Source organism: Salmo trutta, chromosome 37 (assembly GCF_901001165.1).
Source record: "Salmo trutta chromosome 37, fSalTru1.1, whole genome shotgun sequence".
Lineage (NCBI taxonomy): Eukaryota > Metazoa > Chordata > Actinopteri > Salmoniformes > Salmonidae > Salmo > Salmo trutta.
Window position 1 is genome coordinate 13638168 of NC_042993.1, and position 70624 is coordinate 13708791.

General features: G+C 41.9%; 6 protein-coding genes and 1 pseudogene across 8 annotated transcripts in view; 4 read left to right on the plus strand and 3 right to left on the minus strand.

The window, feature by feature from the left end:
• The window catches only part of LOC115176642 (aldehyde dehydrogenase, mitochondrial), a 17495-nt gene extending 13722 nt beyond the window's left edge, over positions 1 to 3773 (minus strand). The window contains exons 1-3 of the mRNA XM_029736778.1: positions 3571 to 3773; positions 1343 to 1447; positions 576 to 716 (exon numbers count right to left, since the gene is read on the minus strand). Of these exons, the coding sequence (XP_029592638.1) occupies positions 576 to 716; positions 1343 to 1447; positions 3571 to 3687 (363 nt within the window). The 5' untranslated portion in view covers positions 3688 to 3773. The remainder of the gene's footprint in view (positions 1 to 575; positions 717 to 1342; positions 1448 to 3570) is intronic.
• A 9185-nt stretch (positions 3774 to 12958) lies between these two features.
• On the minus strand, positions 12959 to 14261 carry LOC115176481 (telethonin-like; annotated as a pseudogene).
• A 2760-nt stretch (positions 14262 to 17021) lies between these two features.
• LOC115176348 (frizzled-6) lies at positions 17022 to 37718 on the plus strand. The gene is made up of 9 exons (XM_029736275.1): positions 17022 to 17215; positions 19116 to 19267; positions 20936 to 21247; positions 28582 to 28778; positions 29075 to 29483; positions 31668 to 32270; positions 34752 to 34900; positions 35106 to 35543; positions 35663 to 37718. The coding sequence occupies exons 3-9, from the start codon at positions 21062 to 21064 to the stop codon at positions 35817 to 35819; spliced, it is 2139 nt and encodes a 712-aa protein (XP_029592135.1). The 5' UTR covers positions 17022 to 17215; positions 19116 to 19267; positions 20936 to 21061; the 3' UTR covers positions 35820 to 37718.
• A 1810-nt stretch (positions 37719 to 39528) lies between these two features.
• LOC115176633 (collagen triple helix repeat-containing protein 1-like) lies at positions 39529 to 45333 on the plus strand. Its single transcript, XM_029736748.1, has 4 exons — positions 39529 to 39734; positions 43275 to 43493; positions 43801 to 44017; positions 44827 to 45333. The coding sequence occupies exons 1-4, from the start codon at positions 39624 to 39626 to the stop codon at positions 44967 to 44969; spliced, it is 690 nt and encodes a 229-aa protein (XP_029592608.1). The 5' UTR covers positions 39529 to 39623; the 3' UTR covers positions 44970 to 45333.
• A 114-nt stretch (positions 45334 to 45447) lies between these two features.
• Positions 45448 to 54416, minus strand: LOC115176631 (mitochondrial folate transporter/carrier-like). The gene is made up of 7 exons (XM_029736747.1): positions 53782 to 54416; positions 53367 to 53517; positions 50945 to 51030; positions 49159 to 49313; positions 47129 to 47242; positions 46765 to 46910; positions 45448 to 46478 (listed from the first exon to the last, which is right to left on the minus strand). Exons 1-7 carry the CDS (start codon positions 53999 to 54001, stop codon positions 46355 to 46357), a joined length of 996 nt encoding a protein of 331 aa, XP_029592607.1. The 5' UTR covers positions 54002 to 54416; the 3' UTR covers positions 45448 to 46354.
• A 104-nt stretch (positions 54417 to 54520) lies between these two features.
• LOC115176941 (tRNA selenocysteine 1-associated protein 1-like) lies at positions 54521 to 57734 on the plus strand. Of its 2 annotated transcripts, none has more exons than XM_029737354.1 (7): positions 54521 to 54659; positions 55087 to 55184; positions 55365 to 55464; positions 55677 to 55729; positions 55994 to 56150; positions 56241 to 56274; positions 56495 to 57734. In XM_029737354.1, the coding sequence occupies exons 2-7, from the start codon at positions 55099 to 55101 to the stop codon at positions 56638 to 56640; spliced, it is 576 nt and encodes a 191-aa protein (XP_029593214.1). In that variant the 5' UTR covers positions 54521 to 54659; positions 55087 to 55098; the 3' UTR covers positions 56641 to 57734. The 2 variants fall into 2 exon arrangements, with proteins under 2 accessions (XP_029593214.1, XP_029593213.1); XM_029737353.1 differs by having other exon boundaries at positions 54522 to 54664.
• Positions 57735 to 60241: 2507 nt separating this feature from the next.
• LOC115176957 (syntaxin-12) lies at positions 60242 to 66836 on the plus strand. Of its 2 annotated transcripts, none has more exons than XM_029737377.1 (10): positions 60242 to 60338; positions 61313 to 61467; positions 61917 to 61986; positions 63761 to 63854; positions 64215 to 64352; positions 64514 to 64560; positions 64651 to 64756; positions 65171 to 65243; positions 65405 to 65487; positions 66166 to 66836. In XM_029737377.1, the coding sequence occupies exons 2-10, from the start codon at positions 61368 to 61370 to the stop codon at positions 66256 to 66258; spliced, it is 804 nt and encodes a 267-aa protein (XP_029593237.1). In that variant the 5' UTR covers positions 60242 to 60338; positions 61313 to 61367; the 3' UTR covers positions 66259 to 66836. The 2 variants fall into 2 exon arrangements, with proteins under 2 accessions (XP_029593237.1, XP_029593238.1); XM_029737378.1 differs by having other exon boundaries at positions 64517 to 64560.
• Positions 66837 to 70624: the final 3788 nt, after the last annotated feature.

A 70624-nucleotide genomic window follows, 5' to 3' on the forward strand; every position in this document is an offset into this window, starting at 1 on the left:
TCTTATCAAAACAAGCCCAGCGAAACCCTTTCACCACAATAGCCTTTCCCCTATTACTTTCACCAAACAAGCAAAACCTGTAGCATAACATCAACAAATATGCTTTGTGTATGTCTTGGAAGAGCAGCACTAAGGAATTATATTACACCACTTCCACTGCAGTTTCTCAGTGTTGATCATGTGACCTAGCCATGACCCTGCGTCTCTATCTCTACCATGTGGCTTCAGTGCGGGTGCTGCTTAGGTCAGCAATCTGTGGAATACAGGACTAACACAGTGACTCTGCTAAATATGGTGCTGCTGTTTACAAGCCAAATAAATCTAGATGAACATACATTTTTTTAAGATAATATTTCTGGGTAAAATGTTTCCACCACTGGAAGGTAACATTTGTCATCAGACAAAGCACTGTGCCAGTGCCACACAAGTAAACTCTAATACAATCCAAACAACTTTGCTTTCTTTGGCATGAGTGCTAGACCAGGAATGTTGTGCATCTAATTAGCCGCTCATAACACCACTTTAGGTTAATCATTTATTTCCATTGACCGCAGAAATGGGACGGCGTCACTGACCGCTAGGTAGGCTGTGTCCCTCTCGATTGCGTCTGCCAGCCGGCTCAGGAGCAGCCCGCGGTCCGACGCGTCCATGCGTCGCCATGGTGACCCAAACCTGAAGGCCTCCCTGGCAGCCTTCACAGCCTTGTCCACATCTGCCTGGAAAGAGGGAGAAGGAGGCCAGAGGGAAAACAGAGGGAGATGAAAATAAATATTAGATAATATCATTTAGAAAACGGAAAATAGAAATGACGCCGCACACTGCTGGTCATGCTCGTAGGTGATATTAATTTACAACAACATTTCAACCCTTAGATCATCAGGCATCATTTAAAAAAAAGTACTTAGAGTAATTCAATTACGACAGTGTAATAACACAAAAAAGATGGTCACACACCTGGCCTCTACAAGATTGTGCTCTAATTACACCTGTTGTTACAGTTAACTTTTCCCCTGGTTATTTTACCCTCTCGTCCTCCTACTACACCTAATTGTCATGTTTCTGCATCAGGCAACTTCGTTGTCTTAGCATGCCAAGGACGTAGTGTTGTTGAATACAGAAACAGTGAGGGGCCTGTTCACGTGCTTTGAAAATGCCGTCTTCCTTCCTCCCTTCCTTGAGACAGTCATTACGACTGCATAGGTCCAAGCTATGTAGGCTAGTGGAACCCCTGCTTTCACCGATCCAATTATATTGGATCAGTGATTACTCCAAGGAACCGAGGATGTAAGTCTTGTAATTAGACAGAACAGGGCCAGGTTTCAAGGCAGTTCCAGCCACTGACCTTGTCTGCCTCAGCCACCTGACAGATGACCTCTCCTGTGGCTGGGTTGATGGTGGGGAAGGACCTCTTGCTGACGGCATCCTGCCACTCGTTATTGATGAACAGCTGTAATGAGACAGAGGAGATTTGATTAGGCTCTATGTTTAGATTACAGATGTTATCACAACTCTTTGATCCAACAGAATGAAAATAAATTGGGAGCCAGTATAAACACTGTATTGTCCAGTTGCATCCCATTACTTCCCTTCAGTTTTTATTTGTGCGGTATTGTAAGATACTGTCTCTGACATAATATTGCAATGGTATAGAAATCTCTTTATAAATTCCCCCAAAACAATTTAACCTCTCTGGGGTCCCACCTACTCAACAGCCAGTTGAATCCCGTGGCGCGATATTCAAATACCTTAGAAATGCTATTACTTCAATTTCTCAAACATATGACTATTTTACACCATTTTAAAGACAAGACTCTCGTTAATCTAACCACACTGTCCGATTTCAAAAAGGCTTTACAACGAAAGCACAACATTAGATTATGTCAGCAGAGTACCCAGCCAGAAATAATCAGACACCCATTTTTCAAGCTAGCATAGAATGTCACATAAACCCAAACCACAGCTAAATGCAGCACTAACCTTTGATGATCTTCATCAGATGACAATCTTAGGACATTATGTTATACAATACATGCATGTCTGTTCAATCAAGTTCATATTTATATCAAAAACCAGCTTTTTACATTAGCAGGTGACTAGCATGTGACTAGCATTCCCACCGAACACTTCCGGTGAATTTACTAAATTACTCACGATAAACGTTCACAAAAAACATAAATTATTTTAAGAATTATAGATACAGAACTCCTATATGCACTCGCCATGTCCGATTTTAAAATAGCTTTTCGGTGAAAGCACATTTTGCAATATTCTAAGTAGATAGCCCGGCATCACAGGGCTAGCTATTTAGACACCCAGCATGTTTAGCACTCACCAAAGTCAGATTTACTATAAGAAAAACTTTATTACCTTTGGTGTCTTCGTCAGAATGCACTCCCAGGACTTCTACTTCAATAACAAATGTTGGTTTGGTCCCAAATAATCCATTGTTATATCCAAATAGTGGCATTTTGTTTGTGCGTTCAAGACACTATCCGAAAGGGTAAATAAGGGTGACGAGCACGACGCATTTCGTGACAAAAAAATTCTAAATATTCCATTACCGTACTTCGAAGCATGTCAACCGCTGTTTAAAATCAATTTTTATGCCATTTTTCTCATAAAAAAGCGATAATATTCCGACCGGGAATCTGTGTTTAGGTTCAACAACGATAGAAAATAAAAACATGGGGTCGACTCATGCACGCGCCTCGGCCCATTGTCCTCTGATAGAGCACTTGCCAAAAGCGCTAATGTGTTTCAGCCTGGGGCTGGAATTTCATCATTCAGCTTTTTCCCGCCTTCTGAGAGCCTATGGGAGCCGTAGGAAGTGTCACGTTCCATCAAAGATCCTCAGTCTTCAATAAACAGAGTCAAGAAGCTCAAGGAATGGTCAGACAGGCCACTTCCTGTAAGGAATCTTCTCAGGTTTTGCCTGCCATATGAGTTCTGTTATACTCACAGACACCATTCAAACAGTTTTAGAAACTTTAGGGTGTTTTCTATCCAAAGCCAATAATTATATGCATATTCTAGTTACTGGGCAGGAGTAGTAACCAGATTAAATCGGGTACGTTTTTTATCCGGCCGTGCAAATACTGCCCCCTATCCCCAACAGGTTAACAGAAACACATGCATGTACATTATGTGCGTTGTGGCTGTCTATGTACAAGTTGGTCTTTCAACTCTAGCAAACGTTTTATTAATGCAACCCAGGAAGGCTTCTGGCTGTCTGCCACATTACAGTTTTGCATAACACCATCATACCCAACAATTATCTAGTGTATATGTAATTCAGTTGACCTAATGTATCGGATAAGTACGTTCTCACAAGGTTCAATCAGGTCAAGTGTTTTAATGTCAACAAGAGTTATAAACAAGTAGGCTAGACAGTCAAGCAACAATAAAAAATGCATCGAGTCCAAAAGATATTGCAATTCTCACGTATGCCTAGTTGCCTTGCAATGAATTGCACATGACAGAAATACACTAAACCAATCATTTCAGTCGTGTGCAACAATGACAATAGCTACTCAACATGTCATTCACATGTTGTGAATGCTTATCGCTTACCTTGTTGTAATGGACTTCGGGCTGTGCGCTTGGAACCGGAATGGCGGCCGCGGAATACTGACAATTCGAAATGCCAGAGATTCGAGGCAAAGTTCGGGATAACACAATTCGGAGCATCGTGCTTCTTCAACACAAACGTGTTTGTCAACCAGGAGAGCGGGCTTTCACAAAGTATTGTACAGTGGAGTCGACCGTCATCTGTCACACGCCCCCAAGAGCATGCGCAGTAGAGCCTTCCTTAGATTACGTTTCCAAAGTGAAATGTAGGCTATAGCGCCTGCGTCATCTCAAATTCATAAAGAGGAAAACATTGGTGGAAAACATTACATAAATAAAATAAAAAATAGCAAATCAGACCTCAAAAACACATTTTGTTACAATACTTCACATCATCTTTGCAACAGCCTCCCCAACACCCAAAATAATTGAGAATAAACTATTCGACCAAGGTAAGGGAAACATTTACAAAGCAATATTGTAAATGAGGGCACATTTTCAACACAAGAAATCATGACCAAAAACAAGCAGACAGGTTATGCACACCCTCATTTCCAGTGGTGTAAAGTACTTAAGTAAAAATACTTTAAAGTGCTACTTAAGTATAATTATATATTTTTGTTGTCGTTGGGGGGGCTGTACTTTACTGTTTATATTTTTGACAATTTTAGTTTTACTTCAATACATTCCTAAAGAAAATAATTTACTTTTTACTCCACACATTTTAGCTGACACCCAAAAGTACTCGTTACATTTTCAATGCTTAGCAGGACATGAAAATGGTCCATTTCACACACTTATCAAGAGAACATCCCTCGTCATCTCCTGCCTCTGTTCTGGTGGACTCACGAAACACAAATCCATCATTTGTAAATGATGCCTGAGTGTAGGAGTGTGCCCTTGGCTATCCATAAATTTCGAAAACACAAATATTGTGCAAATAATTTTTCTTTTACTTTTGATACTTAAGTATATTTTAGCAATTACATTTACTTTTGTATACTTAAGTACTGTATATTTAAAACAAAATACTTGTATACTTATACTGAAGTCGAATTTTACTGGGTGACTCACTTTTACTTGAGTCATTTTCTATTCATGTATCTTTACTTTTACTAAAGTATGACAATTGGGTACTTTTCCACCACTGCTCATTCCACAGAAAAGTAGTCTATCGCCTACATCGACCGTAGTCCAAAGGCCGGCAAATGGTGATATTGAATTGTTTCGTTTTACCGTCCTCCACCACACTAGAGTGACTATAATTCCTAGGAATGCTAGTCCAAGATGTTGCATATGGCGTTTAGCTAATCAGGTTGCAGCGGTCTGTTGTTTACCCCTGGCTGAAGGCTGGCGCAACATCATGAAGAAGCATTAGCCGCTCTAGCATAGTGGTGGAAAATGGTGTTTCATTAAGAAAGTATGCTTATTTTCCCAGTTTTTTTTCCGCCTTCTCGCCATTAAATCGAGTTAAGGAGGCAATTGACAATTTTGCAGCCTGAATGATGAATGTTTAATGTATGAAGCGGTCCACTGGGATACAAGTGTTTAACCGGCTGCATGCATTCCTTTGGATGGTAAGCTGAAACGTCTCAATATCGCCACCTGCCGGCCTTTGGGCTACAGCTGGGTTAGCTGACAATGTCACGAAAACAATGGGCAGGTTAGGGATGGATCAGAATTTACAGAATGTTTACTTATAGGAAAATGGGGGAAGGTTGTGCTTTTTCAATTTCAGTCAAGGGGAGGGAGGGTTTAGTATTTTTTAAATCTAGTCCAGGGGAGGGTCATGTAATTTGTAATCGATTAGATTTCAATATTTCTCAGTGTTTTAGAATTAGTTGCTTATTAGGTTATATGTAGCCTATCAATGTGTGCCAAGTGCAGCCCCTCACCTCTGATTCTTAGCTGGTCATGCAATATCAAGGACGCATGCGCAACTATAGGGCAAAACAGGGTTGGCTTAGATTGGTGACATGTAAAATATATATAGTCTCCAATGTTTATTGAAAACAAATACATTTGCACAATGAGCACTTGTTGTCTCTCAAATACATCATTACAGTTGTTGGTTAGCTAGCTAGCGAATTATAGCCATATTAGCATTGACAGGAAATCAGTCAAAACAAGACATGGTATCAAGAACAAGATGAAACTAGCTGAAACGAGCCACTTACAATTCCCCACATGGCAGTTTTTTGTCATTGTTGCTAGCTGTCTGGCCATCGAGGAACCACAACAACTCACAAACTTCTGCCCCATTAAGGGAGTGAACATGCACATTGTTTTTGTGAAGTTGTCAGCTAACCAATCTATAGGCAATTTAGTGTGGTCTCAATCAAATGATCCATAGTCTATAGCCTATAGGCTCCAACGTAAAAAAAAACTGTTGTCCTGATTAAAAAAGCAATAAAACTGGCCTTTAGACTAGTTGAGTATCTGGAGCTTCAGCATTTCTGGGTTCGATTACAGGCTAAAAATGTCTAGAAACAAAGATCTTTCTCCTGAAACTCGTCAGTCTATGCTTGTTCTGAGAAATTAAGGCTATTCCATGCGAGAAATTGCCAAGAAATTGAAGATCTCGTACAACGCTGTGTACTACTCCCTTCACAGAACACAGCAAACTGTCTCTAACCAGAATAGAAAGAGTGGGAGGCCCCGGTACACAACTGAGCAAGAGGACAAGTACATTAGAGTGTCTACTGATGCTGATGCTCTAGATACTCAACTAGTCTAAAGAAGACCATTTTTATTGCTTCTTTAAATCAGGACAACTGTCAGTTCTCTCTACGAGTGGTGGGTGTGGAAGTCAGGCACAGGAGAGGAGTAAATACGTAGAAAAGCGTATTTAATAAAGTTCATCCAAAAACATACAGATACCAAACAAAATAAGTCCTTAAATCCACTAAGACAAAATACTAGTGAAAACACCTGAATGAAATAAAATGAACAAACTAACGTCACCCAAAATAACAGACAGGGAAACGCCAACAAACCCGAACGAAACAGAGTGGGTAGGGCGAGAATAAATACCCAAACTAAAACAACCTAAACAAGACACAGGTGAACAATCAAAACAGACATGACCAAACGAAAAGGAAAAAAGGATCGGTGGCAGCTAATAGACCGGCGACGACGAGCGCCGCCCGAACAGGGAGAGGAGCCACCTTCGGTGGAAGTCGTGACAGTACCCCCCCCAACGCGCGGCTCCCGCAGCGTGCCAACGCCGGCCTTGAGGACGACCCGGAGGACGAGGCGCAGGGCGATCCGGACGGCGGTTGTGGAACTCACTCAGCAAGGATGGGTCCAAGATGTTCCCCCTCGGTACCCAGCACCTCTCCTCCGGGCTGTACCCCTCCCAATCCACGAGGTACTGCAGGCCCCCCATCCGACGCCTGGAATCCAGGATAGACTGTACAGTATACGCCGGTGCCCCCTCGATGTCCAGGGGGGGGGGCGGAGGGACCTCCCGCACCTCAGCGTCCTGCAGTGGACCAGCTACCACCGGGCTGAGGAGAGACACATGAAACGAGGGGTTAATACGATAGTAAGGGGGAAGCTGTAACCTATAACACACTTCGTTTATTCTCCTCAGGACTTTAAATGGCCCTACAAACCGTGGGCCCAGCTTCCGGCAGGGCAGGCGGAGGGACAGGATTCGGGTCGAGAGCCAGACCCGGTACCCCGGCGCGAACACTGGAGCCTTACTACGGTGGCGGTCAGCGCTCACCTTCTGCCAGCCCGTTTAAGAGACTCCACCGCAGGAACTTTGGTCTGGCTCTGATGCCATGGTACCAGGACCGGCTGATAACCCAACACGCACTGAAACGGTGACATGTTAGTGGAAGAGTGCGGAGCAAATTCTGGGCCATCTCGGCCCATGGGACAAACCTCGCCCACTCACCTGGCCGGTCCTGGTACCAACTCTTTCCACCTTCCCATTACTCTCGGGGTTAAAACCCGAGGTCAGGCTGATTGAGACCCCCAGACGCTCCATAAACGCCCTCCGTACCCGGGACGTAAACTGGGGACCCCGATCAGAAACTATGTCCTCAGGCACCCCATAGTGCCGGAAGACGTGTGTAAACAGGGCCTCTGCGGTCTGTAGGGCCGTAGGAAGACGGCCCTCTCTCTCATTGCAACTACATGTCACTTTGTCCGTCAGCCTGTGAGTATTGTTTTTGGTTAAAGTGTTGACTGTTTGTTTGTTGGTGGGAAAAGGGGGTACCAAGACAAGTCGCCCATGGGCATACATTACCCGTAGGAATACTTTGTCTAAGTACTCTAGTTAGAAATGGGCGGACCACCCACTGTATTTTTGGTTAGTTAGCTAGCTGTTATTGAAGTAGGCTAGACTAGCTTAGGGGTGTTTTTGGATTATTGTTTCTTTGCTTGGGCCCAGCTCAGCCCCTTTTCTCACACCCCATTACCGTGTGTTTAGCAATAAACCTGTAGAGTTTGACGGTAAACTTAATTTGTCTGTGGTTATTAGTTCTCACTGTTACTTTTGAACTATTATACATTTGCATGATTTATGTTACGGGTCTCGTTGCCATCCCCCCTAGACTGCAGGGCCAAAGCGTATTCGTAACATAAGTCGGGGCTCATCCGGGATTTGTCATTACTGACACCCATGCCGCTCATGCAGATTGTTATAGTGGTTTGTTCAGTGTTGAGCGTCATAGCATTAGTGTTTGCTATTGGTTGGCTCTTGTGTTTTGGTGTAGCAGTTTAAGATGGCTACTTTTGATGTGAAATCCTGTTTGGATAACCCTTCGTGGGAGGTGTTTGACAAATGTCGTAAAATTGATTTAATGACCTTGGCAGACCATTATTCATTGTCTATTTCGCACAGTTTAGTTACGGTGGAGGTTAAAAACCTGGTGTTAAATGTTTTTTTTAGAAGAGCAGGTGCTTGTGTTACCGCTGCCTGAGCCTACTACCCCTGTAAGGGATGTTGTGGCTCCGGTAAAACCGTCGGTGTCTGAGGGCGAGGCTAAAGCTCCAGCCACATTGCCCCGTTTAATCCCCTCTCCCCACTGTCAACCGGTGATGCCAGGAGGGATGGCCGTTCGATACAGTTCCAACTGGAGGTGGAAGAAAGAGCCCAAATTAGGTGAGAGAATCTCCAGTTGGCGATGTGTAAAATTGAGGCAGAAAAAGAACGAGAACAGCGGCAGTTAGAGTTGGAGAAAACCTTCGTGGGAGGTGTTTTCAGCTGTGCTAACATAATTGCAGAAGGGTTTTCTAATGATCAATTAGCCTTTTAAAATGATAAACCTGGATTAGCTAACACAACGTGCCATTGGAACACAGGAGTGATGGTTGCTGATAATGGGCCTCTGTACGCCTATGTAGATATTCCATTAAAAATCTGCCGTTTCCAGCTACAATAGTCATTTACAACATTAACAATGTCTACACTTTATTTCTGATCAATTTGATGTTATTTTAATGGACATTTCTAAGTGACCCCAAACTTTTGAACAGTAGTGTATGTTTTGAGAGACAAATAGTGCTCATTGTGCAAATGTATGCCTATTTGTTTTCAATAAACATTGGAGACCAAAATGTGTTTATATGCTGTGAAAATTCTAAGCCAACCCCATCTTTTTTGTCCCATAGTTGAGCACACGTCGGTGTTGTTGCTAAACAACCAACCCATTGATTAGTGAATATGAACCATGTGAACCATGACTAGAGAGGCAGTGCCTTTTTAATAGTGGGGTATAACATCAGACTGTTCAAAAAAGACAAATGTTTACCCATGAAACAGGATCTGGCCTGCCAGCCCAATAAAGTGAGATAGATAAGGATAGATAAGACAGGTGTGTGTGCCCATGCTTTATCAGCTTCCTGAAAAAAACCTGCAAAGCTCTGTTGAGACTCATTGTGTGGCTGTGTGATCAGCAAGGCCTTAGTAGACAATGATGTGTATAAACCCTGAATTCCTAATGCTATGTAGTGGCCAATGAGAGGCTTTAAAGCTACTGGCTGCCATATTGGTACTCCCCAGAAGGAGCAGTCCTCCATAGGAATTAATGGAATTATACTATATTTCAAAAAATGTTTAAAGGACAAAAGGACATGTATTGAAGTATTTCTTTGTTGTAGTGGGGGCAGTAACATTTGTAAAAAACAATTTTTTTAAATGCTTTCAGGAATATTGTTTTATATTTTGATTTACAATTTTCAGGTTCAGTTCACTTAATATAATTTAAAAGTATGCATTATGGTGTCTGCAATAGAATATACTTGTTGAAAACAAATATAGACATGAATAAATTAATTTTATAGCATTAAAATGGCTGCGCGGTGGCTTCAAAACAGCGCACCCTGCCAATATTTAATAAACCTTAGTACTACATTCGGCTAGGTATGGTAATCCTTGAGGCATGGTAATCCTCTATCTGCTGTATCTACGGCCAGGAACAAGTTGTTTCACTCCACCCCAGACAAGGGTGCTGGTTCTAGGCTGAAGCAGTAGCCCAGGGTGCCCAAGGTTACTATGTGGGAAGGTGGGACAGAGGTGTGGAACTGTAACTGAACTTGAACTAGGAGGACCATGGACGGGACCTCTAGAGATCATTCAGCTTCTGCTAATGTGATGCCTAGTCACTCTACCCCTGCCTTTATGTACATAAATGCAAATACCTCGTATATAGCTTCATTATTTTGTATTTTATTCCTCTTGTGACATTTAAAACTTGATTTGATTGATTTGACTGGATTTTGACAGCAGTGCTCTGCATAGTGGAGCAACTACACTGAGTGTACAAACATTAGGAACACCTTCCTAATATTGAGTTACACCCCCTTTTGCCCTCAGAACAGTCTCAGTTCATCAGGGCATGGACTCTACAAGGTGTTGAAAACGTTCCACAGGGATGCTGGCCCATGTTGACTCCAATGCTTCCCACAGTTGTGTCAAGCTGGCTGGATGTCCTTTGGGTGGTGGACCATTCTTGATACACACAAGAAACTGTTGAGCATGAAAAACCCAGCAGTGTATTACCATACCCAGTTCAAAGGCACTTAAATGTTTTGTCTTGCCCTTTCACCCTCTGAATGACACACATAAACAATCCATGTCTCAATTGTCTTAAGGCTTAAAAATTCTTATTTAACCTGTTTCCTCACTTTCATCTAAACGGATTGAAGTTGATTCATCAACTCACATCAATAAGGGATCATAGCTGTCACCTCGATTCACCTGGTCAGTCTGTCATGGAAAGAGCAGGTGTTCCTAATGCTTTGTACACTCAGTGTATACTGAGTGTACAAATACCAAGCTGTTTTTCCATAGTAACTGTATGTTCGCGATGCCACCTTGTGGCATAGATGTTTAACTGCATTATCAAATACAACATTACCACAGAAATGAATTAGTAGAGTACCACAGTATGAGTCATAATACCCATAAAACCTAGTGGTCAAAAAGGGAAATGGTTCCAATAGTTTTTCCACCATTCATTTTTCCGTAGGGGATTAAGAAACACTTAAAATAAGGGCTGTGTTTTGTGTAGGCATACCCTGACATGACGTTTTGACAACCGTGTAAATGTGACTTTTATCAATATATTTGCCTGTATTTACCCCCCCCCCCCAAAAAAAACTATGAATGCTAATTAGCTGCTAACGTGGCTACCATAAAGAACTACAAAACCCATGATAATTTGGACGAGCCTGACGATCCGAGGCAAAGGTAATAATCTCTGGATTAACTATCTAATGTTAGCTAAATTTAGTAATGAATAAATTGGCTACATTTCTTTAAATTGACAATTCTGTGAACTGTCTTGTGCAAGTTTTAAATTGGCACAGTACCTGTTAGAAAAGGTGTCAGCTAGGTATGACTGCAGGAGCTTGCAGGGATTTGCAGTCTTGCATGATGTCTACTTTGATGATAATTAGTATTTTCGAAACTGAGAGTAAATAATGATGAATATATTGATAAAAGTCAACTTGTCTGAGAGATATTTATATGGTTTTCAAAACGTCTTGCCAGGGTAAGCCTACATGGAACACTGTTTGAATGTTAAATGACGAGACAGAGGCATGGATGCGAGTAACCAGTCTTGTTCAGTATATTGCAACACATCCGGGTATTTCAAGCACGCCGGTAAAACACGAGTTGCAGTAATTAACATTTACCAACAGATGGCATCACTGTGCCATCTTACACCCATAACATCTTTCCTTTTATAAAATAGGACAGGAGCTGTCAATTCACTAACAAAACAAACCTAGTAATACTTTCCAACATGAACAGTTTAGTATTTTTTTTTTTTTTTTCAGGTAACAACTGAACACATTTTGATACTCTCTTCACTTTTATCTCTGTCTGTCAACAATCCCTAATGGGAAACCTACAGATTAAGTCTTTTTGGTGGCTGGGACAGACGCCCACAGCGTGAAAAGACAGGGGGCTTGTCTGCGAGGACTGCGGGTTCCCGCACAGGCGTGTCACCTGACTGTCTAAGGGGAGTATTGATGGGCGAGGGAGCGGCCGACCTGTGATCCCCTGGCTCTTCGCCCAGTGCCTCAGGCCCCATGTGATTTGCTGGGGTTCTGTCTTTTGTCATGCGACCCCTTTGACCATCAGGGTTCTGAGTAGGTGCTGGCTCAGCAATCCGAAGGTCAACCCTGTTACGACGGTACCGTGATCCATTCACCTCGACCAAGTAGGAGCGTGGTGCCACTTTCTGTACACAGGATCCGAGTCTCCAGAGGCCAGTCTGGTCCCCTGGTAGTGGCTTCATCCGCACCGTTTCACCCACCCTGAGCTCAGGTAAGTCTTTTGCTGATTTGTCATAGATGAACTTGGAGACCTGTCTTCTGTGACGTAGCTTCACCAGCACGTCTGTCACCACACATGGCTCCAGGAGAGTGCTGGCTACTGGCAGAGCTGCTTTTAAGCGCCGTGCCATGAGGCGCTGGGCCGGGCTGCTATCAACAGATGGCATCACTGTGCCATCTTACACCCATAACAAACACAGCCCATATTTCCCTATGGGAAAAATGGTGGAAAAACTATTGGAACCATTTCCCTGTTTGACCGCTAGGTTTTATGGGTGTTATAACACCTCCACCGTGGGGCTCTATTACACAGAACCTTTAGAATGTTGTTACTGATGTCAACTATAGGCAAGTCTGTCTGAATGAAATTAAATAAACACACCTGTGAAAATACATACTGAATGGGTGGGGGATGAGATCCCATAAATAAATCCTTTGTTTGGATTCATTTTTATTATTTGATGTATTTATTACGTTGCAGATCACATCACAGTACACCAGTCAAAATGTTACATGTGGGTATAGGAAAGGCATATTCATTTCCATCTTGATGCTTCACCACTAGATGGAGACATTAACTTCTGTTTCCTTGTATCACAGCAGCGGCTAATGTCCATGACAATACCCTAGACGTCCTACATGAGGTTTGCCAATAAAAAACTTTCCTAGGTTGAATATACTGACCATGATGTCTATGATACTGATCCAGAAAATGTTGTCAATTCACTTTATCCTTTCCACATGTTAACAGCTCCCTCAACATAACTTTCACAGACAGAATTATGTTAAAATTAAAAGTCTCTTTTATAAAGACATGAATAATTCCCTTCAGCTTTCCCTTTGTCCATTTACACATTGCTGATATAATTTCCTCTGATTTTACATTTTACCTCCAACGTCCTGCATTCATTCTTCCCGTTCAACCCCTGAAGGAGTGTGATATAAGACTGGATGCCCTGAAGTTAACACGGATAGGTTGGGAGACTTTAGGCAAGTCCTTAGTGATTTCGAAAATCTCCTGTTTATCTGAACATACTTCTTTGGCGATCATCTCAAACTCCATGATAGACTTGTACTCTGATGGAGAGGGAGATCTGTACAGGTCTTTGGGCGAGGCGGCTTTGCTGGGAGTGAAGATGGACACACGGAGGGCATTCTTGTATGGCAGCTGGTACTACTTCAGCATTCCACCCCTTGTGCCCATCTTGATCCTCTGACTGGAGTTTATCTGGACCAAGAAATGAGCCACCTGTTTCTGCTTGTAGGTCTCCTTTCTCGAGGAGCCATTTTCAAACAATGTGGTCCTGGAATCAAGCAATAGCATTTTTTAAAGAGCCGTTTCAAAGTGTCCTGCTGTTCTTGCTGTTCTTAGACACGTGATTAGTAAGACCAATATAATCTTTGTGAAAATGTCTTCATTTAGTGAATGATGATAATGAATTTGTGGCACACATTGAACATGAACAACAGCACTGGTCTGGAACAGTGATTAAAAGATAAATTTGATGAAACTATCTATCATGCTAATATACATACTGTTGTTCTGGTCTCGTTTCCATCACCAAGTCCAACCAAGTGGCCTGGTAGGACTCCTTCTTCTCCTGGTCCTTCTCTTTACATCGCAGTGGACATTTACCAGATACACATCCCTACTGTTTAGACTGTTAATCTTGTGTGTGTAGAGGATAGTGTAGAGAGAGATGAGAGAGTTGACTAACTCCCTGTTAGATGTGCTAATCTATAGGCTTCTCTGGGAATTGCTTTTGGCTGGAGATGAAGGACAATTGGTCTGTGTGTGAGGTTGTGTGTTGTAATGTGGTTCTCCAGAGCCTCTTATAATGTTACGGTTCTATTTTTACCCTACTACATCATACCATTTCCAATGCTGTCACCATGGTTGGCTCAGGTTGGTTGGAGTTTCAGGTTGGTTCACAGCTGTCCTGTGAGGAAGGCGACCAGTGGAAAGAGTGACTAACACCAATTTAATTTCATTGAGTTGTATTAGTGTTGTATTAGCCAGTCCAAACCACACAAAGAGGTTAAAGGTCAGTCATGCTCCTCAGACTTCTCAGATACCTCATAGGCTAAATGCTTCAGGATATTTCTCAAGGTAATATGACCTCTGGTACCACAGTTGAGCACATAGTATACATTGTATTTAATCTTTCACCCAAATGCTAGAGCCAAAGTACAGGGAACATTTTGATCTTCATCTGAATGTATTTAACATTCATTCATCATCTCTTTGTTTCCCCCAAAGAATTGTACAGTTGTATAAATAAACCTAGGTGGAGACTTAGAGTAATGTTCGGAGTCCATTGTTCTTGAAACATGCGTCAAAGTTTTCATCATCAGTGCATGTATCAGTGGACAGATTACCCAGGTATTCCTCAGTAAGGGTTGCCCTGAACTTATATCTGTACAATAATTCCATGTGCTGATGTAGAAGTATAGATCCTGGAAACACTAGCACGCCATCTGGAAGTTTTGCAATAGATGGACCTCTCTTTACATTGTCCTTTAACAATACTGATTTTGTCACTGAACAGATTGACCAGGTTTGAGTAGTAAAGAATATATTTAAGATATTTTCAACATCAAGGCCTTTTTAGCGATGCCATACATGTTATCTAGATAATTTTCTAAAGAAAACAGAGAATTGTACAAGTTGACGTGTGTCTTTACTGATCACCAATCATCACTTTGGACAAACAATATTTTATGCCACATTTGTCATAAACCAGCTGTGGGTCTCACAAGCAAGTTGTTGTGTATCTAGTTCCTTTCTGTTAAATGTGATCTTTGCTTAACACCATTTTAATAACAACATGGTAGATTAATCATCGAAACTAAGAACTGACTATTTAGATGTGATCATTTTCTTCTAATCATAGTTTTAGGGAGGAATAAAAACACCAATAAACTACACTGAACAAAAATATACAGTTACAGCTCATATAGGGATATCAGTCCAATTTAAATAAATGAGGCCCTAATCTATGGATTTCACATGACTGGGCAGGGGTGCAAACCGGATGTGGAGGTCCTGGGTTGGTGTGGTTACATGTGGTCTGTGGTTGTGAGGCCGGTTGGACGTACTGCCAAATTCTCTAAACCGACGTTGGAGGTCTCTTATGGTAGAGAAATTAACATTACATTTTCTGGAAACAGCTTTGATAGATATTCCTGCAGTCAGCATGCCAATTGCACGCTCCCTCAAAACTTGAGACATCTGTGGCATTGTTTGTGTGACAAAACTGCACATTTGTTTGTGGCCTTTTATTGTCCCCAGCATGCTGATCATGCTATTTAATCAGCTTCTTGACATGCCACACCTGTCAGGTGGATGGAATATCTTGGCAAAGGAGAAATGCAGGGATGTAAACAAATTTGTGCATAGACTTTGAGAAAAATAAACTTTTTGTGCATATTTTTTATTTCAGCTCATGAAACATGGGACCAACACTTTACATGTTGCGTATATATTTTTGTTCAGTATATATTGATAAATCATGGCTGATGGGTCTATGAGACAGTAAGAACTTTTTGGCCATCAAGGAAAACGCTATGTTTGGTGCAAACCCAACACCTCTCATCACCCCGAGAACACTACCCCACAGTGAAGCATGGTGGTGGCAGCGTCATGCTGTGGGGATGTTTTTCATCGGCAGGGACTGGGAAACTGGTCAGAATTGAAGGTATGATGGATGGTGCTAAATAAAGGGAAATTCTTGAGGGTAAACAGTTTCAGTTTTCCAGAGATTTGAGACTGGGATGGAGATTCACCTTCCAGCAGGACAATGACCCTAATTATACTGCTTTTGCAACACTTGAGTGGTTTAAGGGGAAACATTTAAATGTCTTGGAATGGCCTAGTCAAAGTCCAGATCTCAATCCAATTGAAAATCTGTGGAATGACTTGCTGTACACCAGCGGAACTCATCCAACTTGAAGGAGCTTGAGCAGTTTTGCCTTGAAGAATGGGCAACAATTCCAGTGGCTAGATGTGCCAAGCGTAGAGAGACATACCCCAAGAGACTTGCAGCTGTAATTGCTGCAAAAGGTGGCTTTACAAAGTATTGACTTTTAGGGGGTGAATAGTTTTGCACGCACAAGTTTTCTGTTTTTTGGTGTTATTTCTTGTTTGTTTCACAATAAAAAATATTTTGCATCTTCAAAGTGCTAGGCATGTTGTGTAAATCAAATGATGCAAACCCCCCAAAATCTATTTTAATTCCAGGTTGTAAGGCAACAAAATAGGAAAAATGCCAAGGGGGGTGAATACTTTCGCAAGCCACTGTACCTCATACAAACTTTCCCTCTTTCCAGCTTTGAAAATGTACTGTCGATGATTCAGGAACAGAACAGTCAAAATTGATTATGTCATAATTCAGTGCCACATGCCATTGTCAGCAATAGGTGCTGACAAGGAAGCTACACTGGTGTCACAAAGCTTAGTACTTCAAATACATCAGCAATTCTTCAGCGCAACTTCACATGGAAAATGAAATGAACAAGCTGTCACAGGCTATGGCGTGGGTTCTTGGCATTACCCTCTAGCCGTGAGGCTGAAACTCAGTAAGCTGGTATTGGGCAATGACAGTTATCTTGGATTCATCCCAATGAGAACAGCCTGTTCTGTTGAATCCATCAGTTCCCAAGGAAAATATTTATGATGCGGAGTTATCATGGCACTGAAAGGAAATGAGCAAAGGTTGATTTCAAACAACAACAACAGAGCATAAGGCTACTTCTGATTGAATCTAAAATATTTGTTATTTGTTTCCTTTCCTCGGATAATGCTTTTTATAACTTTTTAACATATAAAATATGATTCATCACTCTCCAGGTATGGTATCAAGACTAATTCAAGGTTGAGTAGGCTAAGTAAGAATTTTGTCCACAAATGTACTGACATTTCTGTTATATGTAAATAGTTTATGATTAGTGAAAGCAATAATGTAGTTATTTTGTTAGATACTTCATCCTATTAGCAGAAATCGTATTTTTTCAAAGTCCTTTTAGCTGTCGGCTGTGGCGTTAGCTGTTCGGTCTGAACTGATTCAAACTGATTCACAAATCATGGGAATGTATCGTGCTATGCAGACTTTGACTCCATCTGAGGCAGGTGTTGCTAGGCAAACCCCTGCACTTGCCAGGGGGTTGATAAAGCCAATGTGAGAAACGTGCTAATAAACATTTGTGCTATGAAACAAAAATAAATACGTCACTCTGACCCACACATTTTTTTTGCTAGATTCATGATAGTGTTGTTCGACAAAGCAAGGAAAGTAAACTTCAAAACTTGATGTTTTATTGGAATTTGCAGCTGTTGTTGGTAAGTAATGAATCTGCTAGCTTCTGACAAGACTTTCTATATCTTTAAGTGTCTGATATCGCTGATTTAAGACATTTCAATTAGGTCTGAATGGTGAGGAAACATGATAGGGTTGGTGGACATAGGCGGAGAAAACAGGACATTGTCCAAGACAAGATCCAGTGGGATAAACAGAAGAGTGAAATACATGTGATTAAGTTAAAGATGCAGTCCGGGATCTTAAGCACAACACACGTGTGAAATATTGTACGATGTGGATTCATAACATTTCATACAAATTGCAAAAATGTAACATATATTATGAAATGAATGACAAAGTACACCATTGGATTACATAGTAAACAAAAAAATGTGTACCCATTTTGGCTTGTGAGCACTACATTCAAAACTACTGGCTGAAATTATCCAAAAGTTCTGGAGCATCACTTTAATGTTTGCCTGATGACAAACTGAATTATTCAGCTCCATTGTTCCTACAAACCGACGTCAGTGGGCGTGGCGTAGCGTTTCGCCGGAGCAAGGAGTTTGGCTGGCCAGGCATCTTTAATTCTGTAGCATCAGGTTGCAGTGGTCGTCCACTTACGGGTATATGATGGAGGCTACTTGTGTGAAAGAAACAACTGCCGATGGGACAGCGTGAATAGAAGTGTTTTTCAAGTAATAGGTTTTCTAGTAAATCTTTCTTTGCTGAAGGCAAGTCAAATGCTATGCTGCCAGACCCAATCACCCAGTTGAGAAAAAAGTGAATGGACAGCACCTTTGATCAAAATGTGAAGGTATAGAATGCAGCCGAGATTGTAGGCTATTATTGTGTTGATGACATGTGACCCCCTAAACACGACTTCAGTTACTGTAGTGCACTGCCTCTCATTTGTTTTTATAACCTGATAGGCCTACTATCTAGTCGCTAAGTGTCTCAACTCAAGACTTCTGAACTTTATGTGTCAAGATGTCTCCAGACATCAAGATGAAGATGAAGGCTGAGTCCTATGCATGACATCTAGATTTTTGCAACCGATTTCTGTCCCCAAAATTGGCTACAATATGATACACTGTAGGCCAATGCTTCGTAGAACCCTTCCTGCCATCTGCTGGTGAACCCAGTCAATCACATAATACAACCATGATCAGCATTTCACCTGCAGCCTTTTTATGTGAATTTTGTATCTTTAATGTACAGCTTGAATTCTCCCCTTACAGTGAAAAATATAATAATTTAAGAAAAGTCATCATTAAGTTGTACATTATGATTGCGTTATGATGCATGTATTATCTGAGATGGAGGACTATCCATCTACTTTTAATAGTACCATTATAAAATACATAATGTTTGTGGCTTCACTGTCTACGCTTGATAATAGCACCTGCATATGACAACGGCCGGTATTTCCCCCTGATTGTTACTGTATAGGGGTGTTGTATCGAACACGGAGACAGACAGGATGTGGAGCTGAAAGAAAGAAGGCGGAGAATAGTTCAAAGTCGCTGGAAACATTGTCGCAAAATCCGAAAGGATTGCAATGGAACGATGCCCTTTATTTAGGGAAAACTAACAACGAAAGGGTAAGTGTAATTGTGTGACTTTTCTGCCCTTGTCTGAAAAAAATGTTACATTCGAAACTTATCGAGGCCCTTTCCAAGGCACTGAGACAGGGATATTTACTAGTCGCACTTCCCGAAGTTGGCTCCCAGACATGGGGAACAAATGGAGTTTCCGAATGCCAATTTGGGAAAAACACGAAGGAAATGTATTCTAAGTATTCCATGTAACTGCAGTGTAATTTTCTTAGGGTTTATTATAGGGTTTATTCTGAAGTAGTTAGATTTTTCATTTTTAAAGTAAAAAACATGTTTTTTAAAATAATTTGACTGGAGTGTACGTGATTTGTAACCAAGTCAAAACATTTTACTATTCAATAGCCGTTTCTCAGTGCTATTTCGGTTAGTAGCCTAATTTGGGAATAGAATATGTTTTTGTTGGCTAAACTATTCCAAGCTACTGAACGTGATAGAAACAGTCACGTGGTTCGCTATATGCCAATCGATACAGTAGGAAAACATTAGATTGTTTGGTAAAATCATAATAATAATCATTAAATCAGTTTTGATTGATTTGTTTATTGTTAAAGCAATTCTCTCCACAGCTCAAACACACACATACATGTAAACATAAATAAAACAACCATACAAAAGTGCATAGGACTATTGCAGCAGATGAAAAAGTGAAATTATGTTCTGCAGTACAGTAAATGAAACACTTATTGAATGCAAACTGCATGCATACCAGACAGTGCTTTCTGTGAATGATTACCTGTGTGAGATTAAATGGTGTGGCATGCTCCAATTAGACATTGTTACATACCAGACTTCACAAGACACTTAAAGCGTTAAGCCTGTATCAACAAGCTGATGCTGTTATTGAATTAGTTTGCAATTCAGTGTGCAATTCCACCACATAATCTATTCTCCACAGCAGAAGAGACTGGACAGATGTATTTCTCACTAGCAATATTCCACTCAGATCAATATGAATTATCTGTGTGTAACCTTTATTTAACTAGGCAAGTCAGTTAAGAACAAATGATTATTTACAATGACTTAGTAAAGTTTATCAGTAAGGTGTTAAAAATATTGACGATCAAGGCCCAATGCAGTGAAAAAACGTGATTCCCTGTGTTTTATACATATTTTCACACAATGAGGTTGGAATAATACTGTGAAATTGTGAAAATTATGATAATGCCCTTTTAGTATAAGAGCTGTTTGAAAACGCCACCTGAAATTTCAGCCTGTTTTTCTGGGATGGTGTTTTGGCCTGCCTGGTGATATCAATTACTAATAGACCAATAAGAAAGAGAGTTCAAAACCTCTCTGCCAATAACAGCTAGTTTTCAGTTTTCCCCTGCCTACTGAGACCACTCCCAGACAGTCCTAGCAAATATCTTTGCTAAGAAGCTAATAATTTTTTGGGGGACCACTTTAATTGAAAACAATCACAGTAAGGTACTTAATTGTTAACCAGAAATGATTTGATATTGAGAACAAAAACTGCTGCATTGGACCTTTAATGCTTTGGAACCAAACTCCATACTAGCCCTTCAAAACATACCAGATAAATTATACTCAGGTTTTTTTTAAAGCTTGGGATTTCCGAACATACCACCGTGCCGATGCCGTGGTGGCTGATGGGAATGTTTTACCTGTCATTACTCCTTTTGTCTCCATGGATAGGACCCCAGCAAGCCTAGAGGAATGTGGATGAAGAGTGATTTGGCCTCCAACATAAAGTTATCCCTCCACTGAACCAATTAGAGCTGTTTATACACAAAAAGTTTAGCCTAGCAACCAACTGCCACCATGCTGATACCCAGGCTGGTCTGGGTGTGCCTGGCACTGATAGGGGTGAGGAGCTGCCACGCCCACAGTCTGTTCACCTGTGAACCCATCAAGGTGCATCGATGCCTGGGAATGCTCTACAACATGACCTTCTTCCCCAACATGATGGAGCACTATGACCAGGACATAGCAGCCAGCAGGATGGAGGTGAGTGTTTCTCACTGTGATTAAACCCTTAGATTTCCCACCAGACTTGGAGCATAGAGGGGGAAAAAGACCTTGCAGTTTGTTACAGATGTAGGATCTTAATTTGAGCCAGTTTGCTACAGCAGGGAAATTATCCTAAAATATCCTGCAGCAATAGGAAATGGGAATTATTATGTGGATTATAATTAATGTACATTTTTGTAGGGTTTGATACATTTTTCGTAAGGGAAAATCAAGTCTAAAATGTCAAAGAGGAAATTACAAACTACAGAAGACTTTTTAAACCTCAAATACCCAACATGATTTAAATGACCTGCATCACAGGGAATTTATCCTGCTGCAGGATGATCAAATTAAGATCGTACATATGTAATAGCTTTTTATCATATGTTTGCCATGAATCCAACAGGTGCAAAAGGATAATTGTGTATTAAAATAACTATTTTTCAAACCATTCTCTATGAACTTGCTAAGATGTAGAGGAAATGCTATCTTTTTAATGGAAAAATATTTCCTTAACTTCTTGAACTGTACTGTTGGTTAAGGGCTTGTAAGTAAGCATTTCACTGTAAGGTCTACACTTGTTGTATTCGCCGCATGTGACAAATAACATTTGATTTGATAGCAAGTATTGAAGCATGTGTGTCTTAACATTCTCAAAGGTCTTCCATCCGCTCTCGCTGTAGCTGCAGTGTTCAGTTACATGTAATGTAGTTTACGAAAGTTCAATCAGAAGACTGAATGCTCGTTTAACTTCATCCAGTAAGCATAACATAATTCGCTTTTGTTTCCTATTCTACAGGCATACTGGGAGTGAATACAAACGTATCAAAGTCAGCATAGCGTCTTGTTTCTTCTCTTTCCTATTAGCCACGTGTGGAACGTCATTCACCTATTTACCTTATAGCCTATAAGCATGGCACAATAATGCACATTCCTCACGCTTGCCCATGGACTCACTTTTGCAATGATCACCTTCTTCTCTCAACCAATGGGTGTAAATCTAGGGAGGTATTTATATGTCATATTACCCTCATTCTCTCACTTGCTGTTTTTCAGCAACAGTTTTCAACAACCATCCACCTCCCCACCACCACCAGTTATAATGACCTTAAGGCCCGTCAGTGGAACTCCTTTCCCCAGTGGGGGGGTTTCGATGCCAGCAGTCCCACATAGGGCTACCAGCCATCTTTGCCATAAGAGACCGACCCTACCGTTATGCTTTTTTTACACAGAGCAGGACATAGATCGGAACGCAATCATGGTTACATTAAGACACCGTGGAGATATGGGTTGGAAAAGGTACCTCAATGCAGGGATGGGATATACCTGAACTTCAATAGAGGAGGCAGTACCGTGTGAGTGTTCTCTTTTTGCTTTGAAATTGTACTTCAAATGTTACCTTTATCCACACTGAGGAATTGAGAAGATTGAAATACTGCTAGTTTCCCCACCACACTGATACATCTAGAAGATTGAAATACTGCTAGTTTTCCCCCAAAAACGTCCCTTTTCGTCCTCATGCTAGCTAGCAGTAGCCACCGCAGCCATTTTGGAATGGCAGTGTCAGCCAATAAGCTCCCTTGTTGTTCATTCCATAATGGCTGCTGTGGCTACTGGTAGCTAGCATGAGGACGAAAATAGTTTTTTGGGAAAACTAGCATTATTTCAATCTTCTTGATGGAACAGTGTGGATAAAGGTAAAATTCAGACTACAATGGTATATCCCATCCCTGCATTGAGGTACGTTTTCCGACCCGTATCTCACGCCGGCTCCACAGTGTTTTAATGTAATCATGATTGCGTTCCGACCTCAGTCTAAACAAGCTTAACGGTAGGGTCGGTGTTCTTTGGCAACCTGCCATCACATCATCTGGCTTTGATCCCCAAACTATTTAATAAAATGTCATATTGCATTCCGTCTTTATGGTTCATTCAGTTAAGCCTGTACTCGATTGAAATCGGTGTGGGGCAGACAGTGATATGCTGGAGGACTCTTTGTGTGCTGTCTATCTATCAGGCTGAGCTGAGGTGCACCTCTTATTTCAGGACAACCTCAGGGAGCCACAGAGAACTCTGGGTACTTTGTCGTGTGGGGCGGCCTTTGATTTAGGAGAGGAAGGGGAGGGAGACACACCAACCTCACACAGACTAGCCAACATTCCTCCTACATTGTACTCTTTCTCTCTCTCTCTCTCTCTCTCGCTCTATTTCTACCTCCCCCAAATCCTAATTTCTTTGTCTCTCACTCCTTCACTTCCCTTCAAAGTGTCAGTGTTAGGTCTTTAAAAAAAAAATATATATATATATATTTCATTTACAATTTCGCAAATAAACACTGGAGTGATAGATGTGCAGAAGATGAATGTGCAAGTACTAGGGTGCAAAGGAGCAAAAAATAAAGAATAAATAACAATATGGGGATGAGGTAGTTGGATGGGCTATTTACAGATGGGCTATGTACAGGTGCAATGATCTGTAAGCTGCTCTGATAGCTGATGCTTAAAGTTAGTGAGGGAGATATGAGTCTTCAGCTTCAGTGATTTTTGCAATTCGTTCCAGTCATTGGCAGCAGAGAACTGGAAGGAAAGGCGGCCAAAGTAGGAATTGGCTTTGGGGGTGACCAGTGAAATATACCTGCTGGAGCGCGTGCTACGGGTGGGTGCTGCTATGGTGACCAGTGAGCTGAGATAAGGCGGGGCTTTACCTAACAAGGACTTATAGATGACCTGGAGCCAGTGGGTTTGGCGACTAATATGAAGCGAGGGCCAGCCAACGAGAGCATACAGGTCACAGTGGTGGGTAGTATATGGGGCTTTGATGACGAAACGGATGTGATGGACTGCATCCAATTTGCTGAGTAGAGTGTTGGAGGATATTTTGTAAATGACATTGCCAAAGTCAAGGATCGGTAGGATAGTCAGTTTTACGAGGGTATGTTTGGCAGCATGAGTGAAGGATGCTTTGTTGTGAAATAGGAAGCCGATTCTAGATTTAATTGATTGGAGATGCTTAATATGAGTCTGGAAGGAGAGTTTACAGTCTAACCAGACACCTAGGTATTTGTAGTTGTCCACATATTCTAAGTCAGAACCGTCCAGAGTAGTGATGCTAGGCGGGCGGGCAGGTGCGGGCAGCGATCGGTTGAAGAGCATGCATTTAGTTTTACTTGCATTTAAGAGCAGTTGGAGGCCACGGAAGGAGAGTTGTATGGCATTGAAGCTCGTCTGGAGGTTAGTTAACAGTGTCCAAAGAAGAGCCAGAGGTATACAGAATGGTGTCATCTGCATAGAGGTGGATCAGAGAATCACCAGCCGCAAGAGCGACATCATTGATGAATACAGAGAAATGAGTCGACCCGAGAATTGAACCCTTTGGCACCCCCATAGAGACTGCCAGAGGTCCGGACAACATGCCCTCCGATTTGACACCCTGAACTCTATCTGAGAAGTAGTTGGTGAACCAGGCGAGGCAGTCATTTGAGAAACCAAGGCTGTTGAGTCTGCCGATAAGAATGCGGTGATTGACAGAGTCGAAAGCCTTGGCCAGGTCGATGAATACAGCTGCACAGTATTGTCTTTTGTCGATGGCGATTATGATGTCGTTTAGGACCTTGAGCGTGCCTGAGGTGCACCCATGACCAGCTCGGAAACCAGATTGCATAGCGGAGAAGGTACTGTGGGACTCGAAGTGGTCGGTGATCTGTTTGTTAACTTGCATTTTGAAGACCTTAGAAAGGGTAGGATAGATATAGGTCTGTAGCAGTTTGGGTCTAGTGTCTCCCCCATTGAAGAGGGGGATGACCGCGGCAGCTTTCCAATCTTTGGGGATCTCAGACGATACGAAAGAGAGGTTGAACAGGCTAGTAATAGGGGTGGCAACCATTGTGGCGGATCATTTTAGAAAGAGAGGGTCCAGATTGTTTAGCCCAGCTGATTTGTAGGGGTCCAGATTTTGCAGCTCTTTCAGAACATCAGCTATCTGGATTTGGGTGAAGGAGAAATGGGGGAGGCTTGGGCAAGTTGCTGTGGGGGGTGCAGAGCTGTTGACCGAGGTAGGGGTAGCCAGGTGGAAAGCAAGGCCAGCCGTATCTATAGTAATAGATGCATGCAGTACCTACTGCTGACAGACAATCTGACCAAATGGCCTGTTGGAAAGTGTGCCATAATGGGATCTAGGTATTGTTATGAAGTTGACTCTCCTGTTGCTCTTCTGTTCACTGTTATTCAATAGGATTTTCCGGATTGAGGACTTGCCCTTTCCTTTAGGGGCCTTGTTCCTGTTACGATGTCAATGTGCCAATATTCCACTAGTATTTGGCAGCTTAGTATTAACACTTTCAGCACCTGTAAGGAAATAGACCTAAATAGAGTGAAAAACTAGTATATGTTTTCAGTATACATTACAAACTCAACTAATGCATTTTGAAGTTAGGATGCCATATTGCGTAGCCAGCCCTTTCCTGCAGTCAAATTACCTAATCACCTTCTAGTAGCTTCATGGGTGAAATGTTATTCATATTTTCATAATTTAATAATTGATAAACTTTTTTTTTTAAACGGCCAGAAATCCGGTGTTTCTATGTCAAATGGTTTTGTTATATTTCAGTCTTCTGTGATGTATATAAAGTGTAATATTGAGATGCAACATTTTTATTTAATACATTTCAACTCTATTTCTTTACATTTTTACATTTAAGTCATTTAGCAGACGCTCTTATCCAGAGCGACTTACAAATTGGTGCATTCACCTTATGATATCCAGTGGAACAACCACTTTACAATAGTGCATCTAAATCTTTTAGGGGGGGGGGGGGTTAGAAGGATTACTTTATCCTATCCCAGGTATTCCTTAAAGAGGTGGGGTTTCAGGTGTCTCCGGAAGGTGGTGATTGACTCCGCTGTCCTGGCGTCGTGAGGGAGCTTGTTCCACCATTGGGGTGCCAGAGCAGTGAACAGTTTTGACTGGACTGTGCGGGAACTGTGCTTCCTCAGAGGTAGGGAGGCGAGCAGGCCAGAGGTGGATGAGCGCAGTGCCCTCGTTTGGGTGTAGGGACTGATCAGAGCCTGAAGGTACGGAGGTGCCGTTCCCCTCACGGCTCCGTAGGCAAGCACCATGGTCTTGTAGTGGATGCGAGCTTCAACTGGAAGCCAGTGGAGAGAGCGGAGGAGCGGGGTGACGTGAGAGAACTTTGGAAGGTTGAACACCAGACGGGCTGCGGCGTTCTGGATGAGTTGTAGGGGTTTAATGGCACAGGCAGGGAGCCCAGCCAACAGCGAGTTGCAGTAATCCAGACGGGAGATGACAAGTGCCTGGATTAGGACCTGCGCCGCTTCCTGTGTGAGGCAGGGTCGTACTCTGCGAATGTTGTAGAGCATGAACCTACAGGATCGGGTCACCGCCTTGATGTTAGTGGAGAACGACAGGGTGTTGTCCAGGGTCACGCCAAGGTTCTTAGCACTCTGGGAGGAGGACACAATGGAGTTGTCAACCGTGATGGCGAGATCATGGAACGGGCAGTCCTTCCCCGGGAGGAAGAGCAGCTCCGTCTTGCCGAGGTTCAGCTTGAGGTGGTGATCCGTCATCCACACTGATATGTCTGCCAGACATGCAGAGATGCGATTCACCACCTGGTTATCAGAAGGGGGACATGGTATAGGTGTTTTCTTTTTTTAAAGCCCATAACCATGTGTGTGAGGTGTATATTTGTTTAAGACTACCAAGAAACACTCTGTGTGACCCTGATTTAGCCCACTGCAGTAAAAGGTTAATTGAGTCATTGTTATCCATAGTCAAGGGACCTTGTGTGGAAATCCACAGTAGAGGGATCAAGCTTTTTGAATGAGGATATACAGAGGCCCCAATTCCAATACACTCTAAATGTATTCCTATTTACAGTGGCTCCACAGAAAAATACAAGAAACGGCAGATTGTAGACTAAGAAGAGCTCTTTGAGATGGAGTTTGGGACCTCCAAAGAAGTGAAACAAGGACTCATACAGTCGGAGAACCAGTTCCCCAGGCCCCATCTAGATCTGGCCTGCAGCCAGCCTGGAGCTGGGGAAACCGTCAGGGAGAGAACGTTGAATAGTGTGATTGTTAGATTTGCCCTGTGTTGATGGCTGGATTGATGGGGAAATGTTGCTTATACAGTATAAACATCGGCTGGATTTACTGCCTCCAGCAGTCATAGTTCTTTCTGCATAACTGCATTTGTAAACTGAACAGGAATGTTTGATAACCTGGCGTATCTGATCTGAACCAAGTGGCCCTTAGGTTAAGATGGCCACATGATACAGTCTGTAACCTTTGAAGGATACAGTTATAATTGTTTTGGGAATGATTTGTGGCAGTCGTTACAGATGGTATCTTAAGATTTTGTGATATGGTCGTTACTTCGACAAGATCTGTTTATTTGGATTAACTCTGTTAAGCGTGACTCAACAATGCCAAAAATAACCATTCATGCTTTGGAAAGATATGTTTTCATACTTTGGTAGAAATCACTGTGAACTTCTTAACGGTTGTTAGATCAGAGCTGCAGCTTTAGTGTGATGGAATGGATACTGAGCAGAAGCCCAACAGTTCTGTCCATTCCAGTCAACATCCCTCTTGACTCCTGGTTTCCAAATAGTCCCAGAGTCATTTCCTGATGCCCACCCCCACCCCCCTCTACTCAAATCTGTTGAAACTGAGACAGCCTGTGAAAGGAATCCTTTGTGTGGCACCATAATACAGTGCATTACAGCCTCTTATGTACTGTAGCATTTTTAGCTTTTCCAACCAAGTCACGTGTACAGGAAAATAAAACAATTCTATTTATGGATCTGCCCATGGCAAGGGAACTGCATGGACTGTATTGTGGCCGTGAGTGACAGCATTAACTTCACGTTGACTGACTTTTTAATTACAAACTGTTATGATGTCTAGATGAATCTAGTTGAAATCAATATTGGTTGTTGGATTAAAAACATGCATGACAATTTGTTCAGCTCCACCCTTACAGGTACAGCTACAGGAGCACGGTACTAGTATTTACTAGGGTAGCAAAATTCCGGTAACTTTCCCAGGTTTTCCCAAAATCCTGGTTGGAAGATTCCTGGAATTAGGACAGAAATCTAGAAACTACAACCAGGACTTCTAGAAAACCTTTGAATTGACAGAAAGATACTGGAATTTTGCAACCCTAGTAATTACAGTATGTTCTTGAACCATAAAAATCTGAATGGATCTATGTCTATCTTTCGCTCTCTCTCTCTTTCTCCCTCTTTCTCTCGCTCTCTCTCTCTTTCTCTTTCACTCCCCCTCTCCCCTTCCCTCCCTCTGTCTCCATAGCCCTTCATGCCGCTGGTCAACCTGCGCTGCTCTCCAGACGTGCATCACTTCCTGTGTCAGGCCTTTATCCCTGCATGCACTGAGGACACCAAAGTGATCCGGCCATGTCGTGACCTGTGTGAGAAAGTGAGGTCAGACTGCAGGAAGGACATCAGCACCTTCGGCATCACCTGGCCTCCGGAACTGCAGTGCGACAGGTAAATGTGACTGAGTTGAACTCAATTCTCCAGGTCTTAGGCCAGGTTACTCATCACGTGTGCGAGGTTCACCGAACCCACAACATCTGTTACATACATAGGCGTGTTGTACTGTGCCAAGTTTTATAGATGAAAAGGCACATGCCTGACTTTTTTCAGATTACCAAATAGTAAGCGTTTATAAACTGCTTGCTAACAGCCAGTTGACCAGTTATTACATTTATCAGCACTAAGTTTATGAAATGGTATTCATTTAGTTATGGTTTTGATTCTTTACCCTACTTTTTTCCCTCTAGATTGGATGATTGCCTATATTCTCCAGATGGCTCAGTCCTGCCACCAACTAGACTGACCACACCCAAGACCTCTCTGTCTGCCAAGAGGGACATGGGCTTCTGGTGCCCCCTTCAGCTGAAGACCCGACCCGGCCAGGGATCCACGTTCCTGGGTGCCGGGGACTGCGCTCCCCCTTGCTCCAACATGTACTTCAAGCCCCATGAAATCGAATTCGCCAAGACCTTCATCGGGGTGTGCTCCATCGTCTGCCTCTGCGCCACGCTCTTCACCTTTCTCACCTTCCTCATCGACGTCAAACGCTTCCGCTACCCCGAACGGCCAATCATCTTCTACGCCGTGTGCTACAGCTTCGTGTCGCTCATCTACTTCATCGGCTTCCTGCTGGGGAACAATGCATCCTGCAACAAGGTCTGTTTATGTCTGTGTCTGAAATGGCAACCAATCCCCCTGTATTGTGCACTCCTTTAGACCAGCCCCCAGAGCCCTATGGACCCTGCTCTAAAGTATTGTACTACAGTGCATTCGGAAAGTATTCAGACCACTTTTTCTACATTTTGTTACATTAGTTTTATTCAGAAATGTATTTAATTGTTTTTTTCCTCATCAGTCTACACACAATACCCCATAATGACGAAGCAAAAACTGTTTTACATTTTTTTGGGGGCAAATGTATTAAAAAAATATCACATTTACATAAGTATTCAGACCCTTTACTCAGTACTTTGTTGAAGCACCTTTGGCAGCGATTACAGCCCTGAGTCTTCTAGGGTATGACGCTACAAGCTTGGCACACCTGTATTTTGGGGAGTTTCTTCCATTCTTCTCTGCAGATCCTCTCAAGCTCTGTCAAGTTGGATGAGGTGTGTCGTTGCACTGCTATTTTCAGGTTCAAGTCCGGGCTCTTGCTGGGCCACTCACAGACATTCAGAGACTTGTCCCAAAGACACTCCTGCATTGTCTTGGCTGTGTGCTTAGGGTCCTGTTGGAAGGTGAACCTTTGCCCCAGTCTGAGGTCCTGAGTGCTCTGGAGCAGGTTTTCATCAAGGATCTCTCTGTACTTTGTTCTGTTCATCTTTTCCTCGATCTTGACTAGTCTCCCAGTCCCTGCCACTGAAAAACATCTCCACAAAATGATCCTGACACCACCATGCTTCACAGTAGGGATGGTGCCAAGTTTCCTCCAGACATGACGCTTGGCATTCAGGTCAAAGAGGTCAATCTTGGTTTCATCAGACCAGAGAATCTTGTTTCTCATGGTCTGAGAGTCCTTTAGGTGCCTCCTGGCAAATTCCAAGCGGGCTGTCATGTGCCTTTTACTGAGGAGTGGTGTCCGTCTGGCCACTCTACCATAAAGGCCTGATTGGTGGTGTGCTGCAGAGATGGTTGTCCTTCTGGAAGGTTCTCCCATCTCCACAGAGAAACGCTGGAGCTCTGTCAGAGTGACCATCAGGTTCTTGGTCAACTCCTCTTCTCCCCCGATTTCTCAGTTTGGCCGGGCGGCCAGCCCTAGGAAAAGTCTTGGTGGTTCCAAACTTCTTCAATTTAAGAATGATGGAGGCCACTGTGTTATTGGGGACCTTCAATGCTGCAGAAATGTTTTGGTACCCTTCCCCAGATCTGTGCCTCAACACAATCCTGTCTTGGTTTTTGCTCTGACATGCACTGTCAACTGTGGGACCTTATATAGACAGTTCTATGCCTTTCCAAATTATGTCCAATCAATTGAATTTACCACAGGTGGACTCCAATCAAGTTGTAGAAACATTTTAAGGAGGATCAATGGAAACAGGATGCACATGAGCTCAATTTCGAGTCTCATAGTAAAGGGTCTGAATACTTATGTAAATAACGTATTTCTGTTTTTTATTTTTAATAAATGTGCAAAAATGTCAACATGTTTTTGCTTTGTCATTATGGGGTATTGTGTGTAGATTGAGGAAAAAAATGAATTACTCAATTTTAGAATAGGGCTGTAACGTAACAAATTGTAGAAAAAGTGAAGGGGTCTGTCACGACTTCTGCCGAAGTCGATGCCTCTCCTTGTTCGGGTGGTGCTCGGGGGTCCACGTCACCGTTCTTCTAGCCATCATTGATCCATTTTTCATTTTCCATTGGTTTTGTCTTGTCTTCCTACACACCTGGTTCCAATCCCATTCATTACATGTTGTGTATTTAACCCTCTGTTTCCCCTCATGTCCTTGATTGTTTGTTGGTATGCTCGTGATATTCGATTGGTGTGCGACGGGTTCTTGTACCAACGTTTATTTTATGTACTTTGGTTTTGGAGGTTTTGTTTTACGTTATTAAACTACTCCATGTATACCAAGTTTGATTCTCCTGTGCCTGACTTCCCTGCCACCTACATACACTGCATGACAGGGTATGAGTACTTTCCAAATGCACTGTATGTAAGGAATAGGGTGCCATTGGGATACAGCCCATGTCTTGTGATGTATGTCCTGTGATGATTTCTGAAGTCATGTATTGTGATGTTTTATATGTATGCCAGGTATACTTATTTTCCTAGCAAACTTCTCTATGGGACATAAAAGTAGTCATTCATTCGTTAATCTATTTATTCATTCATTCCAGGCGGTGCACCCAGCTGCCATGGACACGGTAGTGTTAGGCTCCCAGAGTAAAGGCTGTACGTTACTCTTCATGCTACTCTACTTCTTCTCCCTGGCCGGCATCGTCTGGTGGGTCATCCTCACCATCACCTGGTTCCTGGCCGCCGGACCCAAGTGGAGCTGCGAGGCCATCGAGAAGAAGGCGGTGTGGTTCCACTCTGTCGCTTGGGGGATCCCTGGAGCACTAACCGTCATGCTACTGGCTCTCAACAAGGTGGAGGGAGATAACATCAGCGGGGTGTGCTTTGTGGGGCTCTATGATCTGGACGCGCTGCGGTACTTTGTGCTGGCGCCGCTGTGTATTGGGGTGGTGGTGGGGCTGTCTCTGCTCCTGGCTGGGATCGTGTCGCTCAACAACGTGCGTCAGGTGATCCAGCACGATGAGAGGAACCAGGAGAAGCTGAAGAAGTTTATGATCCGTATTGGAGTGTTCAGTGGTCTGTACCTGGTGCCCCTGGTCACTCTGCAGGGGTGTTATATCTATGAACAGAGCCAGCGCTCCACCTGGGAAAACACCTGGATCAATGACCGTTGCCAGGAGTACAGCATTCCCTGCTCACACAAGGTAACACACGCTTAGCACTAGAACATTTTCAGAATAATTTGATTTCTCTATGAAGATATGCTGCTGCAAAATTCATCTAACATTAATAGATGTTAAAAATCATTGCTCTTATGCCTTCTTTCAGCCACAGTAAAATGTATGATTATATTTGGCAGATGTTTAAATGGTCTCATTAAGCAATAAGGCACGGGGGGGGGGTAGTACTCTACAACATCCGTAGAGTACGACCCTACCTTACACAGGAAGTGGCGCAAGTCCTAATCCAGGCACTTCTCCTCTCCCGTCTGGACTGCAACTCGCTGTTGGCTGGGTTTCCCATTTGTGCCATTAAACCCCTGCAACTTATTCAGAACGCTGCAGCCCACCTGGTTTTCAAACTTTCCCAAGTTCTCCCATGTCACCCCGCTCCTCAGCACACTCCACTGGCTTCCAGTCGAAGCTCGCATTCACTACAAGACCATGGTGCTTGCCTACGGAGCACTGCCTCTCCCTACCTATGCTCAAGCCCTACACCCTAACCTGAGCACTCTGTTCTGCCACCTCTGGTCTCTTGGCCATCCCACCCCTATGGAAGGGTAGCTCCTGCTCAGCCCAGTGCAAGCTCTTCTTTGTCCTGGCTCCCCAATGGTGGAACCAGCTTCCCCCTGACAGCAGAGTCCCTTCCCATCTTCCGAAAACATCTGAAACCCTACCTCTCCATAGAGTATCTTAAAAAATCCCCCTCCCAAAAAGGATAATAATAAAATATTCCTGAAACAACAAAATTGCACTTGACCCCCCACCCTCTTTCTAGCTTTGCTGATTGAGAAAAAGTGTACTTACTGTGATATGTGGTTGTCCCACCTAGCTATCTTAAGAGGAATGTACATCTCTCTGGATAATCTGCTAAATTACTCAAATGTAAATTCTCTCAACCAGCTTCACCTGGAATGCTTTTCCAACAGTCTTGAAGGAGTTCCCACATATGCTGAGCACTTGTTAGCTGCTTTTCCTTAACTCTGCGGGCCGACTCATCCCAAACCATCTCAATTTGGTTGAGATCGGGAGATTGTGGAGGCCAGGTCATCTGATGCAGCACTCCATCACTCTCCTTCTTGGTAAAATAGCCCTTACACAGCCTAGAGGTGTGTTGAGTCATTGTCCTGTTGAAAAACAAAATGATAGTCCCACTAAGCCAAAACCAGATGGGATGGCGTATAATTGCAGAATGCTGTGGGAGCCATGCTGGTTAAGTGTGAATTGAATTCTAAATAAATCACAGACAGTGTCACCAGCAAAGCACCCCCACATCATAACACCCTCTCCTCCATGCTTTATGGTGGGAAATACACATGTGGAGATCATCCGTTCACCCCTACCACGTCTCACAAAGACACGGCGGTTGGAACCAAAAATCTCTCATTTGGACTCCAGACCAAAGGACATATTTACACCGGTCTAATGTCCATTGCTTGTGTTTCTTGGCCCAAACAAGTGTCTTCTTATTGGTGTCCTTTAGTAGTGGTTTATTTGCAGCAATTTGACCATGAAGGCCTGATTCATACAGTCTCATCTGAACAGTTGATGTTGAGATGTGTCTGTTACTTGAACTCCGAAGCATTTATTTGGGCTGCAATTTCTGAGGCTGGAACTAATGAACTTATCCTCTGCAGCAGAGGTAACTCTGGGTCTTCCATTCCTGTGGCGGTCCTCATGAGAGTCAGTTTCATCATAGCGCTTAATGGTTTTTGCGACTGCACTTGAAGAAACTTTTAAAGTTCTTGACATTTTCTGTATTGACTGACCTTCATGTCTTAAAGGTATGATGGACTGTCGTTTCTCTTTGCTTATTTGAGCTGTTGTTGCCATAATATGGACTTGGTCTTTTACCACATAGGGCTATCTTCTGTATACCACCGCTACCTTGTCACAACACAAGAGATTGGCTCAAACACATTAAGAAGGAAAGACATTCCACAAATTAACTTTAAACAAGGCACACCTGTTAATTGAAATGCATTCCAGGTGACTACCTCATGAAGCTGGTTGAGAAAATGCCAAGAGTGTGCAAAGCTGTCATCCAGGCAAAGGGTGGCTATTTCAAGAATCTCAAATATAAAATATATTTTGATTTGTTTAACACTTTTTTTGGTTACTACATGATTCCATATGTGTTATTTCATAGTTTTGATGTTTTCACTATTATTCTACAATGTAGAAAATAGTCAAAATAAAGACAAACCCTTGAATGAGTAGGTGTTCTAAAAACCTTTGACCGGTAGTGTGTATGTCTAATATTTCACGGCTAATGGCTTGGCCATATACCACAACCCCCCGAGGTGCCTTATTGCTATAATAAACTGGTTACCAACGTAATTAGAACAGTAAAAAGTATTTTTATGTCATACACGTGATGTACCACGGCTTTCAGCCAATCAGCATTCAGGGCTCAAACCACCCGGTTTATAATACAGTTTATAACACTGTAATGTTGTGTTTCAGACTACAGAGTCTGGTCGTCCGGACCTGTCCCTATTCCTGATTAAATACCTTATGACCCTGGTGGTTGGGATCTCAGCTGTGTTCTGGGTCAGCAGCAAGAAGACCTGCTCAGAATGGGCCTTCTTCTTCAACAGGACCAGGAAGAAAGAGTAAGGACACTTCACTAATGCCTGTCTCTCAACTGCTGAAACAAATCATATTTTTCCATGGATTGTATCCCAAATGGCACCCTAGTGCAAAAGTTGTGCATTATATAAGGAATAGGGTGCCATTTGGGAAGCAACTTGGGTTTTTACAGTATGCAACATTTGCAGATAGAATTAGAACACAGTAGAATTATATTTCTCTATCCAGCCCCATTAGTGAGAGCCGCAGAGTTCTCCAGGAATCCTGTGAGTTCTTCCTCAAACACAACAGCCGTGTCCAGCACAAGAAGAACCACTACAACCCCGGCTCCCACAAACTCAAGGTCATCTCCAAGTCCATGGGCACCAGCACCGGTGCCTCAGCCACAGGCAACCACGGCACCTCAGCAGTGGGCAACCATGAGGCCATCCGGGGTCAGGCTTCTTTTTCTGAGGCCAGGGGCTCATCTGAGGCCTCCGCCAGGGAGCAGCTGGAGAGGGGCAGCTCCACCCGTGGCTCCAGGCTGGGGGACAGGGACAGGGAGAAGCAGCCCAGTGGACAGGCCCTGTCTGGGGGGAGAGAGGGGGCAGAGAGACGTAGTAAAAAGGGCAGCTCCAGCAAGGTTAGCAGCCGCTCAGAGAGCTTCCACAGAGTCCCAGAGGGAAGGTAAAGACAAATACTTTCACCCTTTTGCCAAAGTACTTTCTGACCTATACATACGTACTTCAAAAGGTTTTGTCCGCTCCACTGTTAACAGGTTATTTTTTTACAAACTTGTCTTGTAGGATGACTCCCCGGAGTGAACTATCAGAGACGAGACAGGTGCCCAGTGGACAGCACCTGGCTTTAAGCCACTCCCACAGTGGCAGTGCGAAAGGCTCCGTCCCTCACCTGGTTCGCCAGTTACCAGAGGAGAAAAAGGACAAGGACAGCAGCTGCTGAGCCCAACCAGCAGGCTCCTATGATACTTAACACCAACAAAGATGGGTGGACTGAGTGTCTGCTGGTTTTTGTTCTGTTCTTCCTTTCAAATTAGCAACTGATTTTAGCCTGTCATACCATACCAGATGTGTACACTCTCAGAACAATCAGTGATATTAGTGGATCGATTAAGTACCAGAGCGAGAATAGAAAGTTGAGAAAATCCAGAGGACAGGAGTTTTCCTTCGCACCACAGAGACAGGAAGGAAGAGACTAGGTGGGCCACCAGGGTCCTAGAGAGTTCCCTTCAGTGACCGGCCCAACAGGTGTAGCTACTGTACATCAGTCAGCTTGACTGGATCACTGGCCGCATCAAGGTGAATGAGGTTAGAGAATCATGCAGCTCTTCAGACCAATGGTTGCATTTCCCTGCTGTAAAACAGTCACTTAGTTTGACATATTGTTTATTTACTTATGAAAGCTGTACTTTTCTGAGGGTAGATTGATATGTAAAGTGTGTAGAATATACACTGGCAATATTTATGTAAACTATTTTATTTTCTATCACTGGACTAGTCTTTACACTGAGTTTAAGCGCTTGAAAATCTGAAAATCGTGAATGTTTCACCAAACAATCAGAACTTCAACGATATCTAGCTGTGGTGGTTAACTCTTTTTATTTTATTTTTGTATTCAAATGGTTAATGTCATGTGTGTGTAGACAATTCCATCATGAAACAATGAGTAGCAAGCATAGCGGTTCTGTAGTTAAAGTAATTGCAGTAGACAGGAGGTTCTCACTACCAATACACTCAGTATGCTACTTTACTTTCATTCCTTTTCCATTACTGTGTTTTCAGCATATCTATAAATAGTTACATAAGCATTTTTCAATTTTGCTGACTCCTCATGAAATTAATTTCCAGTAAATCTGAGTGGGGCATGTGTTTTTTTTATACTACAGTTTCTAGAAGAATGTGCCTCGTGAACTAAATCATGGTCTTCAGATAACCTACTTTTTGTCTACCTACAGATGCTTTACATGTGTGACAGTCATTCCATGTGCATATTCATCTCCAGTGAAATATGTGGACAAAGTAACCAGGCTTATCTCTTGACCTTATTTATGTAAGTTGTTGTGATTGGACAGCTCACTACACTTAGAGATGAACCCAGTGCAAAGACTGAGTGATACTGTACAATTTGTACAGAGATAGAATGTCTTTTTTTGGAGTTTATATTTCTGTTACGCAATTATCTTTAAACCAAAACTAGTAGTATGTATACCTAACATAACTGATGATCCAATATGAAAACACCAGTAGAAAAATCAGAGACGAAATCCAATCCAAAGCATGTACCTAGTTGAGTTGATCTTTTTTGACAAATGTGTGGGTTTTGTTTTTCAGTATTTCAATTGTCATGATTCTTACCGGTAATCCATGAATTGTGTTAGACTGTACACGTTTTTCTTGCAAGCATTTTCCCGTAAGGCCTGTTGGGAATAAGTCTTGCACACTGTATTAATAAAAACCATTTATCCATCCATACATACTCACAATAATTTGATAAGTATTTGAATCCCTCCATGCTGAATTGTTTTATTGTCTTTAATCTGACCCTGTCCTTGATCTTCATCCATATCTATTGTATAGTATTATGTGGCTATCAGAAGACAAAAGTTACAGCTAAAGGAATTTGTTATCTTGCTTCCACTCCTTCACACATGAATAATATAACCACTACTCATCCTTGATTGCAAATAGACTTGTTTGGGCTATAGATTTTTTGTTGTTGTTGATATTTTAAATTCCCTATACATTTTTGTGAACTTTTGTAGTCTTATGTTGTATGTATTATTTGATATATTTTGTATCAATTATATTTCCTTTTAATAAAAGATTTTTGAATAAAATAAAATGTCATTTGTCTTATGAATGGATGCCTAGTTTTGTATCGCCCATACAGATAGTGAACCATGTTGTCATGTTTGTGTTAAATTCCGCGTTCAAAACAACCGGGAACTCAGAAATCTCAGACTTCTGACTTCAGTGCGTTCAAGACGGGAAGAAAATAGCTCCGACTGGGAAAACTCTTTTTGAACGTTCATCCAACTCGGAATTCCAAGTCGGAAACTCTGGTGTCTTTCTAGAGCTCAGACTTTTCGACCTGAAAATAACTGACATTATTTGACCTCATTCTTTTCTGGGTTCCCAGTTGTCTTGAAAGCACCAATATACATGACCTATAATTGTTTGTAGTCATCAACATAATCATCATCATCAGCTAGTCTACAGGAAAAATACTTAAGGAAGATCTCAATTAATTACGCCTCCTTCTCAAAACCCATTGGAGGAGAAGATCAGAGGGGCGGGACCTCTGACTTTCTCATCCAATGGGTTTTGAGAATGTTTAATTTTTTTATTTTACCATTATTTTACCTGATAAATTGGACTGAGAACACGTTCTCATTTACAGCAATGACCTGGGGAATAGTTTCAGGGGAGAGGAGGGGGATGAATGAGCCAATTGTAAGCTGGGGATGATTAGGTGACCGTGATGGTATGAGGGACAGATTGGGAATTTAACCAGGACACCGGGGTTAACACCTCTACTCTTACGATATGTGCCATGGGATCTTTAGTGACCACAGAGAGTCAGGGCACCCGTTTAACATCCCATCCAAAAGACGGCACCCTACACAGGGCAGTGTCCCCAATGAGGTGAGGCGAGAGGACACAAGGAGTATGCCATTGAGTTCTTCCCAATTTCATGAAATAACAGACTAGGATACCCACATATAACTGATTCTATACCATGATGAGAAATTACATAGTTCCATCTTCCCAATCTGTTATTAGTGGTGGGGCAACGGGCAGCCCACAGTTGGGGCACCGGGCAGCTCACAGTTGGGGCACCGGGCAGCCCACAGTTGGGGCACCGGGCAGCCCACAGTTGGGGCACCGGGCAGCCCACAGTTGGGGCACCGGGCAGCCCACAGTTGGGGCACAGGGCAGCCCACAGTTGGGGCACCGGGCAGCCCACAGTTGGGGCACAGGGCAGTCCACAGTTGGGGCACAGGGCAGCCCACAGTTGGGGCACAGGGCAGCCCACAGTTGGGGCACAGGGCAGCCCACAGTTGGGGCACAGGGCAGCCCACAGTTGGGGCACAGGGCAGCCCACAGTTGGGGCACAGGGCAGTCCACAACAACTGTAAACAAGCTGAAGCATAATCAAGATGTTGGGCTCTATTCAATCTCTAACGCTGAAGACATTTCCTCTTTTGTTCTTTATTGCTCCTCTATTATTCCTCAAGCAAGGTGGGAGGCCGATGACATCACCGATTCCATCACACCAACTCCTTGAAGTTTGCAGTTGTGTCTAAAAAACACTATTTTGCTCAGCAACAACAAAAATAATCTTGCCTTTAGTGTGTGCACTTTACGTTATTTATACTTGAGATATTGCTTTTCAACAGCACAAGTTCAAAATTCGCTGGAGCCTAAAACGGGTCTTGAACAAGTGACCATGTGGTTAACACTTGTTCCAGTTCCAGACCAATTGACACGCAGTAGGCTCACATTAAGATAATTTATATTTTCAAATAGATTGTTATTTCCCGTCCATGACAACTTCTGAGTAGGTACAGACATTTGACAAACTTTAGTGGCAAAAACTCATAAATCATACGCTATGTGAGAACACATTTATAGGCAGAGTATAGGCGCGCTCTAAACTTCCCTCATCCCCACTCACTTGAAGTACGGCGCAGCAGAGCAGCAGGGAAGTGCTGTGGTCTCTCTCGATCTTTTGGGAAAATAAAAGATGGTATCAGCTCTAACTCGTCTGCTGCTCCTCACCTGCGTGATTCTACCTTTCCATGGAGCAGAGAAAATGAGAAAGGCACTTGACAGGAAGGATGTTGAATACGAAAAGGTAAAAAACATATCAAATAAACTATTTTGGGTTAAAGTTAAAGCTGCACAGCCCTCAAAGTGCCGAAAACTACAGTATCTCATCCCGATTGATTTAACTAATGTTTAGTACTTTAATTGTTGCAATTTCCTTTCATTGTTCCATACTTTAAAATATCAAAAGTTTTTTTCAACGATATTTTCTTTTTAGTGATTTTCAGTTCTATATCTACTACCATCATTTTGAATGGGCTGTGGATGATTGGTGCCACGTTGACCAGTGGCCACTCGCAAATGTTCTTTCAATGTTATATGGCATATTGGGCATCACTGTTGCAAACAAGAAGTTGGCAAAGGTCCAGCATGCAGAAGAATTAAACAGACCCAGACAGAAGTCATGAGGGGTCTGGCTGGTTCATTGTTCACTGGGCACAGACGTCAGCTCAACATCTAGTTTTGATTTACATTTGGTTGAGTTGTCAACTAACATGAATCCAACAAAACATGTCACCATGTCATTGGATTTACGTTAACCGTTGGGTGAAAAAAAAGACGAAATGTCATTATGTTGATGACTTTTTGAAAATCCAATGAGTTTTCCGCGTTGATTCAACTCATCACATTGGAATTACGTGGAAACGACGTTGTTTCAACCAGTTTTTGCCCCGTAGTTTTAGCCTACTGGAAACTAGTGGGTTGTTGCTTTAGTGTAGTCCTAGTGCATACATCTGACCAGCAGTAAAGGACTGCATGGTAATAACTGAGTAATGTGATTTGATGAACATCATCTTGTTATTATCTGTCTAGTGTACCGGAAACGATGCAGACAAACCAAACTGCACCAGAATCTCTGCTGAATTCAATTCAAGAACCTATTATTTGAACAACATGGTAAAAATCTCATCCTTTCCAGAGAATATCGTTTTTTTTATTGCCACTGTAACGTTACTGTGTATTCTGTATGTCTTTAGCAGCATGCTCTCACCCTGGTTTGAAGTCTGCACACGGTTTGCTGAGACGTAACTTTTTTCTCTATATTGGGTCTTCTTTTTGTCCAGCTCGTTTGAACATTTTGGATCTGTGTAAAACCTAATTGAGTCCAAACTTAATGTATGGTGTGTTGGGGATTTCTCAATGTTAGACCATAGTTACAATAACAGTCACTTTCTTTGTTATCCCAGCAGTAGAATGTTTGTCTGTGTAAAGTATAAACACGGTATATTATACAGTAGGCTACTGCAGTTTGTTCAGCACGTTTCGGATTAGTTAATAGGAAAGTCAGCTGTGTAGCTGAGCGGAACAGAGGTGCCTTTCATGACTTTTGAATTCTCTCCAGAAACAAATCAAGCCCTAATAAACGTCTGAGACATTCATTCCCTCAACTGTGGTCTTATAATGATATTGGCTCCAGTCCTGTATGGCTCAGTTGATAGAGCACGGCGCTTGCAATGCCAGGATTGTGGGTTGGAGTCCCGGGACCACCCATATGTAATTTATGGATAAAAGTGTCTGCTAAATGGCATATATTAATAAAGGATAATAACCACATTCAAATATATTTATAGTCACAGAGGCATTTACATATTGTCACTTATAGGCTACTGTATTATGTATCTCAAATCCCATACATGTGCTCAAGTGCTTTTATAGGAGAATACTTGGTTTGGTAGGCTGCGGGACCCAGACACATCACTCCCCCAGTCAGAGCACACCCCCAGTCAGAGCACTCCCCCAGTCAGAGCACTCCCCCAGTCAGAGCACACCCCCAGACACATCACTCCCCCAGTCAGAGCACTCCCCCAGTCAGAGCACTCCCCCAGTCAGAGCACTCCCCCAGTCAGAGCACACCCCCAGTCAGAGCACACCCCCAGACACATCACTCCCCCAGTCAGAGCACTTCCCCAGTCAGAGCACACCCCCAGTCAGAGCACACCCCCAGTCAGAGCACTCCCCCAGTCAGAGCACACCCCCAGTCAGAGCACTCCCCCAGTCAGAGCACTCCCCCAGTCAGAGCACACCCCCAGTCAGAGCACTCCCCCAGTCAGAGCACACCCCCAGTCAGAGCACTCCCCCAGTCAGAGCACTCCCCCAGTCGGAGTGCTACTCCCCCAGTCAGAGCACTCCCCCAGTCAGAGCACACCCCCAGGCGGCTCCACCCCCAGGCGGCTCCACCATAGTCACTTAATGGCAAAAACAGACCTGGGTCCAGTTTTCCAATAGCGATGGAATGTAGGCTTGCGAGTGTTTTAACGATGCATCTTTCCTACAAAAGCCGAAGCGTTTTCCTAAACACCATGCAGAGGGAATCGTCGCTAAGTGTATCGTTGTGTTGTGTTGATACTGTTAGGATCGAAAGAAAGCGAGTGCTGCTCTTGGATCAGCTTTCTCCATCAAAATCTTTCTTTAACATACATTATACTTATTTCACAATACTGACGACGGATCAGCTCCTAGACCTAGAGAGAGATTTTAATTTATTTATTTTACCTTTATTTAACTGGGCAAGTCAGTTAAGAACAAATTCTTATTTACAATGACGACCTAGGAACAGTGGGTTAACTGCCTTGTTCAGGGCTGAACAATATTATCACAGATGGCTGGAAATATTGATGGGTATTATTCTAATGATAAAATTGCACTAAATCACTGATTTGGCAGATCATTGTGCACATGTTAGGCTACACATCATAAAATATGTTGAGACAAATTAAAGACAACAAAATAGAACTCAATTTATTGAATATGAAATGTATTTCAATATGATTGAAATAGCCCTATAGCTTACGGTTTATATTTTAATTCGGCCATTTCTCATTTGAAACATATTTTTATAGGTCGCTAGTTTGTATCAATTGCAAGGACATTGGCAACTTTGAATTTCCAGTCAACTTTGTTCTGAAGTTATCATGCTCACAGAGACAGATGTGATTCTATGTTTAGCGGAGATCTTCTGTGTATAAAGTGACGTGGGAGGGCAAAAAAACATCTAACGGCGCGCTTAGCTGTTCTATGAGTGGTCTGAGGCAGGCGTTAGATCTCCAGTGTTTTCAAGTGCAACGTTAATGACGATGGTTTTGGGAAACTAGTTGAATCAATGTTGTTTCCACATAATTTAAACAAACAAAAATCAATGTGATGAAGTTGAATCAATGTGAAAAACTGATTGGATTTGCAAAAAGTCATCAACGTAAAGGAATTTCAGAAATGTTTGTCATTTTTTCACCCAACTTTTAACCTAAATCTATGACAAGGTTCACATTTCTGTTGATTTCAGGTTGAATTCACGTTAGTTGACAACTCAATCAACTGTAAATCAAAACTAGACATTAAACTGACATCTGTGTCCACCATTATCCATTACAGGTCTAGATGTCCATTGTCATGAATGTGGGCACATACATTTGATGTAGTTCATATGAGGCTTAGATGACAACCTGGTATTTCTTAACTCTAGGTGGTATGTTATTAGAACAGTCTGTCTCTCCCTCTTGTTCTCCATTATAACAGTGTCTCTCTCTCTCCCTCCATCTCTTCCTCTCTCCCTCCCTCTCTCATTCTCCAGTACAACAGCTGCCCCCAGGGTCCGGCTGGCACCCCTGGAAGGGAGGGTAACCCTGGCCACAATGGCATCCCTGGGACCCCTGGCATCCCGGGGCGTGATGGCATCAAGGGGGAGAAAGGAGAGTGTGTGAGTGAGGTGTTTGAGGAGCCCTGGAAACCCAACTACAAGCAGTGTGCCTGGAACTCACTCAACTATGGGATCGACCTGGGCAAGATAGCTGTAAGTGGCTGGCAATGCTCATTAGACAGGATCTGGGGCACAGAGTAATATAGTTACATCAGCATTATTACTATATTGATCATCCATAATAAGGTTGATTGTGTTTGTTTAGAGAAAAATATTTGTTAACATGTTATTTTCATTTGCTCTTAAGCCTCTGTACTAACAGTGTAATTACTAGTAACAACATTGTATTATTCACACTGAATTGAAATGAGACATGAATACAAAACATAAAACATTGAAGATGCTATCATTGGATGCTAGTGTTAGGTTTTCCTCTCCACCTCTCATGTCTCCCCTGTAGGACTGTACATTCACCAAGCTGCGTTCAGACAGTGCCCTGCGTGTGCTCTTCAGCGGCTCCCTGAGGCTGAAGTGTAAGACAGCCTGCTGCCAGCGTTGGTACTTCACCTTCAATGGAGCTGAGTGTACAGGACCTCTTCCCATCGAGTTCATCATCTACCTCGACCAAGGCAGCCCTGAGCTCAACTCCACCATCAACATACACAGAACCTCATCTGGTAATCAACCTTACACTCACTATATACAGAACCTCATCTGATAATCAACCTTACACTCACTATATACAGAACCTCATCTGGTTAGAGATTATACCATCAACATGCACAGCTCATCCGGTAAACTGAGATAGTGTAGCTAGTGGTAGCTATTTGTTTATGGTGGTATTTTGCTTATATATCTCAAATGTGAAATTTATTGTAGCCTTAAAATATTAATTATTACTGTTTAAATTACGCAAGACATTTGGCATACGCATGCCTACTCCATAGTTTTTCTTCTTTAGCTGCCAAGTTCACCAGTGTAGCAAGACCAAAACAAAGCAATTAACAGCCCTCGTCTTGGCACACATACGGCAGTGTGGATGTTCGATGTAACTCAGGAAGTTGTCTTGTAAATATACCTAAATTACCTTAGTTTTTCTCTCAGTGACACTTTACCTGAATTTAGAGTAACTTCTCTTGTCTTGTCCCAGTCTAAGGGTTGTGTGAGGGGATCTATGACCTGTGTATTCCTCTTGTCTTGTCCCAGTCTAAGGGTTGTGTGAGGGGATCTATGACCTGTGTATTCCTCTTGTCTTGTCCCAGTCTAAGGGTTGTGTGAGGGGATCTATGACCTGTGTATTCCTCTTGTCTTGTCCCAGTCTAAGGGTTGTGTGAGGGGATCTATGACCTGTGTATTCCTCTTGTCTTGTCCCAGTCTAAGGGTTGTGTGAGGGGATCTATGACCTGTGTATTCCTCTTGTCTTGTCCCAGTCTAAGGGTTGTGTGAGGGGATCTATGACCTGTGTATTCCTCTTGTCTTGTCCCAGTTGAAGGGTTGTGTGAGGGGATCCGGGCAGGCCTGGTGGACGTGGCTATCTGGGTGGGGACCTGTGCTGACTACCCCAGAGGAGACGCATCTACAGGGTGGAACTCCGTATCCAGGGTCTTCATAGAGGAGCTGCCCAAATGAGGCCGTCTTTATTAAGTGATGGGACCAGGACCCATAGAGAAAGAACCCCTAACAATCCTTCTGAAGCCTTTGACTACATATCAGTTTAGTTTCTGGATGGGTTCCTAGTCTTTGACAATGTCCTCTGGCCAATCAGAAAACTTCAGTTGTGGCTAAAGCCTACTACAGTATCACTGATGTTCACTTGAATGTTTTGTACTACAGCACATGGGTAGGGTCTAGTTTATTGGCCACCTGAAATTAGATTTATTCTTCATTAGTCCCATTCCTGTTTAATAAGGCAAGATTTTGGCTGCGCTTGTAATCTGTTGAAGTCGTACATTTTTAAATTAATTACTGTCAATAAAGTAATATTTTGTATGAATCAAGCATTGTGTTACTCATTACACTAACACGTTTTCCTATAAGAGAATATATATTTTTGAAAATTTGTGAATTCATAAAGAAATGCATTTAGATTTAGATGCATTTAGACAGATTTTAAGTGAACACAGCATAGCTGTTAAATTTAATGCTAAAGAAGATCTACCAAATGTTTTCCTATCAGAGAAGAACATTCTTTGAAATGTGCTGATCCCTTTTTCCAAATGACATGTGAACACAGAACAGCTGTAAAATGTAATCTGAAACAAAAAAAAGCTAACAAATACAAAAGCAACATAAAGGTTGAAACTTGAATATAATATTTTACCTGAAAGAAATGGACTAATGCCAATTCAACTCTGAAATTAACAATATTTCAAAGATGTTGAATAGTGCAATCAGTCTTCTGTGATCATTTCCTATGACATAATCAACATGAAGGTTTACATGCACTACAGTATGATGCCAATAAGTTAAATTAAAACAAATTGGGGTACATTAGTACCCTGAAAATAGAAGGTATGCTCTTTTAACACACACACACACACACACACACACACACACAGAGACACCACAGCCAGCAGCATTAAAAGAATGGTTGCTTTTTTCTTTGATGTTTCACACCCACATCCTGTACAGTACCTCCAGTGAAGTCTGTTCTTCTGTGATGCATCCAAGAGACAGAGACCAGTCTTTAATTACCAGCATTGTCAACATCATGTCTCTGAGAATGCCAAACCTCAAATGCATACGATAGACGCGAGTCCTGGTTTTTCATAGTGGTAATAAGATCTAATTCCACCACATGCTTTAGGAGTTGCTTTATGGTTGTTTTGACTCGGCTGCCAGACGTGTATCCAGGTGATATGTCCGCTCCAGTTGTCCAGTTACCGGCTATGTCCAGTTACCTGCTGTGACAGTTCTGGAGACTTCAGTTCATGGCTTATCTTATCTAGCACCACATACACTGTCTGTGTCCCTTCCTATTTGTGGTCCTTCCATGGCTGTCTCCTTAGTCCTCCTCACTTCTGGCCCATCAGGAAGCGAGACACGTTCTCATAGACCAGGAAGGTGATACAGCAGGCTGGGGTGACACGGATCAGGTTGGGCACCATGCCTTTATAGAACCCTACAGCTCCCTCATTCCTGTGGAGGAGGGGCCAAAACAAACACAGTAGTCTCTATGTGGGAGAAAAAAAACTGACTGAAATGGCAGCAATGGAATGGGCGTTAGCAAGCTTTCTCATGGCTCTCTGTAGGGTTAGAGTTTGAAGCTGCAGATCTTAGTTGCTTCACACTGTTATGTTACCTAACCCATGAACATGGTTATATGCCCACTTAATAGTCAATTATACCAAGTTTTGGCTAGTTAACCTAAAACTAGCTGTTTTCCCTGTATGTACAGTAAACCAACAGTATGGTCTTGGCCTACCTCCATGTCCTCCTGACCACATCCAGGACTCCATTGTACTTATTATGCTGGTCCTGCAGGCGAGCCCGCACCACCTGGTAAGGGTATGTGGTAGCCACAGCAAATATTTTGGATAGAGCTGCCATTGTGATGTATTCCAATGCATTCTGGTCAGACGGAGAGAGAGTGGGAGAGAGAGAGGTTGGAGGAATGATGCCTGTGAGTCACTTCTTTCATAAGCATTACGGTAATTCTTCCAGAAATCCTGCAACACTTAGATGTGGGTTTTCTTTATAAGTACTTTAAAGGTTTATTACCCATATGGTTGAGTCATTAAAACTAGGTGTGGTTATAGAAGTCTTATGTTTCCTCACTCTGCACTCACCAGTTTAGCTTCTGAAGGCATTTTCTTGTATTTGTTGTAGTCTCTCTTCAGCTCCTCATAGGCCATGAACTGCAATGCCCCGTGTGATGTGCCAAATATACCAGGAACATACCCCTGGAGGGTTAAACACGGGTCATTATCTGTACCTGACAAATAAACTTTTAAATTAAATGTTATACATTATCTTCCAAATCCAATTGATATGATCATGGTATTTATAATATTGAAAAATACTTATAGCTGATATAAAAACACTAATATCTTGAAAGACAATTTATCCTATCGAATACCCAGGCTGTTCAATTCCGGTCCTAGAGGTCCGAACCACTTCTGTTTTTGTTTCTACCTGGTAGTGAATTGCACTCAACTGGTGTCCAGGTCTGAATTAGTCCCTTATTAGGAGAGGATGACAACCAGAAGTGTTTTAGCCCTAGAGGACTGTCATTGATCAGCCCTGCCCTGTGCATAATCTACTCCTACTAACACTGACTTTGCTGATAACTACTTTATTGAGGAAAAAATGTACTTATTACTATGACTGTGAACAGCTGTGTAAATTAGTTAAGTAAAAATACTTTAAAGTACTACTTAAGTAGGGTTTTTGGGGTATCTGTACTGGTTTGGTGCCGTCTGGTTTGCTTAATATAAGGAATTTGAAATAATTTATACTTTTACTTTTGATACTTAAGTATATTTTAGCAATTACATTTACTTTGATACTTAAGTATATTTAAAACCAGATACTACACGAGTAAAATTCTAAGTATTTTAAATGGGTGACTTTCACTTGAGTCGTTTCCTATTAATGTATCTTCACTTTTACTGAAGTATGCTAATTGGGTACTTTTTCCTCCAATGACTGTGAAATGTGGTTGTCTCACCTAGCTATCTCAATTAAGATGAATGCACTAAAATGAAAAATGGAGGTACTGCCCCCTAGTGGTAGTCTATAAAACATGCATTCGAATCTTATGCAACTACAGTACATACCGTAAAACTTCAATAAAAGCTGCAGTACCTAACCTTTTGGGTAAACCGATCAAATTCACATAGAAATGTGAGTTATAGGTATGTCACTCATTGAAAGAAAGTCTAAAAAGTGGTAGATCTGTTCTATGTGGCTATTTCTATGATTCTGGTTCTTAAGTTTTGTTTTTGCGTCTTATACACCAGCTTCAAACATCTGAAAAAACAATATGTTTGGGTATGGAAAAGCTATTTCACAGCAGATTAGATAGTACTATGATTCTCTACACAACACTAGCTTGTAAAATGAAATGAGGCTAACTATTCGAATTTGAGCAACTAGGAAATGGTGGAGCAATTTCTGCATAGCGCATCTTTAATAGCAGGGGCGTTTATTTTCTTAAATCCCTGAACACAATCTGTGCTTATTAGAGACAGGTTTCTATTTGGGCCAGGCGACTATTTCGTTAACGCACACAACTTTTGCACAATGAAAAGTTGAAAAGACTACCACAATGTTTATTGTGACCAGTATGACCTGTATAAACATTATAATAACAAATCCATTGTAGATCAGACTTGCAAAGACTAGGCTGACAAATCATACACCCCAATTTCGCCCATCAGCTCCATAGAGAGCTAAATTTGATCTTGTGTTTTCTTTTTGGTGGCGCCATGGCTAGCAACAATGACAGAATTAAATATAAAAATGTTGATTGTGGGAATATCAGAGCTTTGTCCACGGTAACCTCGTAAACAATTCATTTAGACCCAGTGTTTATTTGAAACAGGCGTTTACTTGCTGAAATGTTTGCCGATGCCCGGCTATTAAAAAGGAAAGCTATTTGAGACTCAGCGTTTAATTGAAGTTTTATGGTACATTGCTTAATTTTAGGCTGTGATCATAAGGAGAAAACATGTTTACATATGACACCCTTCACATGTCCTGCACATTCACTGGACCTGGACCTGACTTGTAAGCAGACAAGAGTCCTAATAAGCTCTATTCAGGATATAGCCATCATACATACAGATGACAAAACCTGGGTTATACTGAGCCTCACCCTGTACAGTCCAGGTATCCCCTCATGCCAGTAGATCTTCACCAGTGCATCTATCATCCCTTTATACTGTTTCCTGGTGGGATCAGCGTTATACTGCAGCACCAGGCGAGTCTTAGTCACCCAGATAGGGTTGGTTAGGGTGAGAGTCAATACACCTGGAGACGGAGGAAACAGAGGTGAGTTTCTGAGCTCACACACACACACCATGAATTTAACCAAACTACAAGCTCTACGCTACACTACATGGAGCCTGTGAAGCATGGAGCTGGTGAAGACGTCCCTATCTCATCATGTTTAATTAACTTCTTATGAGCAGGTGGGATGGTAACGTCCCACCTGGCCAACATCCTGTGAAATTGCAGAGCGCAAAATTCAAAAATACCAAATTCAAATATTTAACATTCTTGAAAATATATGTGTTATACATCAAAATAAAGCTTAACTTCTTGTTAATCCAGCCACTGTCAGATTTCAAAAAGGCTTTACGGCGAAAGCAAACCATGCGATTATCTGAGGACAGCGCCCCGCATACAAACACATGAAAATCATATTTCAACCAGGCAGGTGCGGCACAAAAGTCAGAAATAGCAATATAATTAATGCCTTACCTTTGAAGATCTTCTTCTGTTGGCACTCCAAAATGTCCCAGAAACATCACAAATGGTCCTTTTGTTAGATAATGTCCTTCTTTATGTCCCAGAAATGTCAATTTATTTGGTGCGTTTGATTCAGAAATACACCGGTTTCAACTCGCCCAACATGCCTACAAAGTATCTAATAAGTTACCTGTAAACTTGGTCCAAACATTTCAAACAACGTTCCTAATCCAAACTCAGGTACCCTAAAACGTAAATAAGACGGAATAAACTGTTTCTAATACCGGATAAAAACAACGTGAAGCGCGCTCCAGTTCACACGCTTGGAAACAGTAGAGTCCACCTGGAGTGACTACTTCTTCATTTCTCAAAAGAAAAGAAATTGTTCAATGTTTAAGACTGTTGACATCTAGTGGAAGCCATAAGAACTGCAACTAGGTTCCTAATAATAAGGGTATCCCATAGAAAACCATTGGAAAATCCTATGACCTCAATTTCCCCCCCCCTGGAAGGTTTGTCCTCGGGTTTTCGCCTGCCATATCAGTTCTGTTATACTCACAGACATTATTTGAACAGTTTTAGAAACTTTAGAGTGTTTTCTATCCAAATCTACCAATTATATGCATATTATAGCTTCTGGGCCTGAGTAACAGGCAGTTTACTTTGGGCACGCTTTTCATCCGGAGGTGAAAATACTGCCCCCTACCCAAGTGAGTTTAAAGTCACTTGGGGTTGGTAGAACATGACAGTCAGTGTCTTTCTTCCCCTTACCATTGTCTGTCAGTGAGTGCAGTGGATTAGTTTATTCCACTGAACTCTCTAACATGATTAGGGTAAATCACATGACTGTATATAGCCAGAAAAAGAATAAAATGTCAGCAAATTGACCAGTAACTGTATACATATGCACTTTTTCCTGAGTCAGAGTCAAATATTTTGTTCCAACCAGTCAGTCACACGCCTGATTCAACTAATCAAAGTCTGGACTAGTGGAGCAGACTATGATAGGTTTATTTTGGTGTGTAACGGTAACTGTTTGATTGGAACGAAAGCATGGACCCACCCACACTGGTCCTATGGGGATAGATCAAACAGTGTTGACCTTCGAAGTTGTGGTTATAGACATTGTATTGACCTCACGCCACCACCAGTGTGTGTGTCCCTGGGGTCTAGACAGAGGCAGTACTAACCTGCTTGGGTGGCTGACAGCAGGTGTTCTGTGGCACTCAGTTCAGAATGACGGCCTTCCTTAGTGTACGCCTTGATGGCATTGTAACTGTGGGGGAAGTTAACACAGACAGAACAGAAAATTCATTGGACACTTCAAAAGACAAATCCCGAAGCTACCATTGCTATTTAAATGTGCTATTGTCAACAGTCATGTTAAGTTACGAGTTCATATTTGATTGGATAGATCAGGGGGTTTCAAACTGGGCTACAGGATATCTGCCTGCCATTTGGGGGGGGGGGGGTGGTCATGTGAAAAATAATTATATTATGAATATCGCTAACTGCAACAGAATACCATCGTGGATACAATTTTTATGTCTCTGTGTCCAGTATGAAGGAAGTTAGAGGTAGTTTCACAAGCCAATGCCAACTAGAGTGACTTGAAATCTACACGAACCGTTAGCATACTAGCTGTTCCTGTTCAACCGACTCTGGTGAAGTCTCGAACTACCACTTTAATATGGAGGAAATTACAGTCATTGGAGCTAATTACAGGATTTTTTCTGTATAGGAAATTCTTAGGCAGGCCGTGGTCATTTTCAGGACAGAAAAACTGTTTCAGTGTCAACTTAAACAACCAAAACCAGATAGAAAGCATGCTATATATACACAGTACAAGTCAAAAGTTTGGACACACCTTCTCAATTATAACAGAATCAATAGGCATGTGCCCTGAATATGATTTTTTTTTAAATAAAATAGATTCTCCCTGACTGTCTAGCTATTATTTGACTGTTAGTACTCAAATTATTACAAATATATACAGTACCAGTCAAATGTTTGGACACACCTACTAATTTTAGGGTTTTTCTTTATTTTTACTATTTCCTAAATTGTAGAATAATAGTGAATACATCAAAACTATGAAATAACACATATGGAATCATGTACTGTAGTAACCAAACAAAGTCTTGAACAAATCAAAATATATTTTATCTTTGAGATTCTTCAAATTAGCCACCTTTTGCCTTGATGACAGCTTTGCACACTTTTGGCATTCTCTCAACCAGCTTCATGAGGAATGCTTTTCCAAAAGTCTTGAAGGAGTTCCAACATATGCTGAGCACTTGTTGGCTGCTTTTCCTTAACTCTGCGGTCCAACTCATCCCAACCAATCTCAGTTGGGTTGAGGTCAGGTGATTGTGAAGGCCAGGTCATCTGATGCAGCACTCCATCACTCTCCTTCTTGGTCAAATAGCCCTTAAACAGCCTGGAGATATGTTGGGTCATTGTCCTGTTGAAAAACAAAGAATAGTCCCACTAAGCGCAAACCAGATGGGATGGCTTATCGCTGCAGAATGCTGTGGTAGCCATGCTGGTTAAGTGTGCCTTGAATTCTAAATAGATCACAGTGTCACCAGCAAAGCACCCCCACACCATCACACCTCCTCCATGCTTCACGGTGGGAACCACATGCGGAGATCATCCGTTCACCTACTCTGTGTCTCACAAAGACACGCCGGTTGGAACCAAAAATCTCAAATTTGGACTCATCAGACCAAAGGACAGATTTCCACTGGTCTAATGTCCATTGCTTGTGTTTCTTCTTCTTATTGGTGTCCTTTACTAGTAGTTTCTTTGCAACAATTTGACCATGAAGGCCTGATTCACACAGTCTCCTCTGAACAGTTGATGTTGAGATGTGTCTGTTACTTGAACTCTGTGAAGCACTTATTTGGGTTGCAATCTGAGGTGCAGTTAACGCTAATTAACTTATCCTCTGCAGCAGAGGTAATTCTGGGTTTCATCATAGCACTTGATGGTTTTTGCGACTGCACTTGAAGAAACTTCTTGACATTTTCAGGATTCACTGACCTTCATGTCTTAAAGTAATGATGGACTGTCATTTCTCTTTGTTTATTTGAGCTGTTCTTGCCATAATATGCATAATATGGACTTGGTCTTTTACCAAATAGGGCTGTCATCCGTATACCATCCCTACCTTGTCACAACACAACTGATTGGCTCAAACGCATTAAGAAGCAAAGAAATTCCACAACTTAACTTTTAACAAGGCACACTTGTTAATTGAAATACATTCCAGGTGAATACCTCATGAAGGTGGTTGAGAGAATGACAAGAGTGTGCAAAGCTGTCATCAAGGCAAAGGGTGGCTACTTTGAAGAATCTCAAATATAAAAAATATTTTGATTTGTTTAACACTTTTTTGGTTACTACATGATTTCATGGATGTTATTTCATAGTTTTGATGTCTTCACTATTATTCTACAATATTGTCACCTTGAAGTTAAAAAAAACTATCTGGGATTGACTACTGAAATAAAAAATACATGTCAGCTGATGCATGTCATCTAGCGTAATACTGCAAAGTTATTATCCCGGAGAAAGTAGACCAGTTTTACTTCTTCTGGTTATACATACAAGAAAAAGTAGAGTCCCCATGATGCCCCAGCACCCCAGATGTTTGGGGTGACTCCTTGGTAGAGTCCTCGGACCCCCTCCTGCTGCCACACATTTCTCAAACAATGGATAATGCCATTATATTTAGGTCTCAAGTCCAGTCCATCACTCACTACAGAAAAAAGACAAGGCAGGGGAAAAGATGCACTGTCAGAGCCAATCTGAACATCAACTGTCCATTCATATAGCCAGGTAGCTAGCTACTCCTATGTTATTACCATGTGCCGATTGCATCATTTGCAGGTTCCCAATCTTACACCTGTCAAAGGTAGAAGTTAGCTAGCTGCTGCAAATCATTTTTAGTCCGGACAAATAGTCCGGACAAATAAACACCTTGTAGCTAAGAGTTTTAGAACCACACATTGACATACGTTACCTGCAAACCTGATTTTGACTAGGTCAAGAGGGTGCAGCACCAGTGTTGACACGACTCCTCCACTGAGTCCTGCAACCAAATTCTCTATTTTGACATGGCTGTAGACTTGCTGGATATGTCCAGTTATGGAGAAAGGTGTGCTACTTCCAGGGGATCCCGAAGAAGCAGGAGCAGGAAGTCCTGTTGCAGCTGTCTCTTGATTTGAAGCAACAGGACTCATGTTTAGCTAGTTATTCTGTGAATTTGGCAAGAAGTTTACGTCAGCTACTTGATTCTTCAGATGTTATTCAACAGAACGCGCAAGGTATCATGCTACAGTAAAATCTAATCCCGGAATCCAAAAGGCACATACTTGAAGTAACCACATCATATTTTGAGACGTTTTAGTGACCCACGTTTTTGTCATGTGGACAAGCTACATTTCTGTCTGGCACGACCTTTCCAATGACTCGTTCGCAGGAGTTATACCGCGTTCAAACCAACTGGAGATTTCCGACTTCAGTAAGTTCAAGACAACTGGGGAACGAGCTCCGCCTGAGAAAAATCGTTTTGAACGGTCATCCAACTCGGAATTCCAAGCCGGGAACTCGGGCCATTTGCTTGAACTCCGACTTTCCAACTTGAAGATGACTACCGCTCTTTCCGAGTTCCCAGTTGTCTTGAACGCACCAAAAGCACCAATACGTTTTAGGAAATGTGACGCAATGTGGAGGACTTTACTATCCCATAATGCAACAGTGAAAGGCACACCCCCATCCACCAGCCACAAATCCTCTAGATGGCAGTCTGTAGATTTGCAACAGTCGCAGCGTGTGTTATGAAGCTGTACTTACGTTGGTGATCTGAAATTGTAAACAGAATGAGTTGCTTATGGATGGGTAATGTAAGTCCTGATATGTTATTATAATAACGTTGCATGCATAGAAAACTAGCATTAGCACATCCTAGCTCTTGTGTGACTCCCACTTTAGGATAGCTAGTGTTACCTCCCCTCAGTGCTACCACCATGCGAGCAACTAGCTCGTTAGCTAATAGATGCACCCTCAGGCATTTTCATTATTTGGCCAACGTTAACTAGTTCTTGCTCACTGACAAGCCCTAAAGAGCCTCTAGTCTCATGAAGCCTGTCATTTCCAGGTGATAAAGACCACACCAAATCAGTGACCCTGAAAGTTTGAGAATATGTTCAGTTGAATGTAGCTAGCTAGCTAGCTACATTAAGTTACAGAGTGTAGGTAACTTACAGTAGCTAGCCAGAGTAGAGGTTTTCTGTTCAACTTAGTGTTTTTCTCTCATCCCCTGTAGCTAGAGCCTTACATGGATGAGAAGTTCATCTCTCGTGCATTCGCCACCATGGGAGAGCTTGTGGTGGGGGTGAGAATCATCCGGAACAAAATGAACTGGTAAGACAGGGAAGAACATTAGGCTACTGCAATAGAAGGGTTATGACTGATATAAAAAAAAATTGTCTTTGGGAATGTCTAGTAGCCTCTGTATATTACTATCACTATTCAACAACAGAAGAAATTGCACAAACACAACACGTACATGTATGTGTTTTGGTCCTTCTCCACCTTGTGTAGGGGTGCGGCAGGCTATTGCTTTGTTGAGCTGGCGGACGAGGCCACTGCTGAGAGGTGTCTCAGGAAAGTCAACGGGAAGCCTCTCCCTGGAGCCACACCGGTACAGGGCCACCACACACACAGCACTTAATGATTCCACATTGATTTCCAATCTCGAATCGACCCATACCTCCTTCACCTATCTCAGGCACTCTTGAGAGGATTGGATATGTATAGGGCATATGGTGAACTCTTGATATACCCATTAACTTTATTAGAGATAAATAACGTCTGGAATAATCCATTCTGAACAAAACTCTCTCTTCTCTACAGCCGAAGAGGTTCAAACTAAACCGTGCCACGTACGGAAGGCAAGGAGAGAACAGGTATGTACTTCATGCCACTGAACTTACTTTGTCCAGGGACTAACACAGCCTCCCTTCATACAGTAGAGAAGGTAGTTGTGTGTAGATGAAGGAAAACACTTTTATTCCATTCGTTTGGTATGTTGAAGTTGTTGTCTCCCATCACGGATGTAGGAAATATCCCAAATAATCCACACTTTTCATTCATTACTCATTATTAATAGCATATTGATTTTTAATAAATATGATGTTTATTCATAAAGGTTTTCTTTCCTTGAAAAACAGAGGTGATTACTCAGACAACCGGTACAATCAGCCATACTCGTACAACAACAACCAGTACTACCAACAGTACCCTGACTACTATTCCAACTGGGGCTATGACCAGAACACAGGCAGCTACGGAGGTTACAACTACAACCACTATAACTATAGCAACCAGGTGTGTTCTCCCACCCCCTCTACTCTATCTTTCTTTACATATACATTAGCTGTACCATGTTGTGAATAAAGACCTGTCTCTTTGTTTTAGGGTTATGGGGAGACTGAAGATGATGGACTGGAGTGTGAGTGCTCTGTTTTCTTTCATTTCTCAATCTTCATTATACAAAAAAGCGGCTTAAGTATGTGACACTATTTGACATAATGTATTTAACCCAGGCCTGGAGTATAGCCTACAAACTGTCCAGTCTGTCTGATCTTCATGGCTCTCGTGCTGTGCACCTTTGTCTGTGTGCCTGACTGTGTGATCTTACTGTGTGCCTTGTGTGTGTGCGCCTCCTGCAGACCCCATGGTGGCACTGGATGTGGTGGCAGCCAACAGGCAGTACATGGAGGAGAGTGAGGAGCTGTATGATGCCCTCACAGACTGCCACTGGCCTGCCCTGGAGCCTCCTGGTCCTACTGCTGCTGCACCATCCAAGACACAGTAGAACTAGCAGACCCCTGGTCGACAGACGGCAACAGTCGGACTCTCTCAACCTCTCGATGTGGATTGTTTGGAACAGCCCAGTGTGAAGGTTCAAAGGGTAAAGGCATCTCGTCCTGCCTGCCAAGAGTAGCTGGTCTTCAGTGTCTTGCACTCTTGCAATGGGCTAAGCTAAGCGAACAGACCACAGTGTATGATTCGTGTGAACCCAGCTCCAGTGACTGAAAGGATGCCCCCCTCATGTTTGAATTGTATTTTTTATCGCTCACCCCCACTAATTTCTTTGGGGTTATTGGGCACTGGTTTGGTTCCAATTGCCCAATGAACAGGCTTGTTTCGGTGCTTGATGTCTTTGTAATCATATCTTCAAGGACCGCAGTGCTAGTTTGAGCCTGTCTTTTCCCTCCCTCACATAGCTACCTTTTTCATATTTATTGTCCACACTGGAAAATAGAATAAGATTGAAATATAATTCCTATTCGACACCCTATTTAACCTATTGATTATCTATCTAGGGTCACTTGCTTTTTATTGTGGAGTGGAAGACTGTGTAGTGGGTGTTTTAAACCTTTCTCCTCCATGTTATAATTTGAAAGCTGTGGTACAGACAGGATTGTTGATTCTGCTTTGTGTAAATACTCGTCAACAGAATGTGGAGGTGCGTGTATTCACTTTATAATAACTTACATGAATAATACGTTATAAATGCTTCATAAATTAATATAAATGCTTTTACATGTTTTCATAATGAAATACTTGAATAAATAGGTTATGAATGCTTATTCTTCAGAGTTATTATAAAGTGTAACTGTTTCATCAATGTCAAATGTGATGTCCTTTATAGCAGGATATGATGGTATTCTTTCTGGCTAGTCTACAGATCACCTCATATTACTGTAGTAGAAATACAGTATCAGATCAGCTTGTTCAGTGATCATAGCTCCAAGACCACATGCTGACTGCAGCAAAGAATATCAGTATCTACAAGCTCACATCACCAGTGTTCATATTTCTTGCTTTTGGTGATAAATACTTGTGACATTGATGCTCTGAGACCGACATGTATTAAAATGTGGAATAACCTATTTCCAAAACACACTTCAAGGCCCTAAAATAATCTGTTACTCTATTTGAAAAGATGAACTACAAACCTGCTCCTGTAATAACAGAGTAGAGAAGCACAAAAACTATGATATGTTTTTGCTCCATGCACTTGAAAATCCATCTTTTACTAGTTTAAATTCACCAGATGCCCAGTAATTAATTGAGGGGAAAGTATTCCTTCCTAGAATCCTTCTCAATTATAGGCTGGAATCAGAATCCTGAAACAATAGTAAAACAGCCATTCAGTTTGCATCCGGCTACCTCAATCATTACACAACCAGCACCAGAGAGTCTATCGTTGCAGACTGTTCTCATAGACTAGATGTAACATAGTATACGTATATCCGGAACACTAAAATTAGTATTTTATGTATTGTTTGGTATGCTCATATAGAAGGTGTCTTATGGCAAAAACAAAAGCAGGTTGGTCAGTCGGGATGGGTGGGTGGATCATGTGAACGTCTAGCAGCCCGAAGGTTGCGAGTTTGAATATCATTATGGACAATTTTTGCATTTGAGCTAATTAGCAACTTAGCAACTACTTAGCATGTTAGCTAACCCTTAATCCTTTTAGCTAACCCTTCTCCAAACCTTAACCCCTAGTGCTAGTTAACATTAGCGTTAGCCACCTAGCTAACGTTAGCCACAACAAATTGGAATTTGTAACATATCATACGTTTTGCAAATTTGCAACATATTGTACGTTTTTCAATTGGTAACATATTGTATGAATTTAAATTGGTAACATACGAACTGGATGATGGACATCAACAAATTAATACAAACCATATGAAACGTAACATATACTAAATCAGTGGTCACCAACCAGTCGATCTCCAAGGCATTCCTAGTCGATCACCAAACATTTCTGTAAAAAACCCAATGATAAAGCCTTGAGTTCCTTTTTTTGTTTTTGTTTCGCGCTGTTGCCCAAGCACCGGGAAGGCAAAGTGTTCCCATGTTTAACCATTTCATGTGTTTGAAGGTAGAACTCCGCCTACCTAGCAGTGTATCTATAGGCCTACAGCTGGCCAATCAGATGGCTCACATTACTGGAATAAAGAAGCATTGAATGTACAGCAATGTTGATACTGAGATTTAAAAACTTTTAAGACCATGACTAGAGAGAGAATGAATACAGCAAAGGGCTGCTGTTTTTATGTGTAAGTTCATGTTTAAGTTGTTATTCAGCACTGTCAATACTTTGTTCAAAACCGCTATAAGCCATTAAATGTGCGTTCTCCCTACTTCCAAACGCTACAAACAGTACTGCAGCTGCAATGAATGAGTATAGCGAAGTGTTCCGATCGACTTGTCTCTTTTAATATCTTTCTCTGGACATAGGAGTAACAACATTAATTGGTGCATGAGGCAGAAATAATGCAGTGTGACTTGAGCTTCGCCATCAGCTGGAAGACTGTGTCCTCTTTTCTCAGCAGAGGGAAGGAAGGTGGAGGGACAATGAGTCAAGTGAGAGGCAGTCTCACCGCTGGTCTCTCCCTCCCTCAGACTGACCATCAGATGTAGGCCATCAGTCCAATAAAAACAAATTATATTATCGTTCTGCCCCTGAACAAGGCAGTTAACCCACCGTTCCTAGGCCGTCATTGTAAATAAGAATGTGTTCTTAACTGACTTGCCTAGTTAAATAAGGTTAAATACATTTTAAAAATGATGCTCACTTAGCGGTGCTTCACGAGTAATACAACAAATTATCCATTACCAGTGTGATCATCTACCTGTTTTTTTTCTTCTAAATGGTCTGAGAATAACAACTTTGGCAGGGTAATTCCAGCATAGCCAATACGCAGTGATAATGTATTGGGCCTATAGCCTACTGCACAAACCTCATTGCTACAGTACTGTTTTTAATTGGTTAATGTTGCATAGGCCTACGTTTTTTATGTCATGATTTAAAAAGTCAGCGGTAGATCTCGGCTTGCGTTTTGACTAAATGTAATGTCACCGATTTACGTACAGAATAATACGAAATGCTCTGAGACCATGTTGCAACATCCTACCCACTCAATCTGTTCATGCCCTACTAATGGGCCTGACACCGGCTGGTCATGTGAGTGCAGCTCAGTGCAGCAGCCTTAGGGATCCATTATAAGAAGCAGTGTGAAAGTCATGGGACAGGCACAGGGCAGCCTACTATTGCTGGCCTCTATTAAACCAAAAAGCTTAGTTATTCTATCGTTAGTTATGTTGACCTAGATTTTAGGACTGACTGACGGATGTTGCTCATAGTGGCTTGATAATAATGAACCAGCAGAGATACGAATCTGTCATCAACAGAGAAAGTAGCCTATAACCTAACATAAACAAATCAGAATTCATAAAATGGGTTACTTTTCTATAGGGATACACTTGACCCGAAGTGGCTATTTTACCTATGTAGTACAGATCTAGTATGTTGTTTCAGTTTATGAGTTTTTGTCTGCTGCCTCAGAATATGAGCCGAGTAGCGACTTTGACACAATGACATGCGCACGCTGAAATACTGTGACGTCGCATTATGGGCTCGGTCTTAAAGAAATCTCATAACACAGAGACATAAACTGGAAACGACGCATTATACTGCAATCCCATTGGAAAGTAAGGGTTTTATCATAATATTTTATCAACCATTTTACAGATGTAAGTAGAAAACAAATTTATATTGATTGTCTACACTGGTAAACCACCCAGAAAGTAGGCTACGTTGCGACTGCCATTGCCCCTAACTGTCAGTGATTTAACTGGATAGGCTACGTTGTATCTACCGCGTTCAACACATAATATGGAACTGGTTACAATTGTTTCTAACAGGATGCAAAGTGTAGCTGTTTTCTTAATTAAGTTGAATTGCTTGTCTTCTGCCTTTCGAATTTAATTATGCTAGTGGCCTATAGGCTATACAACCCATTGAACCCAAATAGCCTATATGAGCATGTCAGACTGACAGGGCTCTCTATAAAAAAATGTTGAATGTCATGCAGGCTTGTCGCTGTCACTTCATATTTTTTGCCGAGATTTCAGATGTTATGGATGAATAATAGTGTTACACCGAGGCTATTCTTAAATAGTCATTCATGTTCAATTGGGCTATACTATAGCCTACAATCATAAAATGAGCAGCTCACAGAATTGTCTAATTAATAATCAGTTTAAATTATAACAACGTGACCTCATATCTTGGTCATGGTTGACCCGCTAAATACAATTTCTGGGATATTTTTTGCAACAGCAAACTACTGTTATCTGGCCATTATAATGAAGTAGCGCGCCAAATAGACGGGTATTTTTGTTATGTGCACATGGATAGCCAGCCTACAGTCGGCTCGGGTGCCTGTCGAACCTTCGCTCCGATTGTAAACAACCTGCGTTCATGAAGAAATGTGGCCTAGCCTATGCGGCAATGTGCACTGTAAGTTGTCGATATATTATAGCCCACCCATGTGGTCGGATGGAGGATAAACCACAACTATTTCTGTCTTTCAATTCTTACTTAGTATTATGTAGGTTCAAGTGATGATATTATATGCAATCTGATAATGGTGCTTGTTTGAATATTTGTGACTGTATGACAGGTGTGTCCAACAATTCAGTTCCCACGACGGAGTGTGACAGACGCAAGGAGCCAGGATGTCATACGGGAGAACAGACAGCTACCACTCGCAGCCGCGAGACTTCAGCAACCTCACCCAGACATGCAGTGTCAACATCCAGAAAATCACACTGAACAGTGAGTGAGTGGTGAAATGAACAAGACAGTGACAGAACCCAGTGTTCTACTGCTGCGAGTGACACCTTGTTGCAATGCACATTTCTCTATATGGTATATTAAAGTAGGCACATTCTATTCTATAACCTACCCTAACACCAGATGCCCACACTTTGGACAACTTACTATCACACATATGTCTAGGCTTGATGTTTTGGGTCTATTTGTGTCTTCCACCTACTTCGGATCTCCTCTCTGGAATTAACTAATATTAGGCAGAGATGTCTGAAGTCAAAAAGAGGGACTTCTGAGACAAGAATAGCCTGAGTATGCCTACTGTATATAGTGCTCTATTTAGAGAGAGAGAGAAAGAAAGAGGGATAAAGAGAGAGAAGAGTTGTTCTATCTGCTTTCTCAGTTCCCCCTTCTCTTAGTTCAGCTCACCTCACAGTTTTTGTTTTGCTATACAGCTGGGCAAATCAAAAACATGCTGTACCAGATGGGGACAAGACAAGAGACCCCAGAGCTGCAGGACAGACTGTGAGTACTACTGACACTAATGCTGACTACTACTCAGTAACTACTAACACTAACTGACTGAATCAACAGTTAGTCTTTTCCACCACTGATGGGGACAGCAAGAGCATCACTAATGAAATATATACAGTTGGAAGTCGGAAGTTTACATACACTTAGGTTGGAGTCATTAAAACTCGTTTTTCAACCACTCCACAAATTTCTTGTTAACAAACTATAGTTTTGGCAAGTCGGTTAGGACATCTACTTTGTGCATGACACAAGTAATTTTTCCAACAATTGTTTACAGACAGATTATTTCACTTATAATTCACTGTATCACAATTCCAGTGGGTCAGAAGTTTTCATACACTAAGCTGACTGTGCCTTTAAACAGCTTGGAAAGCTTTAGAAGCTTCTGATAGGCTAATTGACATCATTTGAGTCAATTGGAGGTGTACCTGTGGATGTATTTCAAGGCCTACCTTCAAACTCAGTGCCTCTTTGCTTGACATCATGGGAAAATCTGAAGAAATCAGCCAAGACCTCAGAAAAAGAATTGTAGACGTCCAGAAGTCTGGTTCATCCTTGGGAGCAATTTCCAAATGCCTGAAGGTACCACGTTCATCTGTACAAACAATAGTACGCAAGTATGAACACCATGGGACCACGCAGCCGTCATACCGCTCAAGAAGGAGATGCGTTCTGTCTCCTAGAGATGAATGTACTTTGGTGCGAAAAGTGCAAATCAATCCCAGAACAACAGCAGAGGACCTTGTGAAGATGCTGGAGGAAACAGGTACAGAAGTATCTATATCCACAGTAAAACGAGTCCTATATCGACATAACCTGAAAGGCCGCTCAGCAAGGAAGAAGCCACTGCTCTAAAACCGCCATAAAAAAAGCCAGACTACGGTTTGCAACTGCACATGGGGACAAAGATCCTACTTTTTGGAGAAATGTCCTCTGGTCTGATGAAACAAAACTATAACTGTTTGGCCATAATGACCATCGTTATGTCTGGAGGAAAAAGAGGGAGGCTTGCAAGCCGAAGAACACCATCCCAACCGTGAAGCACGGGGGTGGCAGCATCATGTTGTGGGGGTGCTTTGCTGCAGGAGGAACTGGTGCACTTCACAAAATAGATGGCATCATGAGGGAGGAACATTATGTGGATATATTGAAGTAACATCTCAAGACATCAGTCACGAAGTTAAAGCTTGGTTGCAAATGGGTCTTCCAAATGGACAATGACCCCTAAGCATACTTCCAAAGTTGTGGCAAAATGGCTTAAGGACAACAAAGTCAAGGTATTTAAGTGGCCATCACAAAGCCCTGACCTCAAACCTATAGAAAATTTGTGGGCAGAACTGAAAAAGCGTGTGCGAGCAAGGAGGCCTACAAACCTGACTCTGTTACACCAGCTTTGTCAGGTGGAATGGGCCAAAATTCACCCAACTTATTGTGGGAAGCTTGTGGAGGCTACCCGACACGTTTGACCCAAGTTAAACAATTTAAAGGCAATGCTACCAAATACTAATTGAGTGTATGGAAACTTCTGACCCACTGGGAATGTGATGAAAGAAATTAAAGCTGAAATAAATCATTGTCTCTACTATTTTTCTGACATTTCACATTCTTAAAATAAAGTGGTGATCCTAACTGACCTAAAACCGGGACTTTTTACTCAGATTAAATGTCAGGAATTGTAAAAAAAAAACTGAGTTTAAATGTATTTGTCTAAGGTGTATGTAAACATCCGACTTCAGCTGTATGTTTGTGTGTTTGCTACTCACAGCCAACAGGTACAGCACTACACCAACCAGCTGGCCAAAGAGACCAACAGACACCTGAAAGATCTGGGCTCCCTGCCTCTCCCTCCCTCTGAACAGGTGAGTGGGAGTTATATGCATAGATACTGTATATTTCTATAGTTTTAAGGAAGAATTCCACATCTATGGACTGGTCCCAGATTTGTTTGTGTAAGCATATCTGGGACCAGGCTACATAAAAGTCCTACTAATGCTAACATTTTAACTAACTGTATGTTGATATTCTTGTGTTCTGTTTCCTGATATCATATCTAATAACCCAAATGTGTAAATCATATCTAACTCTGGCGAGGACATCTACTGAATCTATTCTACTGTACTCTACTGTACTTTGCTCTACTTTGCTGTACTCTACTCTACACTACTCTACTCTACTCTACTCTAATCTACTTTACTGTATTGTGTGATTGATCCTTCCAGAGACAGCAGAAGATCCAGAAGGACCGACTGATGAATGACTTCTCTGCAGCGCTCAACAACTTCCAGGCAGTCCAGCGACGGGCGGCTGAGAAGGAGAGGGAATCAGTGGCCAGGGCCCGGGCCGGGTCCCGCCTCACAGTAAACACCCTGCTTTCTCATTGGCCTAGAATTAGCCGCCTGTCATAGTCACTCACCAATAGTGTTATTAGAAATTCATTGTCATATTACAGTATGATGACTGATTAGTGTAATGCAATGTGAATGAGAGTGTTTCAATGATGGGTTTGTTTTTATTTCAGCAGGAAGATGAGGGGAACGTCGATGAACAACTTGTGACATTTGAAAAGTAGGTACACAGTGGAGGTAGAATCCTATCAAATATACTGTTAGAATAAAAATGTTAAGTTGTAACAAAGGTGTGTGTGTGTGTGTGTAGAGATGATGATGACTGGAGTCAGACCCAGCAGCTGGAGGAGCCAGAGGTCACAGAGGAGGACCTGGAGGTCATCAAGGAGAGAGAGACCAACATCAGGCAGCTAGAGGTACTCACCCAGCTACCAGCTCCACTCACATTGCATACAGGAATCACAGAGCCACATTACATTTACATTTTAGCCATTTGGCATATTGTTGAACTCCAAATCAACCCTTTGCCCAAACTCTCTAGTCAGCGGAGGCTGGTGGGAGGAGATATAGGAGGACAGGCTCTGTGTAATGGCTGGAATGGAATAAATGGAACGGTATCAAACACGTCAAACATATGGAAACCACATGTTTGATACCGTTCCATTTATTCCATTCCAGCCATTACACAGAGCCTGTCCTCCTATAGCCTGGCCCTTAGCCCCTATTCCCGAGTATAGCCACTCCTGTAAATCTGACAGGACTGGGGTAGGGGGTAGGGTTCTATTTGGACTTCAGCCTAACTAACCCTGGTGGTGATTTTCTCCCTCCAGTCTGACATCATGGATGTAAACCAGATCTTTAAGGACCTGGCAGTGATGATCCACGACCAGGGAGAGATGATCGGTTAGTAGACGTGAAATGGATTTTCTCCCTCTCTGGTTTGATAACATGCTGGTTCAGAAGGTTGCTGTCTGTGATGGTTTAGAATTCCATCTGATACTGTATCAGTCCTGGCTCCTGTGACCCAGCCCTTCACTGTGTCTCCTCTCCTCTCTGTTTCACAGACAGCATTGAGGCTAACGTGGAGAGTGCAGAGGTCCATGTAGACAGAGGGACCGGACAGCTCCAAAGGGCCGCCTACTACCAGGTAGGGCTGTGACAATCATGGAATGACCACCATTATTGTCATAATTGTCATTTTTGTTGAAAAATGTTTGAGCTTATAATGCATCTTTGAAAATTAGCTATAGCATACCTAATGAATACTAGTCTAATAAAAAGCATGAGCTGGTGCACACCCAGAGAAAATTATTTAGTGTAGAGGTGCTGACTAACGGAGAATATACCTAATGTTGTTTTTATACCTAATGAATACAACACAGCTTTGGTGATACCCCTGTCTCAAAAACGAATGGTTTTGACCATTTGGAACTTTTGGAAAGGAAGCTTTTCCTCCCAAACGTGCCGTTCTGCTTGTAAAATAACTTTACTCTCTTCATGTAATAATGAAAAACTGCTATTGGGTAAACTATTTCTACATGGAAATAAAGTTTAATCCCTCCTCCTAAAATGAACGTATTAAGACCATTCTGACAATAGTTTTGGTTATTGTCCATAGTTGTCGGTTACACAATTATACGACGATTGTGTCAGCCCTACTACCAGGTATCAACACCATCACAACATGGGCTGTGTTTGATTTGTAGATAAGTCCGAACACTCTGTCGATGATCAGCGTCCTTCATTTAACCAGGCGAGTCAGTTAAGAACAAATTATTATTTCCAGTCACAAATCGCGGCCTGTTTGTGCTCCCTCCCCCTGTAGAGGAAGTCCCGTAAGAGGATGTGTATGCTGGCCATGGTGGTGTCTCTGGTGGTCACCGTCCTGGCTATCATCATTTGGCAGGCCATCAAATGAGAGGACAGGAAGAGCACCGGGGAAGGATTTTAATGGCACATCGCACTGACAGCCTAGAATGGCTTCCAATGGAACGTCTGAGTGAGTGAATGTGTGTGTGTGGGGGCGCGGGTCTGCGTGGGGGTGTGCGTGCGTGCTTTCAAGCAAGATATAGACAGAGGCATAAGGAATAGATTGTATAAATTCTATTCCCCATCTGTATATATTATATACTAACTGTTCTAACACAGCCCTGCACTTACTTCCATGTCAGAAATGTAAATCTCTGTCATCATTACATACATTACTGTGTTAGAATATGTCTGATCTAATGCAATGTTGCACAAGTTTGTATGTATATAAATGCCATGGGTACGGCTTGATATGGTTTATTTTCTGCCTCCCTATTCTCTTCATGTTGTGAATGTCTGATTCTCTTCCAGATGTCTTATAGTATTACCACAAGGACATGATGTAGTTGAGATAAGGAGGATTCCTTTGATAGCACACAAACAACAAACAAAATGTTTGTATTATTACAATGATTATTATGATTATTATGCTCACTTTCATTAATAAAATCAACTGTGCAAAGAGTCCCGACTGTGTCACGCATGGCTATGTACTTTCCACAAGATGGCGCTGTTATGCCGGTATTATGAGGTAAACGTATAAGGTTACACAAGAACCATGTAGTCTACCATGCTTTTATTTAGCTATTTAACAAGTCAAGATATACTAAAGAAGGTAGTAGTTTTGCAATTTTGCATGTAGTATTGATGATGTGTGGTAGGTTGGTTAACATATTGGTACCTTAACAAAACATGTTTACCATATGTTTATAAGACACTGTCCTGCTAAATATGCACAAGGTTAGAGATCATTTCCCATGATACTGTCATGGTGATTTGAAGCGGTGATGACGGTTATTATGGAGACTGTCATGCTCGACTCATACCTCTCCCTTGTGATTAGTGAGCTAGCCTAGTTTACTCCTGCTCCAGGTCTATTACCTACGGGTGTTGCCTTTCCAGGTCTTGTCCCAATCCTAGTGACCTGCTGATTCCAGCTGTGGCACCAGCCTTACAGTCAATGGCCGCCAGGGTGGAGGAAACCTGTATTAAAAGCCACTCAGCAAGACAGCTAACTCGCGACCAATAGTCCCCAGACTCTCCTAGGACTATAAGATACATTCTCCACAAGGCAACTGTCATTATTAAAATAATTTTTACACCTACAGGTGCACGCCCCAAACCCTTCACCTGTGGACCTGGAGTTATAGTTACCGTCAGGGTTGGGTAGATTACTTTCTAAATGTAATCCGTGACAGTTACTAGTTACCTGTCAAATTGTAATCAGTAACACAACTTTTGGATTACCCAAACTCAGTAATGTAATCTGATTACATTCCGTTACTTTTAGATTACTTTTCCCTTAAGACGCATTAGAAGAAGACAAAAATGACGTCTATTTCAGGATAAATCAATGTTAAAGTTTACATAGCTGGCCATAAATGGATGTTACATTTTATTTAAAACTTCTTCAGGCTAGGGTCTATTTTTCTCCAATTCCTGTCTGACTGACGTGCCCAAAGTAAACTGCCTGTTACTCAGGCCGAGAAGCCAGGATATGCATATAATTGGTACCATTGGATAGAAAACACTTTGAAGTATGTAGAAATGTTGAAGATAATGTATTAGACTATAACACAATTGATATGGTAGGAGAAAATTCAAAGAAAAACCAACCTGAATTTTTTTTCTTTTGAGAGCCCATGCTTTTACAATGGAAAGCTATGGGGCATATGCAATTCCAGCTCACAGATTGCAATTCCTTTGGCTTCCACTAGATGTCAACAGTCTTTGTTCAAGGTTTCAGGCTTGTTTCTTCCCAAATGAGGAATAATTTTGAGTTTTGGTACTGTGAGTCAGAGTTGGAAATCAGTCTGTGCACGCGCGACAAAGAGGACACGCACCTGCTAATTTTACTTTCCTATTGAACATAATTCTTTCCGTATGAAATATTATAGTTTAATTACATTTTAGGGTACCTGATGATTACATAGAAACATACTTTGACTTGTTTTAACAAAGTTTAGCGGTAGCTTTTTGGATTCCTTTCTCTCCTGTTGAACGAGTGGATTACTCAAATCGATGGCGCCAACTCAACTGACTTTTTGGGATATATAGAAGGTTTTTATCTAACAAAACAACCATGCATGTTGTAGCTGGGACCCTTTGGATTGCAAATCAGAGGAAGATTTTTAAAAAGTAAGTGAATATTTAATCGCTATTTGTGATTTTATGAAGCCTGTGCTGGTTGAATTTTTTTTTGATGTGGGGCACCATCCTCAAACAATCGCATGGCATGCTTTTGCTCTAAAGCCTATTGTAAATCGGACAATGCAGTTAGATTAACAATAATTGAAGATTTTAACCAATATAAGACAGTTGTATGTACCTAGATGTTCAATATCCATCATTTTTATGATTATTTATTTGAATTGTGAGGCCTCCAATTTCACCAGAAGTTGTCGCCAGGTGTCCCGCTGGCGCCTAGCCCTATTTATGGGTTGGTTATGTAGGCTTCTAACCCATCGCTTTCTACTACATATAATAATATGATTCAATTATAGCTTTACATTAAATACCAAAGTATATCAGAATTCCAGTCATTCCAATAAATGTTATACCCCTTACTCTTCAAAAATAGGACATTGAAATATGGAAGTATAGATTAGCCTAATTGTTTTACCTGAGCATGACCCCAAAACTAAGGACTTATTAGCCAGCCCTACTCTGTTTATGATTTTGTTGTCATGGAGGACTGATTGGGCTCATTGATTTGAGTTGAAAAATAAATGCTGCGCACATGGAACGGCATGCTTTGAGCACTACTGAAAAGTGCTATTTACCTGTGAAAAAAGAATGCCATATGCTGCATTTGCTATAGGCCTATTGTTTACCTTTTTGTTGGTGACACTTTGATATCTTGATAATATGCAGCTGTTTAAAGGGCAAATCCACAGATGAAACTATAACAAAACGGTTGCCCCGCCTCTGTTTTGGTAAAAAGCTGAGGGATGGGCCTGCAGAAATGTAACCACTCAGTGATTAATAGACCGAGCTATGGATGCAAAGACTGACCATCCATGATATAAAAATGATTGATAAATCAAAAAATGGATGTAGCAACTACAGATTGCCACTTTAAGTCTATCAAAAGTGTGCAAGTTTGAGCATGTGTCCATTAGGCCTATGTATTTATTTATTTTATCAGCATGAATTAGATTGAGCAATAAAAGCCCCACTTTTATTCCATAGGCTTGGATCCACGCTATGCAACTGTTGCTAGAACGCAGTCCACTGGTTTAAAAAACAGGTATTGATAGGTAGCTTAAACTTCTTGTATTCAACCATTATTGGGTTCAAATACACATTTAGATTTGTGAACAGCCATCCACAACAACCACAATCCATAAGGCGCAAATAGCTAAATGAGAGAGCAGCAGTGTGATTCACATCAATGTGCTATGTAGATATCAATAATAAGTGAAATCCAAATGTTTTTTCAAATTGGATAATATTTAGATGCCGACAGCAGTTGCACCATTGGAAGATACAGTTGAAGTTGGAAGTTTACATACACTTAGGTTGGAGTCATTAAAATTTGTTTTTCAACCACTCCACAAATGTCTTGTTAACAAACTATAGTTTTGGCAAGTCGGTCAGGACATCTACTTTGTGCATGACACAAGTAATTTTTCCAACAATTGTTTACAGACAGATTATTTCACATATAATTCACTGTATCACAATTCCAGTGGGTCAGAAGTTTACATACACTAAGTTGACTGTGCCTTTAAAAAGCTTGGAAAATTCCAGAAAAATATGTTATGGCTTTAGAAGCTTCTGATAGGCTAATTGACATCATTTGAGTCAATTGGAGGTGTACCTGTGGATGTATTTCAAGGCCTATCTTCAAACTCAGTGCCTCTTTGCTTAACATCATGGGAAAATCAAAAGAAATCAGCCAAAACCTCAGAAAAAGAATTGTAGACCTCCAGAAGTCTGGTTCATCCTTGGGAGCAATTTCCAAACGCCTGAAGGTGCCACGTTCATCTGTACAAACAATAGTACGCAAGTATAAACACCATGGGACCACGCAGCCGTCATACCGCTCAGGAAGGAGACTTTGGTGCAAAAAGTGCAAATCAATCCCAGAATAACAGCAAAGGACCTTGTGAAGATGCTGGAGGAAACAGGTACAAAAGTATCTATATCCACAGTAAAACGAGTCCTATATCGACATAACCTGAAAGGCAAGGAAGAAGCCACTGCTCTAAAACCGCCATAAAAAAGCCAGACTTCGGTTTGCAACTGCACGT

Coding starts and splice junctions, on each gene's coding strand:
- LOC115176348 (XM_029736275.1), top strand. CDS start 21,062: ATGCTGATACCCAGGCTGGTCTGGGTGTGCCTGGCACTGATAGGGGTG. Junction 29,484..31,667: donor ACAATGCATCCTGCAACAAG/GTCTGTTTATGT, acceptor CATTCATTCCAG/GCGGTGCACCCAGCTGCCAT. Junction 34,901..35,105: donor AACAGGACCAGGAAGAAAGA/GTAAGGACACTT, acceptor TTCTCTATCCAG/CCCCATTAGTGAGAGCCGCA.
- LOC115176633 (XM_029736748.1), top strand. CDS start 39,624: ATGGTATCAGCTCTAACTCGTCTGCTGCTCCTCACCTGCGTGATTCTA. Junction 43,494..43,800: donor TCGACCTGGGCAAGATAGCT/GTAAGTGGCTGG, acceptor TCTCCCCTGTAG/GACTGTACATTCACCAAGCT. Junction 44,018..44,826: donor CATACACAGAACCTCATCTG/GTAATCAACCTT, acceptor GTCTTGTCCCAG/TTGAAGGGTTGTGTGAGGGG.
- LOC115176631 (XM_029736747.1), bottom strand. CDS start 54,001: ATGAGTCCTGTTGCTTCAAATCAAGAGACAGCTGCAACAGGACTTCCT. Junction 53,518..53,781: donor AGTCAAAATCAGGTTTGCAG/GTAACGTATGTC, acceptor TTTTTTCTGTAG/TGAGTGATGGACTGGACTTG. Junction 49,314..50,944: donor GCTGTCAGCCACCCAAGCAG/GTTAGTACTGCC, acceptor CTCCGTCTCCAG/GTGTATTGACTCTCACCCTA.
- LOC115176941 (XM_029737353.1), top strand. CDS start 54,641: ATGAGTTGCTTATGGATGGGTAAT. Junction 55,185..55,364: donor ATCCGGAACAAAATGAACTG/GTAAGACAGGGA, acceptor CACCTTGTGTAG/GGGTGCGGCAGGCTATTGCT. Junction 55,730..55,993: donor GGAAGGCAAGGAGAGAACAG/GTATGTACTTCA, acceptor CTTGAAAAACAG/AGGTGATTACTCAGACAACC.
- LOC115176957 (XM_029737377.1), top strand. CDS start 61,368: ATGTCATACGGGAGAACAGACAGCTACCACTCGCAGCCGCGAGACTTC. Junction 64,757..65,170: donor CCAACATCAGGCAGCTAGAG/GTACTCACCCAG, acceptor TTCTCCCTCCAG/TCTGACATCATGGATGTAAA. Junction 65,244..65,404: donor CGACCAGGGAGAGATGATCG/GTTAGTAGACGT, acceptor TCTGTTTCACAG/ACAGCATTGAGGCTAACGTG.